Source organism: Castor canadensis, chromosome 10, assembly GCF_047511655.1.
Source record: "Castor canadensis chromosome 10, mCasCan1.hap1v2, whole genome shotgun sequence".
In the NCBI taxonomy this organism is placed as follows: Eukaryota; Metazoa; Chordata; class Mammalia; order Rodentia; family Castoridae; genus Castor; species Castor canadensis.
Window position 1 is genome coordinate 130,147,737 of NC_133395.1, and position 72,089 is coordinate 130,219,825.

Consider the following 72,089-nt stretch of genomic DNA (forward strand, 5'->3'; position numbering starts at 1 on the left):
ACTCAGAACCATTAGGCGCAATTGTGGGGGCTGGCTTCGGCATTTTCATTTTATTTTCCTCTGAGGGAATTAGCAAGGCTTAGTTACTAAGGGACTCTAGCAAAGCAGACCACTGGTATATGTGCTGCCTAGAGAAGAGGTTTCACAAAGAAGGAAGAAGTGAACCAAAGGAAGTCCTTGGCAGTATTTCTTACCTCTTTCTCCCTTTGCAAGCTGGACTTCCAAACACCAGATCAGGTGACAGAAGACAAAGTACACAGAGCAATGATAGCCTAAGGGAATCAGGGAAAGCATTCCAGGAAGGGTGGTGTTTAAGCTGAGGCCTGCCTTGTGAATGGACGGTAGCTCAGTGAATGGAGACAAGGAATCTTCGAAGAGGAAAACTGTACATGAAATGAGAGAAGAGGGCAGGGGAGTCCCTCAGTGGTAGAGCATTTGCTTTACATGCACAGGGTCCTAGATTCAATCCCAGTACCACCAACACTGAAGAGCCAGGTAAAAATTCAATTTGACCAAAATTTCAAGTGATGAAAGGGGCAAAGCAGAGTGGAAGAAATTAAGTTGGTTTGTTTTCTAATAGAAAGTTTCACTAGAACTTATTTCAACAATGGAATTTTCTTTAACTGTGCTATACAATACAGAAGCCACCAGCCACATTGGCTATTAAGCCCATGAGAGGCAGCTGGTGCCACTGAGGAAATGGATTTTACTGATGACCTCAGAAGCTGAATTTTAAATTTTACTGAATTTTAATGAAGTTAAATTTAAATACCTGCATATGAATTGTACAGCACAGTCTGAATAGTAGACAGGGTGCCAGAGAGCAGGCCAGGCTAAGGTTTGCTCTGGAGGCAGTAGACCCTTCAGATCACAAGGGACCACCATAAGCTAAACCATAAGCACAGTTAAGTCCTAAACCATAAGCACAGTTAAGTCCTGGTCAAAGAGCTGGATGGTAACTCTGTTACCTCTCCCTGCCAGGCTATTTATAATTGATCAGGAAGCTTTGTACAGTAAGAGTCGAAAGACACAGAGATCTGGTTCTCAGATGGCAAAATTTGGTAGCCATGTTTTGGGTGTGGATTTTTTTTTTTCATTGCATACACCTACCGCCTAGTGTCAAGGTCATAGTCACTAAGTTTTAAGAGGAATTAATAATGAAAGACAGGGCTGTAAAATAGGTACAGTGTGTGCGTGGGGGGGTACTTGTGGGAGAGGAGAAGGTGAATGGAAGAGATGAAGGTGAGGGAATATGGTTGATGGGCTTCATATACATATATGAAACAGAACAAGGAAACCTCTTGCAACTGCTTTAAGTAGGGTGGAGAGGGGATTGTGGGCAAGGAGATGGTGAAGAGATCTAACCAATGTACAATATAAGGCTGTTCGGAATTGTCACAATAAATCTCCTCTGTACAATGAATAGATGCTAATAAAAATTTTTTAAAAACTCCTCTGTACAATGAATAGATGCTAATAAAAATTTTTTAAAGACTGTATATAAGTTATTTCACAGAATTTTTTTGGCAGTGCTGGGATTTGAACTCGGGGCCTCACCCTTGCTAGGCAGATGCTCTACCACTTGAGCCACTCCACAAGCCCTCAGGGAAAAAAAAACTATATATAAGTTAAAGAATAAAATAAAAAGAGTATCAACAGTGTAATGGCTGTGTCCAAACTTACACCTTCTGAGACAAGTCAAGCTTCTTCCCTTCCACGACTTTGTGGTAGGCCTTGGGAGGAGCAGGTGGAACAAGTGAGTTATTTCTCTTTTAAAAGTTCACAGACAAGAGCTGGGCGCTAGTGGCTCATGCCTGTAATCCTAGCTACACAGGAGGCATAGATCAGGAGGATCGCAATTGGAAGCCAGCTTGGGCAAATAGTTCCCGAAACCCTATCTGAAAAATACCTAACACAAAACAAGTAGGTGGAGTAGTTCAAGTGATACAGCGCCTGCCTTGCAGGCATGAGATCCAGAGTTCAAACCTCAGTACCGCCCACCCTCCCCCCCCCACTTAAAAAAGAAAAGCTCACAGACAAAAGTGAGGAAGATGTGTTGGGTTCTGAGTTCTGGTACTGTCTAGCCACACTTGCTCTTTACGCCCTAGCATTCCCATTTTGTAAAGTGTCAGTGCTAAAGAGGGCTTCCGAATTCGTGCCCTCTCCTACTTTCTGCGCACTTACATACTGTAATAATCACCACGATCATAAAACAGCAGCCACACTAATTGAGTACACACATACACTCACCGTGCTCGATGCTTCATATTCCCCATTTCAACCAGTCCTCAGGGCTCTTTTTACGATCCCCATTTCATCAATGAAAACAGTGAGGCTCCATGAATTTAGGTTAACCAGTAGAAGGTCACACAGGGACAAAGTAGTTTAGTTGGGATTTGAATCCAGCTGATTGCAAACGTTGAGCTCTTAATCACGTGGCTATGAGCACGGCTTCTCTACACCGGTTGGGTTCGAAGGTTGGGTTCACACAAGGAGATATCAGTAATTTGAGTGCTTTGTGCTTTTTTTAAAAATGCATACTCTGAAACGTACAGCCTACTCGGTTGTCACAGCAACAGCAACTGTACACAGCGGTCACTGCACAGCTGGGGAAAAAGAGACTTGGTACATGGCTCAAGGTCGCACAGGTAGCACAGGGCAAGGATGCACAGCCGGGAGTCCGCCTGCAGCCGGGGCGGCGCTGCAGCCCGGGCCCCGGGGGGAGGGGAGTGGGAGAGGCCACGCCCCCTTCGCGCACGCGCTCTCGGCCGGCCCGGCGCGCGGCGGGCGCGAGGACGGCGGCGGGGAGCGTGCGCGCGGTGACGTGCCGGGCGCCATGTTGGAGGGCTGGTGGTAGCGGCTCGGGGAGGTGTTCGCTCTCTCGGTCTCGCTCTGTCGCTCGCTTCCCCCGGCTCCCTTCGGTGCCCCCCCCGGTCGCCTGCGTGCCGGAGTGTGTGCGAGGGAGGGGGAGGGCGTCGGGGGGGTGGGGGGAGGTGTTCCGGTCCTCGGGAGACCCGCGGAGGGAGGCGGAGGCTGCGAGGGACTCCGGGAAGCCATGGACGTCGAGAGGCTGCAGGAGGCGCTGAAAGGTGGGGGTAGCTGCCCCCCTCTCCCTCCCTCCTCATCCTCCGCGGCCCTCTTGCCTCTCTACCGCTCCTCCTTACCCGGCGGGCCGCTCGCAGCGCCTTGCCGGGCTGAGGGGCGCGCTTCCCCGTGCCCATCCCCCTCCCGCCTCCCCAGGGGCGGGGAGCCCTGTGGGCAGCTCCCTCCCGCCCCGCTCCGGGCTTTGTGTTGGCCGCCGGCGTCTGCGCTGGGGGAGGGGAGCGGGGACGCCCTCGGGGGGCCGAGCCCTTCTACCCTGTCGGGGTCCCACGGGGGGGCCCGCACCCTCCCACCCCCCTTCCCCCCTCAGGCTCCGTGCTCCCTAGCCTCCCCCGCCCTGCGCATGCCAGAAGTCGGGGTGATAGAAAGTCAAAAGGGGGGGCAGACGGAGGAGGGGCAGAGCAACTTTAAAGTTGCTGGGGAAGCCTATTTGAGGGCTTCTGAAGTCATCCTTCAACGCGCCCTAATTCTAAGGTGGTCGCCTTCTAAGCAACAGGCTTGCGAACAGTGGTTTCTCAAACTTGTAACAGTGTGCTTTTCAGAATTCTTTGACATCCAGGCTCATTTGGGGATGGCTTACTTGGGGTACCTGGTGTTTCTTCAAAAGGCAGATTGGTTGTGGACTTCACTTAGGTGAATGATTGGTGGGAGTTGGGGCCTGGGGATTGTTATCTTAACCAGATTCCCACATCAGTGTGATGTGAGTGTTGCCCTAGGCCACATTTTGAGAACCCACTAATTGAAGGATGGTTTGGAAAGCTGAGTGACCCCTTTAGGAGGATTCTTGTCTGTATGTCGTGTGTGTGTGTGGGGGGGGGGGGAGGGTGTGGGGGGGGGGAGGGTGCGGGGGGAATGATGCCCAGGTGAGTATTTGGTCAAGAGTGTGAGTTTTTAATTTGCTTCTTAATATGGAAAAGGACCAAGAATAGAGTTTGTTTTTAGAGGGCATTTGAAAAATATTGATAACATTTCTTTTCTTCCCTTGTCTAGATTTTGAGAAGAGGGGGAAAAAGGAAGTTTGTCCTGTTTTGGATCAGTTTCTTTGTCATATAGCCAAGACTGGAGAAACAATGTGAGTTGAAAACATGCATTTGTTGTTAAAGACCTATTTATCATTCACAATTGCTTAGGGAAGGAGAAGAAGGTGTATTTTAGAAGAATTAAATAATGTATCTGTCTAAATCGGGGAAGTCCTGATCATTTAAAGAATGTAGTAAGTATATTATTCTTTATGCATTGTCTACAAGGAATTTAAAAAATTAGTTTGTTAAAGTTTTCTATGTATTATGCTTTGGTGTACTTAGAGAACTTAATGTCTGAATGAACCAGAGGAAAGAAGAATGCCTATTCCTTTATGGCCTTTTTGGCCATGCCTAACAGGTTTATTCACAGAATTTTGTGGCTTTGATTCTGTTTTAGATATTTTTGTTGTTGGTATTTCTCGCATTGTTCTGTATCCAACCTTTTGTTGTCATATTTATATGTGGGGGTGTTTGAAGTATAACTGCTGTTGTCTTCAGAATTCAGGGTGATTATCTGACAAGTTCCAGATGGTAAAGTTTTGACTGAACTGTAAACTTTCTAGGATAGCTAAACTTATTACATATGCTCAACATTTTATTAGGCTTGTTTCCAAATGTTTCGAATCCAAAGCTTCAATAATATAAAGTTAGGGCTAATTTATTGTTCTGTGATTTGTGTGATAGGATTTGCTTTTACCCCCTGGCTAAGTTAATTTGAAGACAATCTCAGTGTCTTCCTCATGGTCTTTGGGCAGGGGTCGGATGGGGAATGCTAAGGGAAAAGCCCCTTGTAGTGGGCTTTCTGCTTAGTCTGAGAGTGCAGCCTTCCAGTGATGAATAACTTCAGCGTTTATTATCTGACCTTTATTTCTCACAAGATGTGCTTATGATTGTAGTCTAAGCCTTCTAATAACTTTTAACAGTCATGTACACAAGCTGCACCTCGTTAGCGGTCCATTAAAATATACCGGTCAACTAAACATGCCTGTGATATGTTTAGTCTTAATGTTTCTATTTATTATAATTGAAAAATGGAACCTAGTAGTGAAAAAATCGTTATATCTCTCTGTTAAACTCTTTTGTAGAACAAATTGATGGACTGGGGGTGTAACTCAAGTAGTAGCATGCTTGGCTCAACTACCAAGCACAAGGCCCTGTGTTCAATCTCCAGTACTGGGGGGGAAATCCTATGTTCCCAGCTACTTGAGAAGCAGAGACAGGAGAATCTTCAGTTTGAGGCCAGCTGGGCAAAGTTAGCAAGACCCTGTCTCAAAAATAAAAAAAATGAAAGCATTGGGAACAAAGCTCAAGTAGTAGAGTGCTTGAGGCTCTGAATTCAGTCCCCAGTACTACCCCAAAATTAAAAATAAATAAAAAACTGATGTCACTTACTGTATAAACCCAAAATGACCAGGTACCATCTTTCAAAAGTAAATTCATCCCCGAAATACAAATGCTTAGAATATCCCTGTTCTTTTTGAATTGCTGATTGTTCAGACGTATTTCTCTGTGTAATACCAAAAGGCATTTTCAACAAGTTTTTCATCCCCAAGATTATCACAAACTGGAGATAAATACTTAATATCCTTTATTCAGTTTATCAGGTCTGTGTAAACTGCTTTCTCGTTTTGGTAAAATACATTGCCTGTAAATGTATAAATAAATATAAATTGTTGAAAGTTTCTAAAAGGGAACTTTTTGATATCCTGCCCTACTGGATCACAAGTAACTGGGGAAATTAACCTGATTTTGTTGAAAGTCATTTTGTTCTGATAGAGGACTTAAAGCCACCTCCTCCCCATTCTACATTAGGTGCTTGTATATTAAATATTTAGCTGTTTTGTATGGAAACAATTGGTGTTTTTTAGATTCTTTACTCTTTAAGGGGTTTGGAAAATATTTTTTATTATTCAAGCAGTTAGTGTTGATACATTGTTTAGGTTTAGGATGCTGTACTCTGCCCCTCCCCCCATATTTATTTATTTACTTACTTTTTGGCTGTGTTGGGGATAGACCTGGACCTTGGATATGCTACGCCAGCACTTGGCCACGGAGTCACACGCAAGCCCAAAACAGTGATTTGATTTATTTTTTGTCAGGATTGGGATTTGAACTCAGGGCCTTGTGCTTGCGCACTCTACCACTTGAGACATGCCTCCAGCCCTGTTTTATTTTTTATATCACTGCTGGGGATGGGATCCAGGGCCTTGTGTATATGGTAGGCAAACATTCTACTGTTGAGTTACATTTCCAGCCCAGTTTCTTTTGAAACTGAAATTAGTAATTTTCTGTCTTGCCTTTATGATTAAAGAAAGCTTTGCCTACTTTGTAAAGATGCTTCTTTTGAAGAAAAGCTATTCTAATCTCTTAGATGTTTTTGGGTGTGTTGGCTTAAGTTAAACATTGCATAGTTCTGGCCATTTTCACTTACATGAATGCAAGGAAGTACTAACAGAAGTACTTGAAACTCTGTTTTTGGATGAACATTTGACAGTACAAGGCTAATTTTCTTTTCAGAAAACAATTGATTTTACACAAGTTCTTAGTAAAGTATATACTTGTACTGAGGAAAAGGTTGTAGGAAAATTAAAGAGGTTTGGACAGTTTTTCTTATTCGTTTTTAAAGATTACAAATATAGGAAGGTAGGGAAGATGCCAGGACATTGGGTGCTAAATTGTTACGAAGAGTGTACTGTATTTATTTATATATGTGTTTGTGTGCATTATTACTATATATAAATTGTAATGAAGAGAGGTACTATACATATGTATATGTACATTTAGAATAATCCCAAATTGTTTCTCTTTTTTCCCCCAAATTGTTTCTGACCACTTAAATTTTTTGTTGTTGTTGTTAAGCTGATGACTTGAAACATTTTCTTGAGCAGTGTTTATTTTTCTGAAGCTAACGGTTTCTAATGATGCAAAGTATATAGTATGTGTTGAATAAACAGAAATGTAGTGGATTTCAATCATGAATTTAAACATTTGATAGGTTTCAGTTATGGATATTTGATGAGTTTGAGTTTCACTTGTCCTTTTGATAGTCAAATTGTCTTCCATTTGATCCATGGGAGCCTCTTCCTGTTGGCTCCAGAATCCTTTTGATGTGACTGTAGTGTAGGTTGCATCCTTGTTCTGTACTATGAGGATATGTTCTAAGCTCACTTCCTTCCCTAGACTTGGCATTAGCCATTTTTTAATCAGCCTTGTCTTTTGGAAGGAAGTGGTATTTAAGACTAATCTGGGTGCTGGGGATGCTTACTATTGTTGAGATGGTGCTTCTTAGCCTGTTCAGTGGACAGAGCTTGTAAACTGAGACTTGCAGTGTGAAGTCAGGGGTACAGAGTTACCGGCTCTTTTTTCCTTTTTGGTAGTGCTGGGGATGGAATCCAGAGTCTCATACATGTTAGTCAGTTGCTGTACCACCAGGCTACAATCTGAAGCTCATGCTTTCCTTGGGAGGGGGGAGGTGTGTGTGTGTGTGTGTTGCTGAGGAATCCAGGACCTCATGGATGATAGCCAAGTGCTTGGGCACAGAGCTCCACCTCTTGTAGATACGGAGGGGTTTGTTTGTTTTTTTTCTTTTCTTTTTGGCTGTTTGAAACAGGGTCTTAATGTAGCCCAGGCTGGCTTCTTTCCTTCAGTCTCAACCTCTAGAATGCTGGGATTGTAGGTATTTGCCACCACATCCTGCTTGGAAATGAAACCTCGGCGCACTTTTTATTTTTTTGGGTGGGAGGACAGTACTGGGGAGTTGCACTTGGCCTTACATTTGTTAGGCAGGTGCACTTGATCTCCACCAGCCCTTTTTGCCTTGGTTATTTTTAAGATAGGGTCTCCCTTTAGACCCAAGCCACACTAGACCACCATCCTTTGATTTGTGCTTTCCTGCATAGCTGGAATGATAGGTTTATGCTACCCAGCCATTGGCTGAGATGGAGTCTGTGTGGAATTTTTGCCAGGGCTGGCCTAGAACGTCCATTCTCCTGATCTCTGCCTCTTGAGTAGCTAGGATTATAGACTTGAACCACCTTGCCTAGAGTGCCCTTGAATAGTTCATGCATGTTAATCCCATTTTTTTCCCCAATTAAAAGTGTTCCTGTTGCTTTTAACCTTGTAAATCTATTTTCCTTCACTTCCCTGAAGTTTTTTTTTTTTTAAGTGATTTTTCTACACTATTTTAAAAAGCAGTTTAAAAAATAATGTTGGACATTTTGGGTCAGTATATTTGTAAGTTTTTCAAATTTTTTAATTTTATGGAAATGGTTCTTGAATTATTTACTTTGATTTTCTTTTTCAAGGACTCCTTGTAATTTTATATGGAATCTTTGCATATCTTTAGTATTTGTCCTTTTGTCTTAAATTCTTCATTCCTTTTTTAAGAAATGGCATTGAAGTATAATTGACATACAGTATATCGCATTTATTGAAAATGTACACTTTGCTAAGTTTTGCATCTACACTCATGAAACCATCACTTACCAACATTGTGAGCATACGCATTTATTACTTACAGAAGATTCCTCATGTTCCTTTTAATTTTTCCCTCCCTCTAAGCAACTTTTTGTCCATTAGTTTGCATATTCTTGAGTTTTGTATAAATGGAATCATACAGTATATTCTTTGGCTTTATTTAGTCCACATAATTATTTTGAGATTCATACATACTGTTGGGGATATCAACACATTATTGCTTTAAATTTCTGAGTAGCATTCTCTGTATGAATATGCCAGTTTTTATACATTCACCAATAATGGGCATTGCGTTTTTTTCCTTTGAGATGGAGTCTCACAAACTTTTTTTTTTAACCTGTGCTGGTCTTAAACCTTGATTCTCCTGTTCAGGTAGGATTGCAGGCTTGAGCCAACATTCTCGGCTTGATCTGTTTTTGAACAAGCCTTTCTGACTGGCTTTTGTTGGCTGTGGTGATGTTATTTTGTTCTGTATCATTTTTGTTTTAGAATAACTTTGCAGTGTACTTGACCTTGATATTCTGCTGCTACTCATTTTTGTGTGAAATTAGTTTTTCTGAACTTTTAGGAGAAGGCATGGTTCAGAGAAGTTCTAACCACACAGACCCTCATTGTTTCTGTGAAGTGACTTAAAGACATGCCAGCTTGTTCTGAAATTCTAGGCTCTATTCTCCAGTCCTACTTTTATTCTTATCTTTTCTTTATCTCTGTTGTCTCTTACTCCTTGTGGATTTGGTTTGTGGATAGGAGCTTTGTTGGGTCATATTCAAGAGATCAGTGTGAGCAAGACTGCTCCCTCCTTTCAAATTATCTCTTTATTTCCGGAGTGGACAAAATCCATTTCATTTTCAATTGCTGTCTCAAATCGGTCTGTCATGATTTCCAGTGAATATCTGTTGGCTATTCTGTAATTCATTTTTTTAGGCACTTGGTCTGTGTGCACACCAGTGTTTTCTCTTGCACACATTCTGATGTTGTACTTAAAGTGATTATTGGCTTTCCTCACTCACTTTTTGGGGTTCATTTATTTTATCATTTTTACATTTGTATACATTATTTGGGCCACCACCTCCCCCCTTTTCCCTGTCAGCTAGTTTTGTTAATGTATATTGCTTTTTGGTTTTGCTGTCTAGTTGTCTCACGTGGGTTTTAAGAGATGAAAACCCAGTGCATCACTGCCATCTTTTTGGTCTTCTGTTTTTTAGGAAAACTTTAAACATCTGTTAAGTCAGTTTCCTCATTTATAAAATGGGGATAACAAATAATAGTACCTCAAATAGTGGTACTGTTCTGTATATTCATGCAAAGCTCAGTGATAGGGATTTTTCCTAGGGCCTCACACACACTAGGCAAAGCATTCTACCACTGAGCTACATCCCTAACCCAGGAAAGCTTATTGTGAGTTTGCTTTTTTTTGTCCCTATATGAAGTTTCTTGCATTCAGGTATTTTGACATACCAATAACAAAAGTTAGCTAACTTAAAAATAGTTATCAACAGCTAAGGCCTGCATTATTATAGATAAGATTTTTTTAAGCCCACGAAGCTGTTTGATTCTTCTATGGCTTTTCTAGGAAATTTCATTTTGTCTAACATAGTATTCTTGAAACACTTGAAAATTGTTTCCGAAATGCCAACCACATCCTACTTCCCATGATTTTTGTCACATCCTTGTAGCATTCTTTTTTTCTTTAGGTCATCTTATTTTTTTGTTTAGGATTTGTGTGTGTGTCACAGTACTGGGGTTTGAACTCAGGGTCTCAAGCTTGCCAGGCAGGTGCTCTACCATTTGAGCCAGGCCCCCAACTCCCGCCCATCCTGATTTAGTTATTTCTTTGGATAGGGTCTCATGTTTTTGCACAGGGCCAGCCTTGAACCATGATCTGCCTAATCTCTGCCTCCTGAGTAGCTGGGATTACTGGCATAAACCACTGCACCACAATTTTACTCATTTGTGGTACTGGGGTTTAACTAAGGGCTTTTCGCTTACATTGTTGTTTTAATGGAAAAAATCCTACAGATGAAGGAAAAACCTTTGTTTATCCTTTCCCCAGGTGTAAGCACTATTAATTTTCCTCTTAATTTTGAGGGAAATGGATTTGATTTGTTTTATGACCTGTATTTTTCTAAGTTTCTTTATTATCTATAAGTATTAAAATATGTAATTGATATGCATTAATCCATGTATGTCTAAAGTTCACTCCTGACTGTCATCAACAGTGCACAGAGGAAGCACAGTAGATTTTTGATAAATTATTAGTTCAATAGATGCCCATTTGCTTCTAAATATTTCAATAAGTGCAATGGTTAGGATATGAATAAGAAGGAATTTATAGTTTTCGGGGTTTTTTGTTACATGCTGTAAACCACACTAGTCCAGTGCAGCACACTGCACAAAGTATATTGAATGATGGATGTACCAGGAGCTAGCCATGCCAACTTTGTTTTCTGACTAGAGTTAATTTTTCTAATCTTTGTTCTCTTGACTGCCCAAATGAGTTCATCTTTTCCATGCTCCGTCCAAATTTTTACTAGTTCCCTAATTTTGTATGAGTTATTTTGTGGTAGGGAAGTAATGTCATAAATTGGAAGAGTATCACTTGAGTTTTGAATTTAGCTTGGCCACTTCTATGTGTGGATAGTGAGTGTCCACAAATGGGAGCTGTGAAGATATTCTGGTTTCAAGGATTTAAGGCACTTAAATTATTATGGTCTGCAGTTTTCTCAAATATTCAGTGAAGGCTTATTAATAGATGATCTCCAAGGCTCATTCCAGCTTTGGGAGAGGTGGGTGCTATTAACAGTAATGATAAGAAGTGGTGAGTGGGGCATGGTGAAGTGGTTGATGTTAAAATGTCTGCTGATGAGAGATGTTAACAGGGAGTATGTTGCTAGGTGAAGACAAATTGAGCGTTGTCTTTACTTGGATGAGGAATACCAGTCACAACACACAAAAAAAGACCTGTCTCTATTATCACTAAACTCATTAGAGCCGTGAAGAGATTGCCAAAATATGTGAGTGTACTTGGGATGCACAAACTGGTTTTTAATCCGTATCCAGAGAGTTGCTTTTTGCCTGTTAGTGAATGTTTATGAACTTTTACTGGAAGCCTACCAGCTTTTGGTGTTGCTTCAAAATACCTCATTAGTAAGAAGATAAAGATGTTATGGGCCACAGATTATTGGGCTTTTCCTCCATTTTGTGCTGTGTTGTCTTTTACCTTTCTGATGTTGGAGTTTAATTACATGTACCTGTGTGAAAGCATTATATTTTGAGAACTGTATTTTAGATCTTTTTTCTTGTCTTTTCTTTCTCATTTCACCCATAGCAGTCCTGTTCATCATGCTACCTGGGTTTGACATTGCTTGTGTGTCTATGCATGGAATCTTACCTTGTAATCACCTTATACTCTCTACCCCTCCCAAACATCTTGGGTAACCTATTATCTGATTATTAGATATTGAGAACACAAACTGTTATGAATATGAAGTAATAGCAGAAATATAAAATGATGGTAATAGTGTTCTCAGTGATTTTTTAAAAAAAATATGGTATGTATGTGGTAGTACATGTAGGACTTTTTACAAGACCGATGCCTTACCACTTGGCAGTTGCGCCTGACATATGAAATGTTAGCATATTTTCACTTTTGTGAAAAATAAAAAGCTTTATTGAGAGGCTTTGTAGTAGAGTGAAGAGCCATTTAGAATTCTATGTATCAGGGTATCTGTGCTTATAATTCTTTTTCTTTTTTTTTTGCAGTACTGGGGATTGAACTCAGGGCCTTCACCTTAAGTCACTCCACCAACCCTTTTTTTCGTGATAGGATTTTTTTTGAGATAGAATCTTGAGAACTATTTGCCCTGCTGGCTTTGAACCTCCTGATATCTGCCTCCTGAGTAGCTAGGATTACAGGCGTGAGCCACAGGCTCCTGGCCTGTGCTTACGATCCTTTCAACTCTAGTTTAGAAGACAGACCTGGTTAAAACTGTTTTCATTGTAATCTGTTTGAATAGCCATGCTCCTCAAGTCTTCTTTTCCCTAGCTTCCCATGCCAGTTTTTGGTGCTTCAGAACTATTTTTAGTGAAATACAGGATTTTTTGGTAGGGGTTGCTACTGGGGAAGGAACACAGGGCCTCATGTGCTAAGCACTGAATCTGTCATGAGCTTATACCCCCTAGCTCCTGAAATGAAGTCTTAGGAATGATAACTAGGCTCAATACTTAAGCCCTGAGACTCATCAACCTTCTTTATACTCAGGACAGTTAGTCAAAAGTTTACTTCAACTACTTCTTTTTGGCTGTACTGGGCCTTGAAGTCAGTCAGGGCCTTACGATTGCTAGGCAGGCACTGTACCACTTGAGCCGCTCCACCAGCCCTTTTTTGTACTGAGTATTTTTTTTTAATTCATTTATTCAATGTGCATACATTGTTTGGGTCATTTTGTACTGAGTATTTTCGAGATAAGGTCTTGCGAAGCCATCCTCCTGATCTTTGCCTCTTGAGTACTGAGTATCTAGGATTACAGGGGTGAGCCACTGATGCACAGTGTTTTGTGTTTGTACTTCCCATGCTAGGCAAGCACTGTACCCCTGTCGTACAGCATACTGTGACCTAAGTACTGATGCAGTGCACTATACATTTGGGAAGGACGTTGTGCAAATATGGAGAGGTTGGGTGTGGTGGTATGTGATGTAAGAAACTACGGTAGGAGGGATTTAAGAGTCAGAAGATAAGTCACTGGTGTACCCTTAGCATTTTTTTTGGTGGGGGGTAGTAGTGGGGTTTAAATCCAAGGCCTCATGCTTGCTAGGCTCTTGAGCCATTCTGCCAGCTTGTTTTTGTGTTGGGTATTTTTTAGATTTGTGTCTTGAAAACTGTTTGTCCAGACTGGCTTCAAACTGCGATCCTTCTGATCTCTGCCTCCCAGGTAGCTAGGGTTACAGGTGTGAGCCACCAGCACCTAGCAGTAATTTTGATATTTCTACTGACTTCAAAGCCTAAAAACTTTGAGTTGATGTAATTTTTGCAGTTACAAATTTGAAGCATACAGTGATAGGACTGATAATGCATTTTAGTTTGAAGTGTATGAACCTAGCTTTCTCTTTAATATATTTGGATTTGTTTTTCTCAGTCAACTAAAAATACTGTCCTCAGCAATATTGGGAGGTAGGTGGTAGTATTTACTTTTATAGGGGATGAAATTGAAGTGCGTAAATTTGAGGAATAGAAGAGGTCCCAAGGTATGATAATTTTTTTGCACTGTTGTGTATCTCTGAGAGGGTTGGGTGAGATGGCTTTTTCTCAACTAATGACAAAGTGTTTCTATTAAAAATCTGCATATTTTTGAAATTGTTTTATTTCCATAGTGGCTTCCAGGGTGACTTTCTCCTTTCTTTTTCAGTACTGGGGCTTGAACTCAGGGCCTCAAGCTTGCTAGGTTGGTGCTGTACCATTTGAGCTACTCCATCATCCCAACATGGAATGACTATTTAGTAGTGAGTGCTCTGGTTTCATTCTTTTTTTTTTCTTTTTCTGACTTTTGAGATGGTAGTCATTTGTTTGTATCATACAGTTTCTTGGAACTGGGAATTGGTCTACCTTTTTTAGGGCTTTTGCGCACTGGCGTTTCTGCAAAGAACAGTGAGAAAAATGTGGACTGATTTGTTTTTCCCCACTGAGTCGTACTGATCATTTTGAGATTTCTCCAGTCCATAGGGCTGTTGTAAGACAAGTTGTCTATTTCTCCTACACAGATTTTGATACCTCTCTAATCTTTGCCCCAGTTCATACCCACCATCAGTGAGGGTGATACCTTATACCTTGTCATCAGTTTTGTACATGCTGTCCATGACCTTTGATATTGCCATCCTACTTGCTCCTAGGATATGTTGAAATCAATGCCATAGCCTGGATGTGGCCACTTTCAAAAATTACTATCTGGGGGTAGGGGCATGACTCAAGTGGTAGAGTGCCTGCCTTAAAAGTGTGAGACACTAATTTCAAACCCTAATCTCTCTTTCTCACGCACACATACATAGACAAAGTTTTAGATGAGTAGATAGATGGACAGATTAAAATTTTTAAAAATTGTTCAAAAACTTTTGATAGTTCATAAATGTAAGGGTCTTAAATATGGAGAATATCATACATATAAACATTTTCTATTTCTCCATTTTGGTTAAGAGGAGTTTGGTGAGAATAACTTCTTTTTGAGTATAATGTATCACATGAATTAAGTAATTACTGTGCTCAAAATATAAAAAAGCTCATGTACAAAAATTACTGAAATTAATCCTGCATTAGGTAATTATCATTTTAAAAGCTCTTTATTATGGAAATCCTCAAGGAAAAAGAAAAATTCTCCTTTTTCCTGTTTCTTTTTTTTTTTTTTTTTTTTGGTGGTACTGGGGTTTAAACAACAGGGCTTCACGATTGCTAGGCAAGTGCTCTACACTTGAACCATGCCTCCACCTTTTTAACTCTGGTAATTTTGAGATGGGGTTTTGCTTTTTGCACAGGTCAGCCTAGACCTTGATCCTCTTAAACTTTTTGCCTTTGCTAGGATGACAGGTACGTGCCACCACTTCCAATTTTTTGTGGTTGTTGTTGTTGAGATGGGGTCTTGCAAACTTTTTTTGATCTAGGCTGTCATGGACCCACCACCATCCTCCCAATCTCAGCTTCTCCTATAGCTTGGGGTGACAGGCATATACCCAGCTACTGGTTGAGATGGGATATTGAGAACTTTTTTCCTGGACTGGCTTCCAACCATGATCCTTTGAATCTCAGCCTTTCAAGTAGCTAGGATTTCATGCGTGAGCCGCTGGCACCCAGTTTACCTGTTTCTTGTATGTTGTATGTTGTTGACAGAATTTTTTCTAGGGAAATATGCTAATCTTTAAAAATAAAACTTGGGGTCTGGCCCAGTGGTGTAAGTGGTAGAGTGGCTGCCTGCATAGCAAGCATGAGGCCCTGAGTTCAAACCCCAGTACCACAGAAATTCAAAACAAAGCTTGTATGGCAGCAAACTCATGCAGTTTGCTTTTTCTTTGCCATGTTCATATCTTTTCTTTCCAAAACACAAAAAATGCTTTATTTTAGGGGCTGCATAGTATTCCACCACTTTAGGTGTTCCTTAATCTACTTAGCTTTTTTACTCTCTTTGATGGTCCTTAAGACTATTTACACTCTCCAACAAATCAAACAATGCTTAAGTGAATGTATTTACTTTGGCACAGATACAAGAATGGGATTTATGGGTTGAAGATTATGTACATTTACTATCTCATTGCCTGACAGTCCTCCAAAATTTTTTTTCTCAGTATATGCTTCTGTCATCTGTGTATGAAAGTTATCACTAACCTTTGTCAGCGTTGAGCTTTTAAAGCTGAAAATCTGGCAGGTGGGAAAGGCTTTAAAATTGCTTTATTTTATTTTATGCCAGCATTTTTCAAAGTGGTAGTATTCTAAATCTGTCATATTTTTTCATTTATTAATTGGAATTCCTAAAAGAACTTTGAATAATTTGGCTACCATGGATTTGAACAGTGTTTTAATAATTTTCACTAAGTTGTACTCTTTTGCATAGATTTCCCTTTTTTTTCTTTTGTTAGCTGTGTATATTTTTATTTAAAAGCTTTACAAATTGGCAATATATGTACATGTTTTAAAATAGATACATACTGTGGAATGGCTCAATCTAATTAACATGTATTGCCTCGCATACTTTTTTTGTGGTTAAAACACTTAAAATCTGGAGCAGTTTTTAAAAATATAATACATTGTTGTTAGCTATAGTCACTGAATTACATGGTGGAGCTCTTGACCTTAGTCCTCCTAACTGGAATTTTGTATTCCTTGAGCGACATCTTCTAACATAGAGGTTGGATTTTTATTGATTAGAAATAATAAAATAATCTGCTAAAATTACTTCTAATAAATTATACTTTTGTGTTAGAAATACTTTGAGTTTAGCATGATCATAAGCAGTAAATTGTTTTAAAAAGATGTTCATGGCTATATAATGAAGGATAGTATTTGTAAGGAATGGTAGGTTGGAATATTTCTGGCATATATCTGTGGGGTTTTTTTGGTTTGTTTTTGTTTTTGTCTTTTCATTTTTGGTGCTGATATTGAATCCAGGGCTTCACATATGCTAGGCAAGTGCTCTACCACCGAGCTATACCCCAGCCCTGTTTTCAAGTCATGTTTAAAAGACATTTATCAGTAGAGTAGCCTTTTGGTAGACAATATGAGAAAGGTATTTTATTTTTGTCCTTGTAAAATTTGTTTGTCAAAATATGGTACTGATCACAGTAAGGCAGTTAGGATCCAGGGGAACAGTGTATATTCTGCTGTTGAGTCTGAGTTGTTAGAATGGTTATAAAGTTCATTTGTTCAATAGAAGGAATAAAGACAGTACTTTAAAAAAAATTGATGTAAGATTGTTCTCTACTGTGTTTTGGTTTTTTTTAATTTTTTTTGGTAGTGCTGGGGATTAAATCCAGGTCCTTGCACATGAGAGGCAAGTGTTCTGCCACTGAGCTACATCTCCAGTCTTTTCTCTACCTTCTTGTAAATGGGTTGGAATAAATACACGCACACTTTAATTAAATGTGATTTATATTATCTAAGCTACTAAAACGACAATGAATTGGAAGTAAAATTAATCAAAGATGTGAAGTTTTTGAGATGTGAGATTTTTTTGGGGTTTTAATTTAATTCTGTAATGTTCTTGCTCACTTTATAGCAGTGGTTCTCAACCAGGGTGACAAAGTCTGGAGACCTATGTGGTTGTTAGAATTGGGGTGATGCCGCTGACATTCCTGTTAGAGGCCAAGGGTGTTCCTAAACATCTTGCATTGCATAAGACAACTCTCAACAGTACAGGATTATCTGGTCAAAAATGTCAGTAGTGCCAAGGTTGAAAGTCCTTGCTTTATAGTAAAATTTGTACACTAAGCTTTAGGAAGTATCTTATAGTTTTGTTCTCTGACCTGTTAAATAAAAACAACAGTGACTGTTAAAGGCCTTCATGGTGTTGAAAAGTATGCCATTATATGGTAGAACACTGAAATAACCAATCTTTTATTTCTTACCCTTTCTAAATTTAATGTATGTAACCCATCCTTTTAAAGGACAGCATGCAAGGGAATCTCCAGTGACTAAGGCAGCTAGTTCCTTTCAGTCCTGATTGGAGGCTGGTGGGGAGAAGTGACAACACTGATGTCACTGGAGACCCATTGGTGTATCAGCCAATTGTGTGGCCTTTGCCTTGGTCTGAAGGATAAATATAGCTGCCAGAATACCAATGATCAGAGTTCATAGGAAAGTTTAGGTTTGGTGTGTGGTTAATGAAAATGGAAAGATACTAATCCATTAAGGAAGTGAGGGCTAAAAGGCTCCCCCTACCCCCGTGTTTATAAGAGTAGTCCACTGAAGCTAGCTGATGGGTACTCTGTTTAGTTAAAAGATGAAACATTTGGCACTTGCTTCTTTACTGAAGAACAGGAAGGAGAACACTTAGATTATAGAATGTGAACTTTGACAAACAGCATTCATTTCTCAGTGTTAGATTTTTTTTTGTTGTTTCTTAAATGGAATTTTGAAAGGTAAAACTAGAAAACTTCAGTGAGGATTCTGTTCAGAACATATAGAATTACTGACCCCATATCAGCATATTTTCATGCATCTGTAGAACACACTTTGAACAAACAGTAAGCTGGTTAGGATACCAGGTACTCAGATGCAGACTAAGATGGTTCTGGACAGACAAGGATGGATAGTCACTGCCTTTTTTCCTTTGAGGTCTCCAGTGTATATAGCATTTCTACTTAATATCATTCCTCCTTTTAGTGAAGCAAGTAACTGTCAGAGTATGTAAAATTCTTTCTTAATCTCACTCACTTTATCTTTCCAGTCGTCCCTCTTGATTTTATTTGTAACTTTTCCAGTTACTTCCAGTTCACTGAATATGTAGTGCTGTGTTTTTTGCTAATGTTAAATTCTAATAGCACCTTACTGTTTATTGCCTCAGATGTTCTTTCTCATGGGGTAACTTCAGCTTGTCTTTTAAGACACATCACTTGATGGAACTATGTTCTGACAAATGTGTTTAGTTGATACTGTCATTGTGCAAACATCACAGTGTGATTATACAAACCTCCTTCATGTGGCCTCTTGATGCATACATGAGACTACATGAGATGTGTGAGGCAGCTGCTAGCATGACAACAGCATGCTATTTTACAGCAAACTTTGTTTTATAAGTAGGAGTTCACTGTACTGATAAAAAGTATAGTAAACACCTAAGCCAGTAACATAGTCGTTATTACTATCAAGTATTACGTGCTGATGTAGCTGTATGTGCTATAATTTTGTAAGACTGGTGGCACAGTTTGCACCAGCATTTCCGTAAACTTGAGGAGTATAATGTCAACACACTAGATTTTGATGGTTGTGACATCACTAGATAATAGGAATTTTTCACTTCCATTATAATTTTGTATGGGGCCACTGTCCTATGTGTGGTCTGCTGTTGACCAAAATATGGTTATGTAGTGCACAGCTATATACTGAAAGTTCTCTTGGGTCTCTTTTTCTCAATAGAAACTACCATATTTCTGACATGCATCAATCATGTTTTCCTTAATAGCGGTTTGTTTACTAATCTGTTTTTACTTGTGGTTCTGTAAGCTTTGAGGGGGCTGCACTTGACTTGTTCACAATAGAGCACACAACTAGATTAGGTTCATAAATAGAAGAAAAGCAAAACTTTGTCTTAATTTCCAGAGAAAATACTCTGTAAAAGTTTATAACATAATAGAAAATATTTTTGATATCTAATGTGTGTGTGTGTGTCTGTCTGTCTGTCTTTCTGTCTGTATGTGTGAGTAAGTGTTCGAGAGAGGGAGGCAGTGATGATAACCACAGACTGCCTTCTGGGGAAAGTGGAAAGGTTTGGTTTCTCTATGTTTTCAATTTCTGTATGTCCAGATTCTGTCCATCTTTTATCAATTTAACTCTTAACTAAACTTCCCCTGATTTTCAAATAAGATAATAACCCAATTTTCAAAGAAGACAATAACCCTGCCATCCTAAGTTTTCTGTTTTACCATTTTCTATTCTGTATTAATGGATATTTTATCAAAATATTTCCCCTACCAAGCTAGGCTTCTTCAAGAGTATAATTTGGTTATTCAGTCATTTTTTGTTTTTTGGTGGTATTGTGGTTTGAACTCAGGGCCTGTGCTTGCTAGGCAAGTGCTTTACCACCTGAGCCAGGCCTGAACTGGTTGTTCAGTCATTATATCCTTCTGTGTCATGTATTCTGTATCACTGTAGCTGACTTGCTGTTTTAGCTTGGGCTGCTATTGCTTTCTTCTTGGCCCACATGTGTTGTCACCTAGTACAGATCATGGAAACTCTCTTGTGTCTGCTCTAATCCCAGCATGAAGGCCCTATGCATGAGACCTTATTTAGCCATCATTACCTGCAAAAAGGTCCCACCCCCACACACATCATCACTTTGGGGTTTAGGACTTCAAAATATGAACTGAGGCAAGATACAAACATATAGTTTATAACAATTGGCACAGATTTGTGTAATAACTGCAACTTTCTCTTTTATGTTCACTTACTAAATTTAACTATGGATTAAAGCATGTTCTTGAAAATTTCTGTGGAATTTTGTGAGGTAAACTCAAGGTTTTAAATGTATTATATAACTAAAAGAGGACAGGGAAAGGGGCTCAGATTTATTAGGTACATACTAGGTGACAAGTTAGGCACTTTAATATAGTTTACAAAAAAAACACAAGTCTGAATTTTCTGAAAGAAAAAGTTCTTTATATTCTGTTCACCATGTATTGTTTTGTTATTTCTGATTTTATTTATTGCTTGCTTTTCTTTTGTGTGTGGTACTGGAGTTTGAATTCAGGGCCTGTACCTTGAGCCACTCCACCAGCCTTTTTTTTGTGATGGGTTTTATAGAGATAGGGTCTCTCAGAACTATTTGCCTGAGAATCATGATCCTCTTGAGCTCTGCCTCCTTAGTAGCTAGGATTATAGGCATGAGCCACCGGTGTCCAGTTTACATTGCATGTTTAAATTCCTTAGTATCTTACTTGTTACCTAAAGTCAACAAATATATATTGAGAATGTACTCTGTTCTTAGTACTGTTCTAGGTGCTGTGGATACAGTGGTGGGCAAACCACAGTCCTTGTTAATATTTTCATAGTGAAATAACTGCATTTCACTTAATATTTCATTCACTGCCTTTATCAGTATTGTGCCACATATATTAGCTGACTACTCAGTACAAAGGAGGTCAACAAGTAATTACTGTTTTTGTTTTCCATTTCTATTTTAAAAGTTTCAGTAGGAAAGTGAAAAGTTTAGTGTCAGGTAATACTAGTCAAGTGTTGTGTGAAGTAAAGAGTTTAGTTAGATCAGATGGGAATAAAATTGAAATTGCTTTAAATTTTGCCTTTAAAAGTTTTCTCCTGTATTTGTAAACATTTATATATATAAATTCCAGATAGTCTTTAAGATTTTGATATAATTAGAAACTTAATTAGAACAAAGGTTTAATTCTAGAGTCTCTTTGGTGCCTATACATTTTAAAAAATAAATGTTCCTTACCAGTACCATTTTTAATGTGTAATTAAAAAGTCAGGCATAGTGTGGGAAAATATTTTGGTTTTTTTTGCAATGCTGGATCAAACTCGGCCTTATCATGTGCTATGCAATGTGCTTTCCTGTTGAGCTACACCCTGAGCCCGGCATTTTTCTTAAAAATAAAGCAGTCTTATGGTTAATATTGACCCAAATTTAATGAATACAGTATTTAATAGCTCTTGAGGTTCAGGAGAAGCACATATTTAAATGTATTGAATCTGTAACTGTAGTGCAAACAACCTAGAAGAGAATTCCTTTTTCTTTCTTTTTTGAAGACAGGATCACACTGTGTAGCCCAGACTGACTTCAGACTCTTCCTCCTGCCTCAGCCACCTGAGTGTTGAGATCACAGGCCTGTACTGTCATACCCAGTAGTATTGGCTATAAAAGACTCTTCATTATTTAGTAGGCTAATTTAAGTAAAGATGTGTTTCAAATAAGAAAACATTTTATGAAACATTTTAATATATTGCTTTTATATTTAGTTGTTATAGTCTGATTTTTCTCTTGGAGTTTTTTGGATTTTGGAATTTTTGCACGGACTTTACCAGTGGAACATCCTTAATCAGAGAATCTAAAATCCAGGACTTTTTCAGCCCTAGTATGATTTTCAAAAAATCTCTGGTTTTGGAGCATTTTGGAATTTTGAACTAGGGATGCTTATCTTCTATTTTTAGATTAACAAGATTTGTGGATAAAATCATATCCTCTGTGACTATTTGCACATTTTGCCTTTTTTAAATTTACAATTGAACACAAAAACTTTAAATTTTGGAATCACATGAACAAAGTGAGGTTTTAAACCCGGGCCCTTGCACATGTTATGGAAGTATGCTCAGCTTCTGTGCACACTTACTGCTATTACTGAATTTTGGTGTTGATGAGACACAGAGTATTGAAAGAATGTGGCAGAATATTTGAAATACTCATTATATATATTCTATAATTTTATATATATTTTATAATTTGACCAAGGTAGTATTTCATAAAAGGAAGAAGTGACAGTCTTGCCATTTTCATTCCACAGGGCATACCAATTTAGAAAATACTTAATATTTATGGGTATACTGTTAAATAAAAAATTGAAGTAAAGGTAGTGGCTCAAGTGGTAGAACACCTGACTAGAAGGCTTGAGACCTCTGGGTTCAGGCTCCAGTACTGCTAGAAAACAAGGAATTTGCCTGAATGTACCTGCCAGTTCTGCTGTTACTTACTCTTGGGGAGATCTGCTCTGAAAGTAGCAGGGGAGGGAGAGGGCCAGCTGTCTTTCAACCTTCTAACCCCCTTGGTTCTGAGGATTCCATTAAAACAATAGAAGTAGACATTTGGTAAGTTGGTTTTGAAAAGTCAGCAGAAAAAGCAAGAAATACACGTGAGCAAATCTTTGTGTTTTAAGGAATTAACTTCAGATTTTCAAGTATAACATACTTGAAAGAAAAATGCCAGTACTCAGAAGTAGCATTTACATCCACTTTGCATTGGGTTTGTATGTTTTTAGTTTTGGATTACAAAGTTTCACCATTAGCAGCTTAGTTTTTCTCAATTTGAGAAAAACTGACTTTAAGGAGATTAAAGTGAAGGTATAGGGCTGATGGACTTTCATATACTTACATGAAATAGAATAAAGATGGAGAGAGATGATGGGGGTGATCTAACCAATGTACAGTATAAGCCAATTTGGAATTGTCACAATGAAACTCCCCTGTAAAATGTATACATCCTAATTAAAAAAAAAACTTAATAGATATGATTGGCTGAATTGAACAACTTTCAGACCAGAAACTAACTTATAAATTAGATCCATTTATTCATTTGGACCTAGTTTCTGTTGTAGGAAAATGAAGTTTTGGGCCTAGTGCATGAGCATTCAGATATTTTGAATACCTGTACTTACTGTGGAAAAAAGATAAAATTTGCCACTAGAAGTAAGATTCTAATAAAGAAGGAAAGTAGCAATAACTAACTTTATTGGCAGTAATCAGTCTTAAGGACATTATCAGTGTGTATGACAACACAGAGTACCTTTTACATTTTTGTAGGTTACAGAGAACTAAACTAAAACCCAATTCTCTGAATATCTTGGTGACCTTCAGCTGTTGGATAATCTGCTGGACTGGTGTTCAGATGGCTCACTTGGGAATGCCCACTTGACTTGAATTAATTTATTAGTCTCACAGCACTTTAAATACTAACATATAAGAAATAAGCTTTTAAATTATAATTTGAGAGTCTGCAAGAGACCCCCCCCCCACACACACATCTCTTAGATTTCTGGTTGAAACTAAAGCATTCAAGATTTAATCCCAAAAGAATAGTTGGCTTTTGGAACCATCATATTAATTGTAACTTTTTTGCTTCCGAGTGGCACAATTGATTTCACTTACATCTACAAGAAAATGAGAAAAGAGGGGAAAGAAAGATTTATTGGAAGGATATTAAGGTAGCACTTAAAATGAAGGATTAAGCTATATCATCAAGCTAAGGATAGGAGGATGAGACACTTCAGAGGCCTTAGCACCCTTAGTAGTTGTTAAACTTGTTCTTTAGGTTGCTGCCAAAGGGATGATTATGCTCCATTGACTTTGTGGTTCTCTCTGCATGTCTCATTTCTTCGGGAGAATGTCTGATTGGCCTACCCTAGGATTGATCCACTTTTTCCAGGGAGTGGGGAGAGGCGGGATGGGCAGAGAAACAACTATGGAGACCCATCCCTTTTTATTAGATCTTTCTAGAAAGTGAGAATATTGAGTTAAAGAACCAACTCGTTGGTATATGCTCTAGTCAGCGTTATTATATGCATATGTAGTACCCTCAATTCACTACAGGTGTGAAGTGCACGAAAATTGTTGTCTTAAAGCTTGTTGTGAAAGTTGTAACTGCATCTGGTATGTCAGTGAGAAATCAGCTTTAAGGAGCTGAATTTAGGACTGACGCCCCTGTTCTATTGCCATTTATTGCTCTTTCCAAAATCTTTGAATTGCTGAAATGCTTCTAGTTCTTGATGTTTCTGCTAAGATACTGTCAAGGTGTTTTTGTGACAGAAAGTTTCCTCCCAAAAGAGTTTATTTCTGGTGCATGATTTTTAGCATCCTGGAACCTCATCTTTCGGGGAAAAAAGAAGTAGAGCTAGTGCTTATGGATTGGCACAGAATATAATAGATGCTTTAAGGAAGTGTTTTGGAGACAAGTGAGTTGATTTCTGTCAAGGGGATTAGCAGTGGCTTTGTGCTGTAAGGGGGCATTTCAGCTTAGTTTGGACAGTGTGAACAGTGAGCAAAGGAATGAATAGCCAGGGAAAAGTGCAGAATTGTGTAGATTTAGGATAGATGAGCAGTTACTGAAGGATTTTGAGGAGGGGAGGGATAAACCAGAGCTGTGGTAAATCACTCAGGAGACTATTAGTGGTATTTAAGCTCGAGGAAATGAGAACTTGAAATGGGTAGTGTTAATGGGAATGAATGTGAAAATTCACAGACAGCACTGAGTTATGGTTTTGTGAACATTATCTTTTCATCATTGTTACCTTCTGTGAGTTTCTGTGTAGGTTTTCTAAATGGCTACCCTATTTGGAGTTTTGCTTGTCCTTTCTACTCATATCATGTTATTCTCATAATTAAAATCTTTATGACCTCTGCGTTGCTAAAGTTAAAAACTTAAGGTCCTTTCAAACTCTAGTATTGCCAAAAAAAAAAAAAAAAGCTAAGGTCCTTAGGAAATTTAAAGGGATATGATTGCGCCTCTGCTCGAGTTGCTGTTGTCTTACTTGTTCTCTATTTTTCTGCTCACCTAAATTTCTTAATTCTCTGCACATCATGCTTCATATACTAGAGACTTCATGCATGTTGTACCCTTGTCCTGGAACAAAGTCCTCTCTTTTCTTTTGTGCTCATCTTTGAATATATATCCTAAGGACCCTATCTTGAATTAGGTGTGACTTAATGTACTTAAGTAATACCTTATGATTACTTTTATCATCATATGTATATTTTTCTGTGCTAGTAGTTTTGGTTAGATTGTGCACTCCATGAAGGCATGTAGATTCTTTTTCATCAGTTTTCTACTCACAGAGTAATCTAGAGATGCAAATTTACATTAACTTTTTTTTTTTGACACAATGTCTTAATTATTTAGCCCATACTGATGTTAAAATGTTAAACGTGTGATCTTCCTGCTCAGCTGCTTAAATGCTGGGATTACAAGTGTGAACACTACACTTGCCTCTGCATTAACTTTTTTTTTTTAATGTTGGCCTGTACTTTTCTTATAACTAGATGTCGCGATGTATTACAAGAATGGATTCTGATGCCAAAATACCTGGGGTTGATTGAAATCCTAGCATGACACTTAGTAGCTGTGAAATAATGGGCAGATTATTTGAGACAAGATACCTAATCTGTTTCTAAGTTGCTTTATTAATAAATAATAAGATGAAGGAATTATTGTGAGGAGTGAGAAAATACGATGGAAATGCTTAGAACATTGGCATTTGTGGCATGCGTTTGACACTGTTGTGTAAGTTCAAACATTAATCTTGCCAAATCTGCTTGGAAAGTCATTTTTCTACCTCCTCTTTCCTCCCCACCCCTACTGTTGGTGAGTTGTGAACATGATTCACACAAAGTAAGTTTCAGGGTATTAATTTACTTATACATTATGTAATTATTAAGCCCTTACTATTTGCTATATATTATTCTTAGTACTTGTGGTGTATATGCTCAATAAATATGTGGGTAGTTAAAAAAATAGTTTACGTAATGTGTTACTAGTTTGTAAAGGCAGTGCAAAAATAAGAAAAAGGGTAAGGAGAATGAGAGTTCAGGATGGAGAGGTCATTGTCATTTTAAATAAGACAGTCAGGGCAAGCCTTATTTAGAAGGTGATGTTTTTGTAGGAAGGGAATTAGCCATATGGTATATGGAAGAGCTTTCCAGGAAGAGAAATCTGCTACTACAGAGACCTTCAAGTAGTAGTGTCCAGCTTTTTCACAGACTAAGGAGGAGGCCACCATGGCTGGAGTAGACTGATCAAGGGATGAGAAGGAATGGAGGACACATTATGTAGGGCATTGTGGATCACTGTAAGGATTTGGGCCTTTACTCTGAGTAAAATCCAGAGCCATTGCAAAGTTTTGAACAGAGAAGTGGTAACAGACCTGAAGTACTGAAAGAATTGTTCTTTGAAAGGCTGTGCTGAAAATGTTTTAGGTAAAGTAAGCTAGACACAAGGGTCATTGGTTCTTTTGTTGCAGTTTTTTCTTTTCTTTTCCTTTTTTGATACTGGAGTTTGAACTCAAGGCCTCAGGCTTGGCTATAAGATGTGCTCTATCACCTAGAGCTATATCCCCAGCTCTAAGGGCTTATTTGAAGTCAGGTTTAAGACTTGATAGTGGTTTGGATTAAGTGCTAGCAGAAGGTAGTAAAAATTAGTCATTCTGAAGTTATAACTGACAAGATTTTCTGACAGTGTGGTATGGGAGAGAAGGGAGTCAGTAGTGACTCAGAGGCCCACTTAAGCATCTAGAAGGATGGAATTTCATCACACCTGAGAGGGAAAAGCTGTGGGAAGAGTAATTTGTGAGAAAGGCCAGGAATTCGGTTTTGGACATGCTGACTGTCAGTTGGCCAGGTGGATACATGAAGTAGGTAGTTGGATGGGTGAATGCGGGAATCAGGACATCTAATTGACACTGAGATAGTATTAACCTCCACACTAGAGGAGATTACCTGTTATGGATAGAGAAGAGAGACTGAGCTGCCGAGTACTGCAGCATTAAATAGACTGGGAAGCCAGAGGAGGAAAATGAGCAGGAAAGACAGTGAGATGAAAGTATTAAAGAGGAATGATCAGTTGTGTGTAATATTCTCTCGCTCTCTTATAAATATGGAACGCTTCACAAGCTTCCTGTCATCCTTGGTGCAGGTGTATGCTAGTCATCTCTGTATCATTCTAATTTTAGTGTATGTGTTGTCAAAGCTAGTGCCTGTGTGTAATACTCCTGATATGCTAAGTAAGTAAGGTGTGAGAATTGACCATGGAGTATAGCAATATGAAGGCCATTGATGACCTCAATAAGGTCTGATTACGTTTAGTGATGGAACTGAAAGCTTGATTGGGTTGGATTTGAGAGATACTGGGAGGGAGATAACGCTATAGGAATTTTATTGCAGAGGACAACAAATGATGTGGAAACTAGGAGGGGAGCAGGAGTAAAGAAAAAAAGGAGATGTGAAAAATAACATGCTGGTGGGAATGATCTTATTAGTAAAAAGTTGACTTAAGATGTAACTAACAGAAGGGACAATGCTCAAGTGATGCCCTTGAGCTGGTGAAAGTGAAGCATCTGGTATGTAAATAGATGAGAGTTTAGGTAGTTCAGCTGTGATAACAGGTGGGAAGTCAGGGTGTATGAATGTGCATACTAGTGAGTAGGTAACTGGAAAGTCCCTGTGTATTGGTTCAGTTTTATAAGTGAAACAGAAAACAAGATCCTTGAGTGTGAGAGAACTCAGTGAAGGATTGAGGAGAGAGAAGACATGGAATATGGATGTAAGGCTGGCAAAGTGATTCAAGTGGTAGAGTGCTTGCCTAGCAAGTGTGAGGTCTGGAGTTCAGCCTCCCATTACTGTATCTTTCCCCCCACCCCGACCCCATTATATAGAAGAGTCTGTAGAAGGAATATATAATATTGCCTTGTGGCATTAGTAGCATACTTGAGATCAGCCTGCATATTTGGGCATTTTTCTCTTAACCTTGTTTTCATTCCCATGTATATATGGGCACAGATTTGGTGGGGATCACATTTAGCTAGTGCAGATTATTTTTCAAGTACAATGAACCCTGACAGGGACTAGAGAATCAACTGTATTCTAAGAAGCAATTATAATTACTAATTATTGTAACTCAAGCTTTATAACAAAGGAAGAGAGGATATCAAAGGAGTAAGGGAAAGTAAAAAGGTGGTGGGATCGGTGGATTACAAATTTTGGTGGAGTAAGTGTAATTTTTGACTCATCAAGAACTAAAAAATAAAACTATAAAAGTAAGTGATGCATAGATTCTTTATTTTCTGTTTTCTATACTGTTGTGTCAGTTGAAATATTTCCTGTATTTTTAAAAAAGGAAACAGTTAACGAATAGTACATTATCAGCATATTTTCTTAAGGTCTCACAGAAACCTTTCTCTACTGTACCAGTTATTCTTATTAATGGCATCTCAGGGTGCTGCACTCATCCCAGAATGCTCTACATATCTCTACTTATTACTCAGATGTTCTCATCTTGAGTTTCTTGAAGAAACATAACCAATTACTGCATGCTTACCAGGTGTCACTTTGCTAATAAGCATTCTGGTTACATTGTTAATCTGCATAGCAATAGAAGTAAATACAGCCTTGCTCCATTTAACAACAGGGATATGTCCTGCAACATGTGTCCTTAAGTGATTTTTGTCCTTACGCAAACACAGTGTGCTTACTACACAAAACCTAGGTGATAGGGGCCAGTCACTTGATATTGTCTCTTGATGCAATTAAGATTTGTGGTAAAGGAGATACGTGAGGCTGCTACTGCTGTAACATAGCAGACTGTTTCATAATTAAAATAATACAGGAGTACTCTAGAATAATGATAAAGTGTAATGAGCATATAAGCCAGTAGAGCAAATACATAAATCAGTAAAGTAATAGTTCATCACTCTCAAGGGTTATGTTGTGTATGTCAGTGTATGTGTAACACCTTTGTGTAACTGTCAGTGTAGTAGGTCTGTTTATACTAGCACCACTACCAGTTTAGGAGAGCTATGATGTCCCCAGGCAGTTTTAAGTGCCATTATAATCTTATGGCACTGCCGTTGAATATTTTGGCCCACTGCTGACTGGAATAGTGTTACATACACATGCTTTTGCTGTTTATCCTTATTTTACACATGGAGAAACAACAGACTGGATTTATCTGTTAGGCTGTAAAAATTTTTTAAAGTGACTGAACTTAGATAAGCCTAGGCATGCTTCTATGTTCCAGAGTGCCGCTTGATTTTTTTTTTTTGTCATGTTTTTAGGTTTTTTGTTTATTCGAGACAAAGGTCTCAATATATAGCACAGGCTGACTTTAAAGTTGCCATGTCGCCCAGACTGACCATCAACTTGTGATTCTGCTGCCTCAGCCTCCAAAGTGCTGGGATTACAGATGTCCACCACTATGCCTAACTAGTTTTTAGTTCTGTCAAAGTTACAAACACCTGGTTTAAGTTCATTAATACTGCAAAGATCACAAAAAAACTCCATCTGGGCTTTATTGCCTATTCCCTAGAGACAACCACTTTAAAGTCATTTCATTTTTGGGGGTATTTACCTTCCTATTTCTAAGGTATTGTCTTGCAGTGGTTTTTCCCCTTAATTTTTTGGATTTCATTACTGATTTTGTACTAACGTAAGTGAAGATTGATTTCTTTTGCTTGCCTACTCTCACTCCGTAAATACATATACCCCCCCCTTTCATTGCTCAGTTTCTGCAATATAATAGTACTGAAGTTTTTGTCAGGTCATCATCCACTATATACATTGATTTGTGGGTACTTTTTCCTCATATTCTTACAACTCATTCAACCCCGTATTTTACTTGGTTATGTATTGTCACAATGTAATGAGGTATAATAAGTCTTGTATCATTTCCTGTTGTTATTTTTTTTCTTTTTGTGGTACTGGAGTTGAATGCAAATCCTAACACTTCCTGGATAGGTACTCTACCATTTGAGCCATACCTCCAGCCCTCAAAAACCCTTGAGGAGCCTTCGTTACTGCTCCGTTCTGAACTGATTGCCTCTAGACTTTCTGTAATTCTACCCTCTTACAATGAAGATGAAGGTGAAAAGTCTCCCTTAGGATGGTGGAGGATCTCCATTGTAATTCTGAAATTAACATTTTTTTGTGTGTCCATCTAGTTTTCTAGATACCAGGTCATCCTCTTTTTTCGTTTACTTTTTTTTGTTTGTTTTTTGGTACTTCATTGTCTGAAAATGTGTTTATGTTACCTACCTACTTGATGGATAGTTTGAGTATATTGTTCTAGGCTGGAAATCAGTAGCTTTTCAACTTCTTGAAAGCATCTCCATTGCTTATTTATGACGTTGTTTGACCTATCTAAAGTACTCTGTCTAATAAGACTTGTTTTATAATCTGAAATATTATAGGGTCTTCTCTTTGATTCCAGAGTTGTCCAGTTTTACTGTGCTGTGCCTTGGTGTAGATCCTTTTGTCAATCTTTGTGTTAGTTATTCTCAGCAATCCTTGTGAGCTCTTGAAGTGTGAAAACCGGTAGTCATGCCTCAGGTCTGAAGGCTCTGGGTTCTTGCACCCCCACAGGTAATCAAAACCTGGATGTTTAAGTCCCATATATATAATGTCATAATACTTGTATGTAATCTACACATATCTTTGCATACATACTGTTTTAAATTGTCTCAAGAATATTTGTAATACCTGATACTATGTAAATAGTAGTTGTGCTACATTGTTTAGGGAATAATGACAAAGTCTGTACCTGTTTAGTACTGATGCAGTTCCCTTCTTCCTCTATACTTTTGATCTGCAGTTGGTTGAATACATGGACGCAGAATGCTTGGATGTGGAAGACCAGCTGTATTCATTAATTTGGAAATACTTGTCATGACAAAGCATGCCATTTTGACCACAGATTCAGTGGCATTAGTAAACACATTCACTTTGATGTCCGGCTGTCATTATCAACTTCCTGAACTTTTTCATCATCCCAAACAAAAATTCTATACTCGTTAAGTAGTAACTCCTCATTGTTCCTTCCTTTCTCCTATCTATTTTGTGTTAGAGATTCCTCGTAAAGTGTAATCATCTAATACTTGTTTTTATGTATCTGGCTTTTATTTCACTTTGTGTAATGTTTTCAAGGTTCATCCATGTTGTATTCATTTGAATGTCATTTCTTTTAAAGACTGAATGATGTTCCATTGTACATGTAAAGCACTGTCTGTCCATTCATCTGTGGATGCCTTTTGGCTTGTTTTTGCTTTTTGGATATTGTCAATAGTGCTGCCTTGAATGTTGGTATGCAAGTGCTGGGATCCCTGCTTTTCCTTCTTTGGGGTATACACATAGAAGTGGAATTACTGGATCATGTGGAACTGTTCCACGGAGGCTGCACCATTTTTCATTCCCATCAGCAACGCAAAAGGGTTGGTTTCTCCACATTGCCACCAGTGCTTGTTATTTTCCATTTTGGGAAATGTTTTTGATTTAAAATATTTTTTGATTTTTGTCTGCATTTTCTGTGTTCTTTTTTCTTTGTGTGTGTGTGTGTGTGCTTCCCCCCCCCTTTTTTTTTTTTATCTAAAAAAGGTTGGTGATTTAGACTTTGGACCACTGGTACTGCTTTTCTCATTTCTGATTACTTCATTCCTTTTTTTCTTCTGTTAATGGAAACAGTGCTTTTAAAAATTGTTTAAAAATCAATAGATTTTTATCTGTGTAGAATTTTGTAGCTACTCAGAAAATTCACCAACTATAATTGCTCATGCATGGGTATTTTCTCCAACTAATTAACTATTTCTTTCCTTCCTTCCCTCCTTTCTTCCCTCCCTCCCTCTTTCTTTCCTCCCCCCTCCCCTCCCCCCTTTCCTTTCTCTATTTCTCTCCTTCCCTCCCTCCCTTCTGTGGTACTGGGGTTTGGACTCAGTGCCTATACTTTGTGCCACTTTTACTCCAGTTTCTTTTCTTTTTTATTTTCTCTCTCTCTCTTTTTTTTTTTTTCTTTTTGCTGTGGTCTGGAGATTGTACTCAGGACCTTGTGAGTATGCTAGGTAAGTACTCCACCACTGTTAACACTAACAGCCCTATTTTCCTCCAGTTTCTTAATTTTAAAAATCCTACCTCTGGGGCTGGCAGAGTGGCTCAAGTGGTAGAGTACCTTCCTACGAGTCAAACACCAAAAGAAAAAAAAAGTCTTACCTCTGAAATAGCTTGACACAGTGGTGTGCACCTGTCATCCCAAGCTACACAGGAGGCTGAGATCTGGAGGATAGTAACCACAGAAAAAAGTTGGTGAGACCCCCCCCCCTTGCCCCCGCCATGAACAGAAAGAAGCTGGACATGGTGGTACACTCCTGTCATCCCAGTGATCTTGGGAAATGTAAAATGAGATCTCAGACAGTCCTAGGCAAATAATGAAATCCCCATCTCCAAAATAAGCCCAGCAAAACAGGTGGGGGGCATGGCACAAGTGGTTAAATACCTCCCTAGCAGATATGAAACCCAATCCTGTTTAACTACGAATAGTTATTTTTTAATATCTTTTTTTTTGGAGGGATGTTGGGACTACAACAAGCCATAGGCTTGTTTTTAAAAATATATTTCCAATGTATTTTCTTGGCTTTGTCACATGTAGATTCCCAAGAAGGACTAGCAGTTTAATTGTTTTGAGGTACTCATTTGCCACCTGTTCAGACAGTCCTAGGGCTAAAGTTCTTGCAGTTGATACTTGGCTTTTTGGTGATTATTTTTTTCTTTTATTGAGACTATGTGAGAGGAAAATGCTTTTCCAAATAATTATAAACTTATTGGATTGGTAATTTTGAAGTAGTACATAGCTCTGGGGAATATTTTAGAACACCAGTGAAAATAATTCACATATAAAGTAGGACAAAATTAGCAATATCAGAATATTAAAATCCAATATTACAAACACTGTTAAAATACTTCAGGTCTCATCTTCAAACCCAACATTCTCTGGGATGAAGCCTGTTTATTCAGGTGTATATTTTAATAACAAATGTTAAAGCTTTAATAACTTACATATGTATATTTCAGTCTGTTTAAACTGAGTTGAACAATTAACTGTTTCCTTGTTCTGTGCCACATTAATTGGTTTCTGGGTCAGTGCACAGTGGGGATTTTATCCTCTTCCACCTTTCTGTTAATAAACAGAAGATTCCATCCAAGAGAAAAATTCTAGATCAGATCTTAACTGTACATTACCCTGTACAACCAGAGTCGATTCATGAGATAGATTTTAATGAAAGTATTTATTTTAAATGAATCACCTGCATCTTATAATTTTTCTACATGTCTTTTTAAAATACATACATATTTCTCATATTTTGTGAGATTATGATTTTGCAGTTTTGATTTTTCTCAGTTTTATTTTTCAGAAACAAGTGTGATCCTCAAGAAAAGGAATTATGTGTTGCAGTAATTCTTAAATAGTTGCAGTTTTCCCCTATGATTCATTTGGCAATGTCTGGAGACATTCTTAGCTGTTACCACGTAGGAGTGGCACGGGGAGGGTGCTCTGGGCTCAAGTGCATAGTTGTCTGCACTGGTGATGTGGTAAATATCCTACAATGCATAGGACAGCTTACCATAACACAGGACTCTGACCCAAAATGTCAGTATTGCTGAGTTTGAGAAAATCATCTTACTGTTTATAGTCCTTCTCCTAGCTTTACTTATGTCCTGTACCTTTGCATTTTCTTTTTCTATTCTCTTTTTAAGGTCTGTTTTAAAGTCCTAACTTTGTCCTGAGGATTGTTTTAGATGACTCTCAACCTGCATTGGTCTTTTTTGTAGGTTTTGTTGTACTGTTGCTAAAATCTGCAATGAATGGTTCATGTCTTATTTTCTGTTTATTTAATACCTGTATGTCTTTTTTGCACATTAATTTTGTTGATCATGGATCAACTGTGTTTCTTCAGACATTTTATAGTCTTTTGGTTAGTTGGATTGAGACTGAGTCTAGTTGTGTTGCCCAGGCTAATCTTGAGAACACCCAGGTTCAAGTGATTCTCCAGCCTCTGCTTCCTGAGTAGCTGGTCTTCCTGCCTCAACCTTCTGAGTATGTGGGACTATAGGTGCATACTGTCACATCTCCTCTTCAGGATATTTCTACTTCAGTTGGCCTTGATGTTATGGACTGAGTTGGTAAAATGAAAAAGAAGGTGGACTTTACCTAAACTTTGGCAGATTTCTGGTAAAGGAATGAGCAAATAGTTATGACAAGTTGAAGATGGTATCAGCTGGATTGTGGAGAAATTGGTAGCAGTGGCAAAATCAGTGAGAAGAGTGACTCTAGTGGCCTTGACAAAAGTACATCTTCCTGAGCTGGGAAGGTAGTGCTGGTTCAAAAACACAGTACCTCTCAATTGGCTGTCTTGCACCTGAGCCATGCTGTTAAAAGAGATGAATCTTTGTTTTCCACTGCTTATGTGGAAGGGAAGGGTTTGTGTTGGTAACAGAATTTAGGGAGACATTAAGGAACCTGGACTCAAAGGCTAAAAAAACTAAGAGTTAAGAATAGACCAAATTAACCAGAACACGTTTTCAAAATATGCTCCTTTTCGTTTTACTTGGTGGGTAGTGGAGGGCAAGTAGATGATAGTGATATGAATCTTTAGGTACATTAGAATCTTTTTCATGAATACACAAATTGGCAAGAAAGAAGTCCAAGTTTACATTGAGCTATTGTCTGAAAATTACCTTCTGAAGCTTTCCTTTCCATCTGATTGGATTGTGTTATGTGTACAACCATCATTAAATATTTAGCACTCCAATTTGGAAAAAAATCACTTTCACTGGCAAATGTTTTCTCGTATGCGTTTGTCAGGTCTTCATTACTTTGAAACAGGTACCTTTCTGTCTTCAGATTCAAGTTTCTGAGTAAGTGAATAAAGTACAATTTCAGACAAGAATGATTAGAAATATTGTAGCATCACTTCAGTTAAATCCAGCAGTTTTTATCTTTGAAGTAGTCATATTCCAAAAGTTATGTTCATACTTGGGTGATATAATTACTTTTTGGCGTATTATTACAAGAGTAAGAAAAAAAGACAAATAACTTTGAAGTGGTGAGGATGGAGCAGTGGTCCTTAAGAGGAAACAGTTTGGCATTTTTGGCAGATACTTATGGTCCTGGGGAGGGGTAGAGGGGTTGGTAGGGGAGTGATACTGCCACCTAGTGGAGGTAAGAAACCCCAGGATGAGGGATTACAGGGGACCTAATGGGCTGAGGGTATAGTTAACTATAATTGACGGCCTTGATGTGGAAGGCGGTCAATTTAATTCTCAGCAACCCTAGTATGAAATTGACAGTTTTTGGAAGATTATACTCAATACTGGTAGCACTATAAAGAAAGTGTTACATTGCCTCTGGGATATTCTTGAAGGTCTAAACAAAACATATACATCCGTATCTGTCTCTCTCTTCATACTTTTGGCTTAGTGGTCCCTTACATAATTCTGTCCTAAGCTGATAAACAGATGTCTTCTTAGTTTATTAGGTTGTCTACCACAGAATTATTTTTAATTGTAATGACTTGGAAACCACCAAAATTGTTTTAAGCCGTGATTGTTAAATAAATTATGGCACAAACATGCATATTGCAATTTGAAAATCTTCCTTCCAAAGACTATTTGTCCTCTGAAAATACCCATTGTCAATAAGGTGGGGGGAGGAGAATACTAAACTTGAATGCCAAATTTAAATGATTGAGAACATAGATCTACAAATGATGTACTAAGATGTATCATTTTCATTTTCTGATTTTCTAATTTGTTTGCAATGAGTATGTACAATTGATATAATTGGAAAAGGTGGTTCTCTTTCATTTTTAAATTCTACTAAAGTTCCAGGTAGTTCTAATGTTCCTTAGACTATTTGATGCCTACTTTGTTCTTTCCCATGTACCAGATTTCCATGTATAGTCATCCAACTATATCTGTGGGTATCAGATCAGACATTGAACCAACTGCAGATTGAAAATATTGGAGGGGGAAGGAGGCAGGAAATTGTGTCTATACATTTCTTGTTATTATTTCCTGAATAAGGTAAAGCTATGTAACATTTGCTTTATATCAGGTATTATAAGTAATCTAGCGATGATTGAAAATACTGTATAGGAGGATGTTTTAAATTACACACCAATATATGAGACTTGAGCAGCAGTGGATTTTGATACCCTTGGTGGAGTGAGTGTTCTGGAACCAGGCTGCCTCAGATATCAAGAGATGATTGTATGTATGCTTCTATTTCTAAGCTCTCTACTATTCCAGTGATCTGTTTTTATGTTCAATTAATAAAATACGATGTGCTATAGTATGACAGTGCAAAAGAACCTTCCTTTGTTTGAGGCCTCACTTTTTTCTGAGCTAATAATTTGTATTTTAAAATTAGTTTTTTAAAAATGTCATGACTTTATGTAAGCAATTCACATACAGTGTGTTGTTTTGCTAATCTTTTACCCATTTAATTCAATAATCAGTTTAAATTTGCTTACTTTGCCTGAGTTATGTAATTAAGACTGATTCTCCTACATTACAAATTTTCTGATTCAAATATCTGCATTTCAAAGATTAAGTGTCCTATATAAGCCTGTAACCTTTCAGGAGAGTGATTAGCCCATTAGGTTTTTATTTTTTATGCATTCATTCTATTTTCTTTTCCTTGGAGTAGCTGCTGGTTGGCGGTATGGCTTTCCGGTGTCCTCTTGTGTTAGCCTTCCCACAGTTTTGTGTAGAATCTAGTCAGACTGACTAGAGAGTCATTTTTCTTTTCTCTCTTTTTAGTGGTGGTTGTTGATTAAACCTAGGGCAGTACTGGGCAAGAGCACTACCACTGAGTCATACCCCAACTCTCAAGAGTTTTTTTTTTTTAAATGGTGGTTCTGGGTTGTAAGGGCCTTGTGCTTGCTTGGCACGCACTCTTCCTGCTTGAGCCTTGCTGCTAGCCCTTTTCTGTTTTGTTTTAATTGGTTTTTGAATTGGGCCTCAATTTTATGCTTGTGATGCTCCTGTGTAGGCTTCCTACATAGATGGGATGACAGATGTGTTAGAAATGCTGTTTCCAAACGTTGATCAAAGAAACACGTGGGAGTCGCTCAGCAAGGCAAAAAGAAAAGTTTTACTTGTGCAGAGGGGTACAGCCGCAGATCGTAGTCTGATAGGCAGAACAAACTGAGAGTGGAATCAGCCTAGTTTTTCTCTCTCTCTCTATCCCTCACCCTCACCCTGATGGACAGGTTTAGGTTTGGGTTTATAATCTTTGCTATTGCTTACTTAGAAAAGGGGGCCTGTGGGGGTGAGGGGGACCTTGAAACAGGGAGAACAAGAAAATTCTTTTAGGCAATATTCATCTTCAAGCGAGCAGTTTGAAATTAGGACATTTGGTGATAAACAGCTCTTTGTTTGACCACAAAAACCTTGCAAGGTCAAGCAACGTTTCACAAAACATGTAGACATCAATTTGGGGAGGTTAGCTGGCATCTACACAGTGACAGTTTTACATTAACTCCTTTGACAGAAAAGACCTAACTTTAGTTGGTTCTCACAGATGTAAGTCACCACACTCAACTTTTATTGGTTGAAATGGGGTCTTACTGATTGCGCTTGCTGGCCTCAAACCATGATCCTCCTGATCTCTGCTGTCCATGACTAGGATTACAGGCATGGGGTGACATACTCAGCCAAGGGTAATCTTAATAAAATTTGGAGTAGTAAGCAACAAGTTAAGGTAGTGAGATCTCTGGCCACTAAATTGTTCTAGAACCAGTCGGGAAAAGAAAAGATGGATTTTCTTGTCTTGTGCTTTAGAAAAATATCTTTTGTTTGTTTGTTTTTTTATTTTTAGAAAACTGTCTTCTAACTTTTAGAGAATTGTGGGAGGAACCTGTCTTAATGTGGATTTGTGAGTTCCTGTGGACAAAAAAAGAAGTCAGTGTGAAGTTTATCAGGAGGATATATCCATTAATACTATGAGTTGTTTTGCCTTCCTAGAGGAGGAATTGCAAAAAGGAAAAAAATGGAAGGGGAAGAGGAAGAAAGGGAAGTGTAGGATGGTGACTTGAAAACTTAATAGGTAACGACCTTTAGTAAATTCTTGTTAATTTCAGCAAAGTAGATTTTAGTTCTGAGTATGTATTTTATTTGGAAGAATTTTCTTTTTGTGAAGACATTGATTCTCTAAAGTTGAAAATGTGTTTTATGTTTAATTAGCATTTGCTTAGAATAATATCACTTTCATCCTGAAAACTAAGGTTTTGTTGTTTTTGTTTTCTAGTTTCTATTCCTACAATGAGTACATTCCTAAGAAAATTATTTTTGTTGTCTATTTTTTTTTGGTTGACTTGTTCATGGCCTGTTCGGTTCCTGAATTACATAATTTTCAGGGAAACATTTTCTGTTTTTGTTTTCATCAAATAGTCGCATTCCAACAAATAGCTGTATCTTTACATATCATAAGGTATTTTTTAAAGTCTCCTGTCACATGAATTGCAGTTTATGGATTAAGTTACAGTGGCTTGATTTGGTTTTATGTATTCGTTTGTCTTTGAATCCTGCCTTCATTGTAATTCTGATTTCCATTTCTGTACTGGGCAATCATGCTGAGCCTCTTTTTGTGTGCTTGTTGGTCACTTGTATACCTTTTCGGGAGAAACACCTACTCAAATCTTTGGCCTATTTTTTGTTCTTGTGAGGTGGGGTCTCCCTAAAGAGCCCAGGCTGTCCTTGAACTTGCTGCAATCCTCCTGTCTCAGCCTGTGGAGGCAGGATTAAAGGTGTTTATTACCATGCTTGGCTTGTTTGCCTACTTTTCAAAATGTGTTTTTTTAAACTTTTTTATAGGATATATTTGTTGTACAGGGGAGATTCTTTGTGACAATTCTGAATAGGGTTGCACTGTTCATTGGTTAGATTGCTCCCACCTCAGCCCTTCCTCCCCCCCCACCCACTTAAAACAATTGCAAGAGGTTTTATTGTTCTCTCTTGTATATGTATATGAACTTCATCAGCCATATTCCCCTACCTTAATCTCCTGTATTCACCCACCCTCCTCTTACAAGTACCCCTCCCCCCCACACACTGTCTCTATTTTACAGTCCTGTCTTTCATTATTAATTTCTAAGTCAGTATCAAAAGGGGTTTCTCAGTGTATCCCCACTGTGAGTATACTTTATTTTGGTCTGTTCAACCCATTCCATTGCTCTCCCTTTCCACTTCTCTCCAACCCCCCATTATTTCACAGCTTTCAGTACATACCGTTATATCCTCTACCTTCACATGTTATGTATCATGATATTATTGATTCTCTGTCATTTCCTTTTCCTTTCCCAAGTTCCATAGTGTAGTTCCACTATTACAAATATGTTTTACGTGTACATTTGTTTGGTTTTTTTTTTGTATACTTTTATCTTTTGGATCCTGTCTTCCACATATGAGAGAAAACGTGGGCGTTATCTTTCTGAACCTGACTTTAACTTAACATGATGTCCTCCAGTTGCATCCATTTACCTTTAAACCCCATGTCATTATTCCTTGTGGCTGAGTATACTCCATGTCACATTTTCTTGATCCATTCAGCAGTTGTGGGGCATTTGGGTTGTTTCCAGAGCTTGGCCATTGAGAATAGTGCTGTGATGAACATCAGTGTACAGGTGTGGCTACTGTATCCTGTCTTACATGCCTTTGGGTAGATGCCCAGGAGTGGTATCTCTGGATCAAATGGCAGTTCTAGCTCCAGTTTTTTTTGAGGAATCACTATATATTGCTTTCCATAGTGGTTGTACTAATTTGTATTCCCACCAGCAGTGTATAAGGGTTCCTGTTTCCCCACATCCTTGCCAGCATTTGTTGTTGCTGTTACCTTTGATTATGGCCATTTTAATTAACTGGGATGATATGAAATCTAAGTTGTTTTGATTTTTATCTCTTTTATAACCAGGGAAGTTGAGTACTTCTTCATGTATTTATTGGGTCATTTGTACCTCTTCCTTTGAAAAGTCCCTATTCAAGTTATGTGCCCATTTCTGCATTGGGGTGTTGACTCTTTGGAGTTGAGTTTTTTGAGTCCCCTGTAGATTCTGGATATTAGTCCCTTATTGGATGAATAGTTGGCAAACAGTTTCTCCCATTCTGTGGGCTGTTTTAAGTCTAATGACTTTCTTTTGCTATGCAGAAGCTTTTTAGTTTGATACAGTCCCATTTGTTTATTCTTTCTCTTAGATGCTAAGATATTGAAGCTTTATTTGGAGGTGACTTTATCTCCTTGTGGTTTTGATTTGTTTCCCTAAGATTAGTAATGTTTAGCATCTTTTCAGTGCTTACTGGCTTTTCCTTCCTGTATCTTGTAGAAATATCTATTCAACTACTTCATCCATATTTTAATAAGGGTTTTTTTTTGAGTTGTAGTGTTCTTTTTACATTCTGAAGTATACTATCATGGTTAGCTTTTGGTTGAGATGGGGGTCTGGTGAACTTTATGTCTGGGGTGTTCTGAGACTGCAACCTTCTCCACCCAGGTGCATGAGCCACTGTACCTGGACCCCATAATATCTTTTATTTCAACATTGGTTGCTTTTAAATCATCTTGGGGATGTATCAGGAACCTTTCAAGCTCATAGTGAAGTTTCCCTGGCTTTTAGACTTTTATTGTTTGGAAGTTTAATTATCATTGACAACAAACATTGTCAGTCACTGAAATGAATGGTTCACTTCATTGACTTACTAGAAAATGTCACCTTCACCTGCTCTGTATAAGCAGTGTTTGCATGGCAGTCCTTTCATATGAAAATAGTAGGTAGTCATCTTGAAGCAACATTTAAATATTGTTCCGAGTCCTCCACACTGCTTTGATAAGCAGCAGAAATCCTTTGTACATGTTTCTCATTTTATTACATAGAATAGTAAAAGATGGGTAGTCAGTGAGATAAGTAGTCTTATTTCTTCACACTTTAAGTGACCAGATAGTTTTTTATTTTTATTTTTTTCAAACTGAGTTGTGATGATGAACATGATTGATGACTTACTATTACTGCATTCTGGTTCTGCTGCCTAGATTTGTGCTAAATTGCTATCAGTTTTATCTGGTATTGCTTTTGTATTATCAGTGTAGATGTCGCCATAGTAAAGGTCCACCTCTTATTCCAGTGACAATAACTTGATTTCTTGTACTGCAACTTGAAAACTGCTGCTGTAATTTATGGGATTGTTAGATGAATAGAAAAGTCATAGCAAATTAGTAATTCTGCTTATCTTGTTTGTACAATCAGTCTGTGAAAGCGATTGATCTACTACCACTAATAGTAGTGCTATCTGCTTTAAGAAGTGGTAGGCCTTCCTGACTCTTGCATGTTCTGGAATTAGGCTGCCATCACATTTCCTTTTATACTGGTGAAATGTAAGGGAAGAAGAATAAATAGGCATTCACTGGAATTCATTGACTAGGTATGAAAAATACATAAGGTAATTACATATTTTTACTATTCCAAACTGGTTGGATACCAGCAATATTTGTGTCTCATAAATGACAAAAAACCTGAAAAATAGTGCAAAGGAAAGAAAAAAGAGTTATTAGAGCAGATTTTGTTATTTTGTAGTTCAAAGATAAGACAGCTTTACCAGTCCATATAACCATTGTAACTTGGATGTTAAGAGATCAGAGTGTGAGCCAGATATGGGTGGTGTATGCCTATAATCCTAGCTACTCAGGAGGCAAAGATCTGGAGGACAAGGTTCGAAGGCAGCCTGGGCAAATTGTTCATGAGACCCTATCTCGAAAAAAACCCATCACAAAAAAGGGCTGGTGGAGTGGTCCAAAACCGCAAAAAAAAAAAAAAAAAAAAAGAAAAAGAGAGAGATGAGATATGGATTCTTTACTGACCAGTTTTGAATGCAGCAGTAACACCTGCCTGGTTAAGATTTGTTATGCGGGATAGAGTCAAAATAAATATTTTATATGGTAAGAAAGGGAACTAGCACCCTGTAGTCTTTCAAATAGTTCATGCTAAAGGTTTTAATTAGAGATTTGGATTTTGTTCGGGTTAGAGGTGTTGGGAGAGTTTTATGGAATCAGATTGGGCCATGCAGGCATTCTAATTACTTAAGAGTCGTTTCTTAATTTTGTTAGTATTAGCATCATCGTGTATTCTGTGCTTGTGTTCAAGAGTTATGAAGTGACTTGGTATTACATGTTTTTCAATGTTTTGCTTTATAGGATTCAGTGGTCTCAATTTAAAGGCTATTTTATTTTCAAACTGGAGAAAGTGATGGATGATTTCAGAACTTCAGCTCCTGAACCAAGAGGTCCTCCCAACCCTAATGTCGAATATATTCCTTTTGATGAAATGAAGGAAAGGATACTGAAAATTGTCACTGGATTTAATGGGTATGCACTTAATATTTTAAAGATTTAATTTTTAAAGAACATAGATTATTAAGTTTTGGTGTGTCTGGTTAACTGATAAGTATAAAATTGTGCGTCTCTAATGATAACAGTACTTACTGATTTTTAACTTACAAGTATTTAAAATATTTATAACCTTAAAAAAAACTTGAACTACCTTTATGAATGTGAGTGGTATTCAGATTAAGTGGGAATGATAGTGGAAATATTAATTTCCCAGGAAATATTTTGCTGTTTGTTTCTTTTTATTGTATGTTTGGTTTTATAAGTCTTTGTTTTTGGTGAAGAACTTGTATAACATTAGAAGTCACAGTTTTAAAAGTATTCTAGTTTGTGACTTTTTATTTAAATATTTTGAGTCCCCTTCTCCCAACAAGTGACTATGCTTAATTCTTTGTAAAACAAAAGCACCAGAAAGACACTGCACTAAAATAAAAGTGATCTGGTAAGAAATGTTGCTGTGCTTCATATTATGTTATTAAAGTTCCAGTTTGGGATTTTTATATTATCAGGTTTGTCTTTATTAAAAGAGAAGATGTGTTGGTGAGGGTAATTGTTGAACATTGTGTTTGGCATTAACAATTTGTGTGTGGACTGACAGTGCTAAATACAATGAATTTTGTTTATGCTAGCCATAAATTCATAGTGAGAGGCAGGTTTTATTTGAAGGGGTTTCATTCATGTTTTTTGGTAATAGAAATGGCCTCATCCTTTTTATTCAGGTATTAAATCACATAGAATTTGAAACAAGATTGTATATAATCCAATTTATATTTTTTCAAATGTCATATTCCTGTTTAGAAATTTTGCTTAAAATACAGTTGGTTATACTTCGGCTTTGGGTCTGTTACCAAAATGCTTTTTGGAGGAGACATCATAGCTTTGTTTCTCAGATTCATCAACTATAGTTTTTCCTGTGCTCTGGAATGGGAAGGAGACTTAATTTTGATTGTGGACTCTGTTGTCCCATTATATCATTTAACAGTGTTCACGTTTCCTTATCAGTTATAGTTGGGTTTTGTGTGTGTGTGAGGGGTAATGGGGTTTGAGCTCAGGGCCTCCACCTTGAGCCACTCCACCAGTCCTTTTTTCGAGATGGAATTTTTCAAGATAGAGTTTCACAAACTGTTTGCGTAGACGGGCTTCAAACCGTGATCATCCTCATCTCTGCCTCCTGAGTTGGTAGGATTATAGGCGTGAGCCACCAATGTCCAGCTGGACTCTTATTTATTTTTTTTAAAGTACATGCCTAGAAGAAGCCACAAAGAAGAGGTATGTTGCATAAGTTTTATGAACTGAATGTGCTCAAGATAAGAGTACTTGTCTTGGGGGATACTTGTAAAAAGTACTCATACATCTATAAAAAGTATTTCTATGTTATAGTGAGTCATTTGTTTTTTCAATAAATTATTGTTGCATTCAAAAAGCAAGAATAGCTTGCTTTGTGAATAGCAAGCGACTTTACTCATGAATTAGTGAAGTTAAGCTAGATACAGATATAGGTTATTAAGTAAATCTAAATATATATTCTTAATCTGTAAAAGTGGCATTTGTCTAATTGAGAAAATCATTTGAACAGTCATTAAATTCCTAAACATACCTAAACAAATTGTTTTAAAAAAGTTTTTGTCTTCAAGCCATGAATATTTTGAACTTCCTTTTTCTTTATTCTTATTTTTTAGAATGGCTATTTAGGAATCATTCCTAGTAAGGCAGAATATAAGCCCTTTTTTGTTTTGATTTTTGAGACAGAGTCTCATTATGTAGTTCAGACTGCCTGGTTCTTGTGATCCTCCTGCTTCTGTCTCCTAAATGCCTCCTAAATGATGATGTGTGTGCACCACCACCCCTGGCTAGACTCTTAGCTCTTCATCAGTGATACATTAAGAATTTGCCCCTTTTTTTTTCTATATTATGTTGATATACTAAATCATGTCAACAGTCTTTTATTTTACTTTCATGTTTTGTATATAGTTATTAAAAATACTTAAGTAGTATTTTGTTCTTCAACCAGTGTGAGGGACCCTTTCTAGTATATACCTTTACTTATTTTTAATAGGTTATCTTTAACAAAAGTTGTATGTATTCATACTTTGTGAAAGGTCTTCAAATGTCATCAGAGTACACAAAAAGGATGTAGTAGAATCATGATATATACTAGTTGTATATCACAACTAGTATATATCAAGAGCTTTGATATATTCTGTAATCAGTACTCTTAAAGCTGTGCCTTTTGTTGGACATGGTGGTGCACACCTGTAATACCAGCACTCAGAAAGCTGATTCAGGAAGATGCCAAGTTCAGGGTCAGCTTGGGCTACCTAGCGAGACCGTTTGAAAATAAGAAAATGAGGCTGTCCTTTGTGTATTTGTTTGCAGTGGCTGCATTGTTCTCTATTATGTATGCAGATTGATTTTTGCCTCTGTTCCCATTGATAGTAGACATTTATTTTTTGTCTATTATGAGCAAATACTTATAGTGATAGTTGTAATACTATCTTTTGACAGTTGTTACATATTGAATATATGTATAATTAATTGCTTTTTATAATTCATGTCAATGTAATTTATATTCACACTTCACATTTTGCCTTTTTCTTTTTTTGTCCTTCTTAGGGTCAAACTCAAAAATGCCAAGCAAGCTCTCTATCACTGAACTACATTCCTAGCCTTAACACACTCACAAATTTAAATTCGTCAGTACTGTAGCACCTGCCTCTCAAAATATATTCATTTATGCTTCCGTGTGTACTTAGTGCAGATACTGCAATTCTTCCTTGTATTTCTTTGTTGTTGGTGGTGGTGGTACTGGGGTTTGAACCCAGAGCTTTGAGCTTGCTAGGTATGTGCTCTGCCACTTGAACTACTCTTCAAGCCTTCCTCATTATGTATCTCTGTGTGTTTTGGATTTGTGTCTTTGATTTCAAATGAAATGGAATGTCTCTGTGTTCTGATAGCCCTTTGATGAGTTGCTCTCTTACCTTTTTTTCCTTTTTTTTTTCCCAATCTTTTGCTGATGTTCTTATTGGCAAAGGCTGCATGTTAAATGGTTCATAGTATTTTGCTGCAAAAACAGCCTATCTATTTTCTAAAATTATTTTATCATATTGTGAAAATAAAGTATTTTCCTCACTGTGTTGGAAATTGTCCATTCGCTTGTTTGCCTGAGCTGTAAGCTTATGGAAATAGGGCTGGCCCTCTCCTTGGGATTATAATGAAGAACAAGACATCATGAATTTATTTAGAGATTGCTAGTAGTTAATGGTTCATTCCTGTAGTACACAAAGTAGTGGAAGAAGGGTAGAGATAGGCTCCAAGTAGCTAAAAGAAGCCATTTTATGTTGTTACTCAAAATGGAAGACTAAGTTGAGAATTAGCTCTATTTTGTATCCATTCCTCTTTACTCTGTCCCTCAGCCTGGTCTTGTAATAATGTGGGTTGATGTGATTGATGTGCTAATGAATTTTGTACAAGTAGTTTTTTCTTGATTATTATATTTGATGGAAGTACAGTGACAACTGTACTCAGAACAATGATTTAGCTTTATTAAAAGCTTTGATTCGTGCTATAGGTTGATTTCAGGTTGGGGAATGACAATGAACATTAGTTCATTTGCAGCACTGGGATTCCTTACCTTTATTGAGACTGTTTCTTCATTTTCTTAATTTTATTTTACATTTTTCACTTCACAATGACATTTTCAGTAAATCTCAGCATTTATAGTACTTGATTTGAGGTTTAAGTACATGTGTATGGATAATTATGTACAAGTTAAGTAAAGATAATGTCACTGGATTCTGGTGTTTCTGATTAATAGGATGGCTGATTTTTTTGGAGGGGGGTCATCTGTTTAGCTTTTTACTCTGGAAGATTCAGTATTAAGCTTTATATTCCTTTTGGTTTGGTGTGAGGAAAGTTGCTTCTGTAACAAAGGTATGGTAGTGAATTGTCTGATTTTTATCTTAGAATCTGAATGAAGTGTGCTTTTTTTTTTTCCTCTCTCAATACTGGGGTTTGAACTAAAGCCCTACACCTTGAGCAACTCCACCAGCACTTTTTTGTGAAGGGTTTTTTTTTTTAGGATAGGGTCTCGTGGAACTGTTTTCCTGAAATGGCTTCAAATGGTGATCATCCTCATCTCTGTTTTCTGAGTAGCTAGGATTACAGGTATGAGCCACCAGTGCCCGGCAAATGTACATATTTAATTTTTGAACTCCTTTTCAATTGAATACCATTATTCAAAATATTTTTTAAAATAAATCTTGATCAAACATTTATGCAGATTAAAATAAGTTTTAGTCACACTTAGGTTAAAGCAAGGAATGGTTTGTTTAGAGTTTAAAATTTGGATGCCTGTCTGTCCTGTTCAGCAACTTTCTTGGTGTTTGAGTTTTCATATCTTTTTAGGCATACAAACCTTGGTTGTGTTTGTTAATTTTTTAAGTAATAAATTGGGAACAAATTGCATTCAAATTAAGATACAACTAATATAAAATTGTGAGCCTATTTAATTATGGTTAGCTGTTTTCCTTGGTCTTAAAAAGAGTTAAGGACCAAATTCTACTTTTGACTTTATTCTTCTGAGCTTATCTTTGGAGAGTTTGTGTCTTCCTGATGTCTTTGTGAGATGTAGATTTGATGAGGACAATTATAGGGACTATGATTTGAGCATGTTCTAAAATACCTTAGGTACTCTTAGTTGACCTATTTGTATTATGTCATATTTGGGCCTCATGGTAAGTACATAAGAAGTACATTTTCAGCTAGGCACCACTGGCTCACATCTGTAATGCTAGCTACTTAGGAAGCAGAGATCAGGAGGATCATGAAATCCTATGTAGAAAAAAGTCAATATAAAAAACAGGGCTGGTGGAAAGACTTAAGTGGTAAGAGCACCTACCTAGCAAGTATGAGGCCCTGAGTTCAAATTCATGCCCCCCCCAAAAAAAAAAGTGCATTCTCAGAGTACCTGTTTCCCAAGAACATGAAGATTTAGGTAACTTCACAATGGGCAAGGTCTCGTCAACTATAATTTGTACATTAGAAGGTCAGCAGTTTTTTGCTGTATTTCTTAGTCATACCATTTGATAGTTAGTGCCTACTACTTTTGGATCCTTAGTGTGTGGGGGCTTTTACGTTTTTTAAAATCTTTTTTTTTCTGTATTTTGTGTATATGTTGTTTTTTCAGTTTCTTTTATAGGTTTTCATTTTGTAATAGGAACAGATAAGATACATTCTTGCAAAATAAACTGCATTTTAAAGAGTTCAAAATACTTTTCTACAAAGTCATTTATTTACAGTACACCTTTGCCAACAAACATTCTTTACCTAATCTTCCCTAAATTTAAGAATTCTGGTTTATGTTTTTTCACTGGAATGAGTGGCATGCATGTTTTAATATCCTTCTTCCTCCTTTTGGCTCTTTATTCTTCTTGACACATGTATCTTAATTTAGCTAATCGTTTTTACTAGGAAGTCTTAACATTTTCATGAATTCTAAGCTTTTTTGTGCTGTGTCTAATGGAAGAGTAACAAAAAGCAAACCTTTCATATAGTCACACCAAATGCACACTGCTCCTCTCCCACTCTGGTACTGGGGTTTGAACTCAGGGCCTCACTCTTGCTAAGGCAGGCACTCTTTCACTTGAGCCACTCCGCCAACCCTTACATTTGTTTTTTATTAGTTCATCTGGCCTATTCTTATGCCATATTTTAAAGACCTCTCTCAAATTAACTATTCCCGGAGTTGTGCTTGTTTGCCTGGCATAGTTTATCCTAGCTCCACAGCACTGTATACAAATTTTATTAGTATTTATGTAATTATAAGTACTTACATGCCTGTCCTGTTACTGAGCAAGTCTGGGCATTTGTAGTTTATAGTAACATCTGTTTGTGGAAGTAGGTTAAAAAGCACAAATTATTTAGAAATAGGCCATTCAATGCTGTTATTATATTACTGCTTCCAGTGGATAGTTTTATTTACAAGACATGTTTGGTTCTATTTTATTTAGCCTTTTCCTAATGAGGAAAAGTGTTGTAGGACATTTTAGTGCCATCTACTGGATGCTTGGTAAAATGACTTTAAAAAGCTTCTTGACAGTGTCTTAACATAAACTTGTATATTTTATCATAAGCTGTTATTGCTGACATTACTATTTAAACACATCTCCTGAACCCCTAAAGCAGTACTAATAATACTCAGCAACACAACAGTGTTAATAATTGGAGACAGTTTACGTACATGCCTAGATATAATTAGCCAAAACATTTAGTAGATAGGAAGTTTAGAAATATCCATCCATTAGCCTTGTATATGGGAAAGAACTTTAGTTGGAAGAAAAGGCATAAGTAGATAATGTTTATTTAAGTATCTATTACTTAAGTACTGCTTGAATACCTGAGCACTTGGTGCTGTTTTGTACATCTCCAGTATTACTACATTTAAGGAGACTAGCTTAGGTGTGATATTACATGTGTTTAAGGTTTTGAGACTAGTGAGATAAAAGAGGGGCTAAGGTGCAGGTATATCCCACTAATATTTGGAAGTCTACCATGTACTGTATTTCAGGTCTGTACATATAAAAATAAATGGTTTAGTGACCATAGTTATATGTGTTAAATGTTCTCCCCTTTTAGAATATCAAAAAGGACAGTTGAGAAACTGATGTTGTTATACGTACCTTGTGAAAATGTGTAAAATTTTTTAATGTAATTGTTTTATGCGTTAACTATACATTTGTAATTATATTTTGTCTCTATAGCAGTGAACCAAAAAAATAAGAACACTTACTGTTTCATCAGTAATAGTGCTGTTGGTGTATTTTGTACTTCTCTTTTTCATTTTAAAAGATCCTTCATCTTGACAGTGTACTTCACTCTGAGTAGATTTTCAAAAGTAAGGAAAACAGTATTAACCCAAAGGAATTTCCTATACTAGTCATGATGAACATCAAAAAAAGCTCTGTATTTCTAGTTGCTTCTGAATATTTGTGGTATTAAGCAAACATTTCATCTTTTTTCTGTGCCCTTTGATATAATAGCACTTTGCTTATTTTTAGGTTTGTGTAAAGAAAGCTAAGACACTTGTTTTTAATATGAATAACATTTACTTTAAGCATTTTCAAAATTTGTTGTAAATCTTACACTGACTTTTGAGAACCAAGTGTAGTTTGTATAATGAGAAAACAAAGATGTATGATTTTGTCAAGTTACATGTGGTACAGTAAAAAGGTACAGGATTTAAAGTTAGAGAGATGGGATTGGTTGGAGTCCTGACATTATTGTTCACTAGCTACTTTAAAGCCTTATAGGGGAGAATATTGTGTCAAACTGCTTGGAAAACAGTTTGTGAATGTTAACTCTTAATTTGAGGCTTTGTCATTCTTTTCATAAGGAGAACAGATAGGTTTTGTATGGCAAGCACTGAAGTATGAAGATTGTCGCATCTAGTGCTTATGATGTTGCTGTTTTGTAATTCTGGTGACTGCTAACAGTTATATGAGCTTAAAACTTATTTAATATTTACAAAATGTTATTTCTTCCAGTTTTGTATTTTCTTCAGTTTTGTATTTGCTGTAACCAAGTGAAAATTGTATTCTAGTGAAAGTATTTGGAAAAATTAAAGTTATTACCAAAATACTGAGTATGTTTGTGTTTAGAAGTTTGATTAAATATGTAAAATTATAATAATGGAGCAGAATCATTTAAAATACTTTTTTACTGGAATAATTTCTTAGTATATTCAGTAGCAAAATCATTTACAGTTTTGTTTGAACACTGAAGAAATGTGTTCAGAAGAATGCTTGAGAAATGATTCTGTATGTAAATAACTCATTTTGTTGCTTCTCTTGTAAACTTAAAACTGAATTGTCAAGATTTGGAATACTTTAAATTTTTTTTCAATTGATTTTGAGGATTTCTGTTGATTTTTGATGCTGTTTTTAATTGCATTTAAAGCAAGGAAAGGCTTTCTCAAAGACAGGTGTGCTTATTTTGTTTATTTTTAAATGCTCATCTGCTCATTACCCTGTGGTAGCATTTTTTTTTTTTTTGGTAGCTTAACACATTGGTGACTCAAAGTTGTAGTTATCAAAATAAGTAATTTTCCTAATTTCTTGATAACTCATGACTTCAAACTATAAAATTATATTCTTTTGCAGTATCCCTTTTACTATTCAGCGACTATGTGAATTACTAACAGATCCAAGAAGAAACTATACAGGAACAGACAAGTTTCTCAGAGGAGTAGAAAAGGTATATATTTTATTTTGGAAATTACATTAAACTGAAGCATAATGGATTTCAGAAAAGAACATTGGGTAAGATCCATTTCAGGCACCTTTTCTTGAAATAGGTTTTCTAGTCTACCTTGAGTTTTTTCTGTACTGTTTTCTATATATGTTTCCTCAGAGAGAAAGAGATTCATAGGAGGGTATATAAGAGGGCCAGAGGTGGTCACGTTCACGATGGGGAAAGCAGCTTATTATCTCTTAAATATTCACTGTGTACCAACATATTAATTAATGGTTCTGAGAAGTTCTTTAATTAATATATTACCTTTAATAGGGCGGATTGCAAACTACAGAATTCCTGAAGTTTAGAGATACACAGCTTGGCAAACTTGGTGGTTTAAAGTGTTTAAATTAGGCATTGAATACAAGGATACAGGTCAGATTGTGGGAGAGGAGGTACTACTAATAAGAAAAGGACATTCAGGAGAAAAGACACAACTTGATAAAGATGTCAAAGTGTTTGAGTGAATGAAAAGTAAGAAACTGCATTTGGGGTGAAGAACTGGAGCAACTAACTGAAATTGTACCAGTGAGTTTCTGATTCTGATGGTTGATCCTAAACCATAATTCCTTGTTCATTTAGAGGTTCTGACTCAAGCTCAGTTATTTTACCCTGGCAATAGGAATCCCAAATCATTACTTCAGTGATTTACAATAAGTATTAGAGCTTTACTGGGCTAATACGTTTTGTTGAGTAGAAACTCAACATTTGAGTGAGATTCCCAAAGAGCAGGAAACTGATAGTTTATCATTGTTTATTTTTCAGCAGTTAATTAAATTTTAGAGGTTTTTGGGTGAAGAGTCACTATGTTACAATAGATATACCAGGGAGTACTGCCTTCACATCAGGCCGCAGTGCTTCATAGTCCTGTGACTTTTGGTCCAGTTATTTCAGTCCCAGTTTCCACCCTGAAATTTGGATAATGGAGCCGCAAGGGGATTAAATGCAAAGCACTTAGTCTTTGAAGTCTAGTCCATAAAAAGGCTTCATTCTCCTTCTGGGGGTGCATGGTGCTGCACAGGAAGCTCTGGATTGGATATGGCTTTACAAGGAAAATCATTACACTTAAACAAAGCATTTCAGTCTCTAAATGCCTTCAGAAGGGAACAGAGCTCCACTCTACCACATGCAGGATGTGATGCCAGATCTCCAGAATAACTAGAGTAGAAACAAGTAAGATTAGTGCCCTACCTCTCATACTCTCTTTCAGTCCTTTGTTGTTGTTGTTTATGATCAGTTTTCATTTTTAGTCACTTATTTCCCTTTATTAGAGAAATTGGAAATTTGAAATTTTTATTAGAAATGTATTAGAGTAAGTGGAAGCTTAGCCTACTTAGGCGATTTTGAGAAATTTAAAACAAATGACTAAATTTTATTAGAGTCTTTCCCTCATATTAAGTCACCTTTTTCTTGTTGCAGAATGTGATGGTTGTTAGCTGTGTATATCCTTCCTCAGAGTAAGTATAGAGATTTTCATTTCTATTTCTGATATATAATTTAATTACTATATTCTAATATTTTATAAAAATGATAGTTTTTTTCAATATATTCTTAACATAGGTTGCATTTATTTTATATGCAATTAAACATAACTTTTTTATTTGTTCTGAACCTACCATCCAATCCCCACAGTAAAATATTACCAGTAATATTACCTATGTGTTTTTCCAGTAAAGAGATTTGGGTCCTGAGGTGCCATCCTATACGTCTTTCCATGGTATAACTGCTAGGTTTGGAATAGCGACTTGAAGCCATTCCTCTTTATGATAGAAAAGTATTTCTCCTTGTCAAGATCTGTAAAGCACAGTAAGGATTCTGTTTAGGGCACTTTTTCTCAACCTTGGCGCTGTTGGATTTTGGACCACATAATTCTTTATTGTGAAGGATTTCTTGTGAATTGCAGGAGTTTATTATTGCCCTGGCTTCTATACACTGAGGCAGGTAGTATTCCCCACCTCCAATACCTTTAGAGATTGCCAGGGTGTGCCCTGGAATGAACAAGGCAGGGAGAAGAGGTTGCGTCCTGTTGAGAAACATCTGTTAAATATAAACTCCCTCTGCTTTCACACAGAAAATAATAGTGATTTCATTTTTAGAACTCGCAAGTTTACGTGGTTGTTAAATAACATAGCAAATAATCCCATAAAGTGACACTTCTTGGCAGAGAAGCTATTAAAAAACCTTTATGGTTAAAAATAATTGCTTCCTTTTTGAACTAAATATGTTTTGCTTTGTTGATGAATGTAAGGTAATCTGGAAAACATTTTTAAAAGGTGTAAATTAAATCTCATTGACAGATAACAGATTTTTTCCCCCTACACATTAGTGTGTTTTTGCTAATTCTCACAAAAGTCTTTTTGTTTGGATAGGTTGCAGTAAGATCTTACAAAAGATCTTTTAGATCCATCGTTCTTGTTACAATTAAAGAACTGAGCCATCCGTAACTGTATTTTCTTTTCTTATAGGAAAAACAGTTCCAATAGTTTAAATCGAATGAATGGTGTTATGTTTCCTGGAAACTCACCAAGCTATACGGATAGGTGAGATTGTTGATTTTCAGTATCCAAGGAGCTTGCATTTTCCTGATTCTGAGTAGCAGGCTCAATACGGTTTTGGACATTTTTATGGAGGATATAGGACCTACTAAATTTGTTAATTTGATATGGCATGGATCTGAAAGTCACGATTACAGCAAATACTTCTCTGATCTGTACATAAACATACACTGGGAGGGATGACTTTTTAAAAAGGGGAAAATGATGTTGATTTATCTTATTATAGGTCTAATATAAATGGGCCTGGAACACCCAGGCCACTTAATCGACCAAAGGTTTCTTTGTCAGCCCCTTTGACAACAAATGGTTTGCCTGAGAGCACTGACAGCAAAGAGTCAAATGTACAGCAAAATGAAGAGAAAAGCCACAGGTTGGTTTGCATGTTTTCATAGAAAGTTAACACATTAATGGTTTTCAGCATTATTTACTATTTACAGTGTGCAGTCAGCCTTCTGTATCTGGATTCCGCATGTGTGGATTCAGCTGAGGATCAAAAATATTTTTTGGGGAAAAAATATCTGCACTTGTACTGAACATGTATAGATTTCCTCCCTCTTTTGTCATTCCTTAACAGTATGATAGGTTACTTACCTGTCATTTACACAAGGTAGTATAAAATCATCTGTAGATGATTTATCAAGTCTGTGGGAGGGTGCGCATAGGTTATATGCACACACTGCATTTTATATATGGGGTCTCCTCGGGGCTTTGGCACCAGTCTCCTGTGGATATGGAGGAATGATCGTGAGATTGCTCTCAGGACCAGAGCAAGGCTTTAATGCATCTGTAGGAGCCCTGCTTTCTGTATTTAATACAGCTGAAGGTGGATGTAGAAAAGACTTTGTAGAGAATTTTCTTCCACAGAAAGGTCGTAACTTCCCAGCTAGGCCCTACTGAGAATTATTCCTGAAGTAGTTCAGGTTGCCTTCTGTCATGGGTTTTTGCACAGATACTACAGTGTTAACTTTGACACTAAAATGCAATTTAAGAAATTGGACCTTAAAAATGAGAATGTAAAAGATGAGGAAGATAACCTTACCAATGATTGACACTGTGAAAACACGTTTACAGTGATTCTCCAGCATCTGAATCAGAAGTTTCCTCAGTGACCTCTGTGAAAAATAAGCACCCAGATGAAGATGCCGTGGAAGCTGAGGGCCATGAGGTCAAAAGACTCAGGTTCGACAAGGAAGGTGGAGTCAGAGAGATGGCCAGCCAGACCACTTCCAGGGAAGTTCCTTCAGTTACGGTGGAAGGGAGAGAAGCATCCTCACCTCAGGAAAAAGACAAAGAAAGTAGTCGAGCCAGGCAGCACAGTGCAGAAGAGGAGGACGAAGAGGAAGAGGAGGAAGAAGGTAGATAGAGACCATTTGTAAAAGGGTGGAACAGGAGACCTCAAATTCTTGTATTTTTATTTTTTTCCCCCACGAATGAATTTAACATAATGGGACTCCTTATAATGTTGGTGTTGGGGTTTTCTCCTGCCTGTAAGTAGTTGCTGCTTTCAGGGGATAGGATTTGAAGTGTAGAGTATCAGAACTCAGAAAACCTACCGGGATGTATTTTGAAAATAAAATTTAACTACAACAACATTTGCTCTTTTTTAGAGTCTTTCATGACATCAAGAGAAATGATCCCAGAAAGAAAAAATCAAGACAAAGAGTGTGATGATGCCTTAACTGTGAATGAAGAGACTTCTGAGGAACATAATCAAATGGAGGAATCTGATCTGCCTCAAACTGAGAAAGAGTCACATTCTGAAGGTAGTGAAAGTACAGGCCCTGTAAGTAGTGGCTCTGACTGCCACGAGACAGAAGAATTAGTTGGATCCAATTCCAGTAAAACTGGAGAGATTCTTTCAGAATCATCCATGGAAAACGACGACGAAGCCACAGAGGTCACAGATGAACCGATGGAACAAGACTAACTACCTAGAAGCATATAGATACAGTATTTTACATACAGTTCTGGTTTTACACTGTATAAAACTTTTATGTAATAAAGTGGACCTTTAGTTTTACAAGAAAAGCAGGTTGTAAAATAAAGTACTTTAAGAATAAATCCTAAAAGAGTTGTACATGTAAGAACTGTGAATATCAGCTCCTTTGGGTCCTGCTTACTGCTCTTTTTTTTTTTCCTTTTTTTGGGGTCTGGTCAAATCAGTGGTTTGTGTATAGATTTTTTTTTTTTTTTTTTAAATTTAGAATTAAAGTTTTTAAACTGGAAGGTAATTATAATTTTGAAAACCTTTTAAAGATGATTACATTTAGTTCATACATATGCAAGAAAGCTTTCTGTCTTGTCTCCTGACAGCTCTAGCAGTTTTCATATTTTGGTCATAGTTTCAACATTTTAACATGTGAATTATAGGGTTTCATGCTGGTTTCCAGATTTTATTGTTCGACTATGTACAATGAAACTTTAAGTCATATATACATATATATATATTATTCTAAGGGGGGAAATGTTATATTTTTCTGTTTCTATAAGAGATGAATACAGTGGATACTTTTTCTATTGGTAATGATTGAGTTCACCTCTTTCAGAAGACATTTTCTTTCTCTTCTGAGTAATTCAAATAAGATCTGGCCCTTGTGAAACCCTGGAAATCTTGTCTGTTGAAATACCAGGTTAAACACATTCCAAGAGATCTGTTCAAACTAAAATTCTTTTGTATACTTCTGAGGTGCCTGAGAAAAAAAGACTTCATTATTTATGAGAAAATGTGCTTTATCTTGGAAATTGTGTTCAAACATTAGCTTGCTATTTTGCTGACATGAGACCATCTCAAAGAATTGGGCAGGTTCCTTAACCTTTTGCTTGCTTTTCTGAACATTGTGAATATCACATTTCTTTCTAAATTATTCTAGAGTGTGCAAATGTCAATGGTATGAAACACCACTGTACTGGAAGAATTAATATATTACTGTAGTAATGTATGTACCTGAGCTAAGGTGACTGAAGCTTTAGGGGTACATAGAAACCACCATAATTTGTATGGCATTTTGAAGTGAATTAAATATTTTTGAACATGCTTCTTTGACAGCCAGTGTTCTATTTTTCAGATCAACACAAAGCACAACGATTACTCTTAAACTCAATATTTTCAGATTCACACATTTAAAGTCATGCAAGCTGCAACTTCCCTGTCAAAATTACTGGCTGCCAAATTTATACCTGTTTCTTCAGCTGTACCTTTTGATATTTAGAATTTTTAAATTTCTGTAAAGTAGATTTTGTAGAATGTAATGTGTTTACTGCCTTTGTGAAGCGGTATATTATTGTATAATTTCTGTGTGTAACTGAATGCTTGGGCTTTCAATACAGTATTCATATAAAGCAATAAATATTAATGTTATGAAATATTTGAGTACATTTTTATCAAAATACAAAAGAATCCCTTTTTTAGTTTCAGGGACCTGAAGTTACACAGATGAACTTATAAATACTGATGCAAGCAGTTCCTGACACCTTATCATATGCTTTGGGTGATTTGGACAGAAATTTTCCCACAAGTTTTGCATTTTGACTACTTAAATTACTAGTAACTAAAAATACCAAAACAATTTGGCTCCATTTATGTTTGTAGAGTAATATACTACTGACTGACTAGACTGTCAGGTTCACAGCAGCTAGATGATATATTTGTGTCTAATAGTTGAGATTAGAAAACTGAATATTGATATACTGTTCCCAAGAGGGAAAAAATCAAACATTGTAAATTAAAATTTTTTGCGAAAGTGTGTAAGCAAATTTTAAATGTGACATTTATTTGTAGTGACCTATTACTTTATTTTGTTGAGGGATTTTGCCAATGAGAACAGATTTAAAATATTGTAAATTTAGAAAATTTGACATTTTCTTTAGAATATTTATGAAATTGTCAACAAACCTATTCTTGAAGCTCCTGTGACCTTTTGATAGTTTTTATTTTAATTGTAGTGCCATGGGCCATTTGTAAACCAATTGATTTACTTCTGTTGGTTTTGAGTTGAGATTTGGCCATCATGACTTTGAGGTCTGTGGTTTTATTTGTAAACTTGCAATTGCTAATTTTGCAAGGGCAAGTGTATTTCTTTATTAAATAAAGTACAATAATGGTGAATGTACCAAAATGACATCACTTAACTCTATGAGAGATCTGCATTTTAATCTATAGTTTAATAGTTTTAATATTTATTAGAGACTCATGTTGATCATAGATCAAACTCGTTGCTGTTTATACAGATAAATGTAGAATGCTAATGGAATAACTTCTTTAGGATAGGTGGAATATTTACATAGTTCACTTGGAAAACCTTGTTCAGTTGGTTTTTATTTATCAGTGGCCACTTGGAAGTACATTTCCACAAGTATCTATAGGTGAACTTGACACAGACTTTGCCCGCTGAAAATGTTGTTTATCATGCTGAGTCGTTTGTGAATGTTTAAAAGACTAATTTTAGGCATGTTAACACATCAAGCAGAGTCCTATTAAAAAATCAAAATAGAGATTAAAGATTTTTGGTGTTTGACCTTGAACAGATTTTTACCAGTTACTCTATTTTCTGAACCTAACACATAAAAAGAATTTTAAGATGCTGAGGAAGAAAGACTATAAATGTCATGTGTTTTTAGCACTTTCCCCTTTTAAAAAGTGAAAACATAATCCTTACACATTTTTGAGAAATGTTACCATTTTCAGTATGTAGTGAAACCGAAATAAGTGAAAAATGTCATTTTCAATGTTTATTATTAGATTAATCTACTTAGTGTTAATCACAACTACACCTTTCAAACTTGTGGCCAGAGCAGTGAAAATGCCAATCAGTGAGCCATAACCATTTGGCTTGGAAAGGTGGCCCAGAAATTCTGGGCCTGAAAGTTGTGGGCTATTAAAAGCATTGAGATTCAGAGTCTTTTATTTTGTCGGTGTAGATAGGCATGTATTACGCATTTTTGCATTTGTAAAATCAGCAAATTTTCAAGTAATGTAAATGTAATACACTAGTTTAAAGATACTTGGGCAGAATCTAAAGCTGCTATAATGTTTGACTATGAAAAGTGTAAGGATGAAAATGCAACTTGTAGAACCAAAGGAAATAAAAATTTGGAGTAGCCTTTCAAATTGTTTTCTGAACAGGAGTTTCTTCAATACTTATTTCTGAAATGAAGGTCAGCTTTCAAGATTTGTGGTAATCATAAAATGGCTAAATGCAGAATACCTTGTAATTTCCTATGGAGTTTTAAAAATTAGGTTTACTGGGTTATGGGCCTAATAAGGATGCTAGTATGTATTGGTTAGAATACATCTATTTCACATTTTTAAAGATATCAGTACACTTCAGAATTTTCTTTCAACTTGGAGCCTAGATTACTTTGCCAAATAAATGTATTATTTTCATAATGCAATAAAGTATAAATTAGAAGAATATCTTCATGTGTGGAATGACTTTATTTCTCATACTAGCTCACCCCTGCCTCCTTCCCCTCCCGCCAGATGATTGAGGAACAAGTGTTCCCTGATCTGTACGGAGGAAAGCGAGACCTGCACAGCTCTGATTGTAAGTGACAGTAGAATGTTGAGTATGGAGACTGTAGCTGAGTTCCACTGACCGTTGTGGGGGTGTTGCCAGGCTTTTCAAGCTTTCTCTGACCAAATGCAGACTTGATCATGTATACATCTCTTGGCATAATCGGGTGTTAGTGTGCGTGTACATATGTTAGTGTGTGTACACTTCTGGATAGCTGTGTGGTAAAATGGCATAATTACATGAAGGGGAGAGGATTTCTTTATGGCTTCACTTCTCTGTTCTTTGTAGCTACTGTTACACCTTAGGTAGAGTAGTTTAAAAGTTTTTTACTTTATGCTTCTCATTCGTATTTGGTCTCTACCAAATTTTATTTGTGAAATGGTACAGCCACTGTGGAGTTTGGGGCTAATTACAGGAAGATTGACTTCCACTGACCAGGAATTATATGAATGGTGGATGGCCATTGTCCTGTCTAAAATGAAGACAGTGCTGTTCCTTTGTATTGTAGCCATTTTAGAGCAACGGGTTTTAGTTAAAAATTACTGGGTTCATCTGTATATTTTCAGTTTTTGTCCCCAAAGGCAATGCGATTTTTTTCTTTTTTTGGTTGAGTATGAAAATGCTGCAATCTCCCTGTTTACTAGTCTGCAAACCCCACTATTTTGCTCATTTTGTTACCTCACAGGCTAGTTCCATGCTTGGCAAGTCAGAAGCAATTGGGGTAGGCAGGTCCTGTGCCCACTTGCAGGGTGTCGAGTTCTCTTGCTGCTAGGTTTGTGAAGCTAGGAGCAGTCCACACTGCAGGATGTCACAGGAAATCAGTGTGCAGTTGCACTGTGCACTGCCAGAAGTGACCATGCTAGCAAAGAAGTCTGAAGATAAGACTGGCTCTCCCTGCTTAAATAGCACAGCACATTCTTTCCTGCTAGTGTTAATGCTTCTGCAAGTGGGAGCTTTTGTCATTAAGCCTCTGAGTTCCACTTCAGATGCTGTCCTGGGACGTGTTCCTAGGTCAGTAATACATCAAAAAATCCTTGCAGTTGAGTAGGCTTTTACGGATTGCTTATGTGTGCTGAGAGTTTGAGGGATAGGTGTTAGTATGCTGTCTTCATTGTGGGTCATACTGTTTTTCTTTGCATCGTGTGCAGTGCTCAAGTGTATTTAGGAATGCATGCCAGCCTGCTTTCAACCTACTTACAGTTAAGTTACTTGGTTGGAATTGAGAATGCGGGTTCTCATAAATGATTAAAAATGTGAGCTTTCAGGTCTTTATACAGGAAGTTGTCTAGTCCTTAATGTAAGTGCATTGTAGCAGTCAAGTAGCGATAGTAACATTTCTCCTGGAAGATGGGTCAGTTTCCATTGTGGGAGTTGTCAAAAATGCACCTTTGCTTAGCCCCGTACTACAGGTGAGGGCTACATAGGGGGATGTGGATACCAAATAAATCAGCTATTGTGATATCAGGGGCTTTTAAAACAGACTACCAGATTTATTTCAATGTTGGGTGATTCACAATTCAAGTTCTCAATGTCTGTGGTCACTGTGCTTTGTTTTAATACTGAACATCAGGAGTATATTCTAGGTATGCACAGTGGCAGAAATAAGCTCCCAGTATATTTCATAAGTTCCCTAAAAAACAATAGAGCATAGAAAAATAAGTATTTGGTTTGGATTCTAATTATGGATATCAATTTCACTTTTCCTACAAATGAAGATACAGATGCAAAAATACATTTGTCTCTTGTTAGGTGGCAACTTGTATAAGGTACTATGTGTTTGGGGGAGCTAAAAGTGAACTCAGTTTTGACTTGAGGAATTCAGTTACCTTTGAAGAACAAGCTATTGATGTTTTTAATCAGTGGCACCTGTGACTTAATGGGCTCCAAGAAGAGAGCCATGTGGAGGCACTTGTGGCAGAGTGGGAGGGCTTCTGAGGTGGGTGGGGTTCAGCTCCACCTCAGATGAGCTCTAAGATCAGGAAGTAACAGATGGACTGGGTAAAGTGAGTCAGCTGAAATCACAGCTTGCCATCCCCTGCTGAGGGATCTTAGGTAGTTTTCTCATTTATAAAATAAGCAGGTAATATCTACCTGAGTGGATGATTAGAAGCATTGAATGTAGTGATGAGTATGAAGCTAGGTAAGGGCTCGGCTCTGATACTTCTTGTAGGGAGGAGAGACATAATGCACTGACTGGGAAGATAATGGTTTTATTGGACTCAGTGCTGAAGTTTCAATCTTGGTCAGTGCCAGGAAGGTAGTAACAAGTGTTAACTGCACACTTACTCCATGAGTGTATGACATGTACTCATTTAACCTCATCAACTCTGTGACGTACTTAATATGATGCCCATTTTATGGATGATATATTTGAGGTAAAGAAAGGCAACTTGCCCTGGGACCCTTTAAAAGCAGAAGGTCAGAATTAGAATCAAGAGTTCTAAGTCTTCAACCCCAGTGCTGTTCATCCCTTCAGTTTAGGGGCAGTCTCATCTTGGAAAGCTTGCAGGATTAGGCAAGGGTAGCACTTACAGAAGAGGGAGCCACTCTGAAGATCCTCAGAGCCACTTAAACCTGCCCACAATTCAGGACATCAAATGACTCCTTGTCGTTCACAACAAACCCAACCTCTTGGTTTGTTTCATGCTCCGTGTACCTCACTGTCTAGCCTCACCTTATCTTTCTAAATGGATCACCCATATTTTTCCAGCTAGATTTTTTGAACACATGATCTGTTTTAAAATTTATTAAGATTAGATAATTTAGATGCAGTAAAGTTCAAATAAAACAGCACATAACCAACTGCCATTTTTCTCGAATTCCTTGGTTATACTTCCCCTTCCTGCCCCCAGGCAAATGCCTTTACCCATGGGGCACAGTGCTGGAGAGCAAGGATTCTGAAGCCAGATTACTTGGATTTGATTCTCCGTTCTGCCATTTGCTGGCTGTGTGACCTCTGGGCATCTGTAAGGTAATCAGGGTGAGGGCCTACCTTACAGGACTGCTAGGAAAATGTCTGGCAACGGTCAGCACCACATAGAGAGGAGGTCAGAACCCAGCGTTGTGAAGCAATGGACTGTATCTTGCAGAGAATGAGACTTCTGCAGACACCAGGTCACTCTCCTGACCCTTTCCCACAGTGAGTACATTGCCTACCTATGTTGAGATCTGCCTTGTCCTTTTTCCTTTCCTGTTGAATAGATTTTTGTGACTTCCAAATGAGTACCTAGAAAGCCGCCTCATGTCAGTTTAGCTCCTCCATCGTCTCAGGGTACAGATGAACCGGTGGTCTTGAAATGACCTTGTACTTGAGCCATTCTTTGCTTAGTCCCAGCAGTTTGGCACTAGGTCCTTTACAATCAGCCCTCTCTCCCTTCTCTCCTCACCTGCCAAACTGAACAAGCTGTTAAACTTTATTATTTAAAGATTTATCAACTAACATGTTTAAATAACACATCCTTGTCCCTTGGGTTGTGGTAGAGGGAGGGGACATGGTGTTATCTGGCAGGCGAACCCCATCCTATATTTCAAGCCATCTAATACTACTTTCTGTAGAGTAAGGAAATAAGCTGAAAAGTACACATGCTTTAGTGACATTCCTGCACAGGTCATAGACTCGTCACATCATTCTGTCCTTGCTTGACAGTTTCATCTATTCTGAGGTCTTTTTTTCCTTGCTTGCCATGGTCTGGCTTGAGATGCATGATCCTGAAATAAAACAGCTGCTTTTGTTTGTGGGTGGCTTCTTAGACTTTGCAAAACGTGTTGATAAGAAAATAGAGAATTGCATTCATTTAGGCAGTGACAAATCATGTACACCTTTACTCCTTGTTGCTATTTGTGTGACTTTTGGAAGTCCTGCTAACTTCTTGTCTTCATGAGGAATCCTAGTGTGAGCCTTCTAAAGACACGTTCAGTGGGGATAAGCTTCCGTATACATCAGCTGCAGAAGTCCACACACCACTGGAATGGCAGCAGTGTGCTTTCACCATGGCACTGGCCACACAGGGTTAAGAGGTGCACCTAGTTTTCCAAGATGACTAGAAGAGCATCCCGGGGCCAGACATCTCAGAAAGAGCCATCACTCAACACGGCAGTCACTAGCTCCTTTGTTCATCCATAGTATTTATTGAGGGACTATTGAAGAACCTGGTGCTGGGGACACAGCCGTTAATGAAGACAGACAAACACAATAAGGAAAAATATATGGAAGACGGAGGCCAGTGCTGTGGACCTACATAAAGCAGGGGTGAAGGATGAGGAGGGGGAGATAAGGTCTACTTTCCATAGGGTGTCTCTGAAATGACATTATGTTGGGTGTGGCCATGGTCCCCCACAGAGGTGGCTTCCTGGAAGGCAGCAACTATCAGTCTTGGGGAATGCCCTTGTGTCACGAGCGACATCGCTCCCTTTCTCATACTTGTGCACTTTCGGTGAATGACTTTTCCATTGCACCAAGCAAATACTCACGTGAAATTGTAGGACAATACATTGTAAGTATGCAGTCACAGTGTCTTTCAGAAATACCTGCTCCCGGTGTATGAGACCTAGCATGACTCGAGGCAGACAGGTGGAGGATTGCAGAGCATGATCTCCTGGGGACTTACCTGGCAGAAGTGTGGTCACAGGCAGCAGCAAATCCAGTGGATCCCCGTGATTCGGGTTAGATGGAGACAACTTATATAGTGATCAGGACAGGTGACCTCAGCTGAGCTGGTAGTTCTTGATTTATGTCAAGTTAATATCAAAGAGGCCCGTCCTTGCTGCTCATGGCACCAGGGACTGGTTGTAAAGCCGCACCTACCACTTTAATGGTTTTGTTTATCTATAGGACGCTGAGAAACTGGGGAAAACAGACCAGGGTTACTCAGGGTCAGTCATGGTGGTTATAATTCAAAATGACTGCACTCAGGTCAAGATGAATCCCATGCTTTCTCTACCCACTCCAACCTGACATGCACCCAGGTATTCATACAAGCCTGGGCATTGCTCAACAAATTCGTTGAGCAGACAACTGAAATCATTATGTATGTTTGCTTTTAATTAGGTTTTTATATGTCAAGATAACATAAAACTCTTCTTTTCCCTTGTCCCTATGTCTCTATCCCCCAATTCCTTTATAGGTAACCATTTTTATTAGTGTCTTTGCTCTTTCCCTATTTACTGATACAAATACAAGCATATCAAAATATGTAGTGTTATGTCCCTTCTATAAGAATGTAAGGAAGTACACCATTGCTTTTTCATAGGGTGTATCACACTGCTCTGTACATCCTTGTTCCTTCTTTTCTGTATTCTGCGGAGTGGACACACACTTTGCTTCGTTTCAGTTTGCATCAGCGCATAGCCTTGTAAATCCGTCAGTTGACGTGCATGCAGCAATGTCTGTAGGATGGATCTCTAGAAGTGATCCAGTGTGGAGGAGCAACTGCTTCAGGAATGCGGGTTGTCAAACCTCCCTCCTTAAAGCCTATACCATTTTGTCTTCCACCTGCTGTATGGGGAAGGAACCTGCTTTGGCCTCACCAGTAGTTGGGTCTTTCACATGGCTGAGAGCTATTGGGAGTTTTCTGTGACCTCTCAGTTCAAGTCTGTTCTCATTTTCCATTTGTATTGTTGCTCTTTAGGAATTCTAGAAAAGTTTAGAATAAATGAATCTCTCTCTTTCCCTTTCTCCCTCCCCCTCTCCCCTTCCCCGTCTCTCTTCCTCCCTCCTTCCCTTCTCTTCTTCCTTCCTGGAGGCAGGGTCTCTCTGCCCAGGCTGGGATTGAACTCTGGATCCTCCTGCCACAGCAGGAGTGTTGGGATTACAAGTAAGCACCATCGTGCCTGCCTTATAATAACCTTGAGCATTTTGTTGATCTATTATGGAAGTTAACCCCCATAACACGAAACAAATCAAAATCATGTATCTTTCCAGTTTGGTCTTTACATGACAAAAAAATCATAAGCAAAAAAAATTTCGTATTTGACTTTCTGTTTTTTGCCTTTTGACACTCCTGGATACTTGAGACTTATTTTTGGTTTGGCCTCACGTATCTACGCACTAGTTCTTCTTCTGAGCCTCGCCTCCTGCCCCTGGATCATAATACTTACTTAAATTAACTTTGGAAGAACTAGCATCTTTATGATGTTGAACCTTTCTAGTCAAGTTCCCTTTTGTGCTGTGTTAAGCTTGTGCCTGAGTCCTTTATCTGTTTTAATTCAGAGATCAACAAACTGCAGCTGTAGCTTTACTCCCTGTTCTATGGCCCACGTGAGAATAGTTTTTACATTTTAGTGGCTGGAAAAAGATCAAAAGACATCTGTTTATTGTTCAGCCAGGAAAACAATTTCAGCATCTTCTTCAAATTTAGAGTCACTAGTGACTGGTTTGGTTCTATTTTTTTGGTGGTGCTGGGGTTTGAACTAAAGGCCTTGGACTTGCTAGGCAAGCACTCTACCACTTGAACCAGGCCCCCATCCCTTTTTGCTTTAATTATTTTCCAGGGTCATGAGCTTCTACCCTGGGGTCAACCTTGGACTGTGATCCTCCTACCTCTGTCTCCCGTGTGGCTGGGATTTCAGGTGTGCACCATCATGTCCTGCTTATTCTTTGAGATGGGGTCTTGCCCAGGCTGGCCTCGAAATTCCATCCTCCTATCTCCACCTTTTGTTCTACTTTTGACCGTTCAGGACTCAGCCAAAGATGAAGGAAGTTATCAGGAAGTCTGAAGGGCTGCTATCAATATTTGAAAGGTAATACCATTGACCAAAGAGTTAAAGTCTGCTTTCTCTTGCATGAGAAATTTGTGCTCTTCCTTTACATGTGTTATTTCTTGTGAGAGGTGCAGAATATTCTCTGGGAAAGGATGGAAAGATTCAAAGTACTCAGCTACTTCACCTGCTCACCTAGGACAGATGACAACCGCCTCCTTGGAGCTATGACACACCAGTTTTTCCTGGTTGGTTGTGACCCAGGGGAGATAGGGCCACAGGGGTTTGCATGGTCCAAATGTCTTGATTCAGGGTCTCCCACTGGGAGACTGACTGTGTCCTTGCTTCCTGTCAAAACTGGCCTAGTCTGGCTGCTGTGGCAACTTTTGGGCAGGTGACAGCTGTCCCCTCAGGGTCCTCCTGAGGGCCCCCTCTCCTCTACCATATCCCCACTTCTCATTCAGGAGGTAGACTTACAGGTCTCAGTGGTTCCTATTCATAGAGTACCAGTTGTGATCTGGAACAAAAACTAATGGTTTGGCCTAACAATGTGCGTGTCATTGATGATATCCAGAATAAGACTACTTCCACTCAAATTTCTTCCATGCTCCTTTGTATGAACAAATCTGGAAAAGATTACTTTCCTGTGTTATGCCTGCAGAGGACTCTGTGTCCTGGTACAACCATCAGGGTTCCCTGATGCCAACCTGTGTTGCAGTTGTCACTGGAAACCTCACAGGCATTGTGATGAGGTCGCGTGTGGTGCCACCATCATTGCGAGACTGCCTTTCCCCCTTGCAGTGTGAAAATGCCTTTCTTTTACAGAATGATGGAGCGAGCAGGTGAGAACTGGTGATGGTGGTTTAGTATCTTTGGTAAAATAAAACACTGAAAACCAACCCTTGCCTGGGGGTCTTGACAAAACGTACCTTGATATCCCAAAGCCATGCCTATTCACTTTCCCCTCACCTGCCTTTACTATAAAGCTTGTGAAGGTGACATTGTGGCCATGCCAGCCTCTAGAGCAGTCATGTGATACACCTCTGGCCAGTGTACCTGAGGCAGAAGTCCCAGGGTTACCTGTCCAGTGCTCATGGCCTCTTTGTCCTTTCTCTTCCCTCCTCCACCTCTCCTTCCTTCTGGTGGCTCAGTCCCTTGTCCCCACCTCACAGAATGTCCACAGAGCAGAATCAGAAATGCACTAGTTAAGAAAAGCCAAATGCTTGGTCACCAACCCTTGGTGGTGGACATGCCACAAAGCCTTTCCCAAGCCTTGGGCACAAAATCTTGGGATCAACAGAAACCTGAAATGAGAGTTTGCTGACATGATTTTCCAGCAAATTCTGAAGCAAATTTGTGTGTTGTGTCTGTGGTTTGAAGTCTTGTCTTGGTAGAGAGAGTCTCCTTCCAAGCAGAAGGGATTTTGGGGGATCTCTTTCTACCTCATCCTTCCCCTGACTACGGGCTCTGTGATACCCATGCCATTTCAATGCTTTGCCAAGTAGTTTGAAACTTTGAGCCATTGCTCTGAGGTTGGTGTCCACAAAGTCTAAAAGTTGGTTCTTAAAAATCCACTGTATCAGCCAGGCACTGGTGGCTCACACCTGTAATCCTAGCTATTCAGGAGGCAGAGATCAGGAGGATCGTCCTTTGAAGCTGGCCTGGGCAAAGAGTTCCTGACATCACAAAATAGAGCTGAAGGAGTAGCTCAAGGTATAGGCCCTGAGTTCAAACACCAATACTGCAATAAAAGAAAAAAAAATCTACTCTATCCCCATGTAACTATGTCTAGAGCAAATGGCAGTGATCAGGGATTGTAATCCTGCTCATGAATTTGTTTATACAGGGTTTTGCCTGTAACTTGCTAAGTAGCCCAGGCTGGCCTTGAATTCCTGATCCTCCTGCCTCTGTCTCCCGAGAGCTGGGATTACAGCCTATACCACCACATGCAGCCCCTTTCATGAATTTGAGTAAAACACTTTTGAAAGCTTTCCTAATATCTCTCAGGATTTTCACAGGGGGCCCAGTTAATAATGCACAGCAACACTGACACATTTCTTTTATAATTGACACCAAAAAGATTATATTTCTTTTATAATTGGCATTCCAGTGTAAAATAAAGGGCCATTGGTGTGGCCATCAGCATCTGTCACACAGCAGGTGATGGATGGAGTTCTAATTTCCAACTCTTCACTCCCCAAAGTAGCTACTGTTACCGTCTCCACTGCAGAGAGCAAAAAGAAAACAGATGGCAGCGTAAGACGTAAATCCATTTCTCTAAGGACACGCAGTGGTAATTCTGGACAAGATTCTTTGCTGGTTAAGACTCGGCCCTATGCAAGGGTAAGTAGAACACCTACTGCACATTCCAAACCTTTTCTCCTCTCTTGACTGTCTCCAAATCCACCAAACCACCTGAATGATGTCATTGTGGACACCAAAAGTTCCCTTTGATGTTGTCACTACCTAAGAAATAGCTGGAAGAGGAATGCCCGCCCTCCCCTGTTCCCTCCTCACCCTTCAGTGGCAGCCTGAGCCTGGCTTGGAGGCCTCCCTGGAGGAGCATGCAGGAGGCTCGGGCCTCTTCAAGTCGTGCTTACAAGCTGGTGTTCTATGCTGTGCTCAACTTTGGTTTAAAAAAACTTAGAACAAAGTATATCTGAGTAAGTACGGTACTCTTCCAAAGTTCCTACCAACCGGGAGAAGTTTCTCCTGAAGTGAAAGGAGATGAAGGAAAAGTTCTCTCAAGCCTCCATTGGCTTTGCACAGAGCAGAAGCGCGGCCCCCTGGAGCCCTCTAGTGGCCATGCCTTTAATTGCAAGAGGATGGCAGCGTTTTTCCAAGGAAAGGAAAGGGAGGGAGGGAGGAAGGGTGTGAGGGAGGTCCTGCATATGTTTTTAGCCAACACCACCTTTCGAAATGTGACAATCTGTCACAACAATATAACCCAACAAAGTTCAAAGTAACCACAGCAGAAAATACGAGGACACATTTTGAAGCACTCTCTGCAGGGCTTCTCAATGAAAGACTCCAGCAATGGTTTGCAGCACAAACATTGAGAAGTGAAAGGGACGGGGAGGTCCCAGGCCACTCAGCTACCACCTGTTTCCCCTTCGAGTGAAGCCCCGACCCCTTTCTCCCCCCCACCCCCACGATTCCCCATCTGAGATGAATCTAACGTACCATACTTCATTCCATCACTCAACAAATAGCCCCAAGAGTGCTTGCTAGGGTCCAGGCACCATGGGAGGTACCAAAGAGACAGCTGTGAGCCACAGAGCCGGGTCTCCACTTTCTGTCTCCCGCATTCTAGAGGGAAAGAGAGCAAGACATTCAGTAGATGCCTAATAAATCAGGTGGCAATTACTCTTATGGGTACAAAATTAAAAAGGAGAGCAGGGTAGAGAAGACAGGGAGTGTGGGGTTATGTGGTGACACATAGGTGTCAGGAAGGCCACTTGGAAGGTGATATTTGAGCCAAAGGAAGTGAAGGAGCAAGCCTTGAGGATATCAGGGAAGCACATTCCAGGAGGAGAGAAGAGCAGGTGCAAAGGCCGTGAGGTGGGAGCATGCTGACCCGAAAAAGAATTTTTTGGGACATACCCAACTATTTTAAAAACTCCTTATTTATCAGAAATGTGAATTTAACTCCACACGCTTTGTGTGCAAGTGTGTGCCTGTACTGATCTGGCCATCCTAGCTAACACTATGACCACATGAGGGAAGGAGCCCAGGGTGCACGGGCCTGAGCCACATCAGCCCCGGCTTCTCGAGCGTCCAGGGGAGTGGGCTGTTACACTCGGCCTTGTGCAGATACACTGGGGCAGCAGAGGGCCCCATCTTGAGGTGTCTGAGGGGCAAGGTCGCTGGACACAGCCTGGGCAGTACCACCCATTGCCCCACCGGTGACTGGTCCTTGCTGCTCAGCAGGCCAGGCTTTGGGTCCACAGAGTGGAGCTTCAGGGCTTCACCAGCAGGTGAGGAGGCATGGCCACCCTGGATGGGAAAAGGAGACTCACCTGGACATGAAATTCCTCATTTTATTTTGGAAAACGGATGAGAAAATGCAGCCTGGTCCTCATCCAGCATGGCCCAGGTAGGACTGTGCCTTTTCTGACTTGGCTTTGCTCATCTGTACAGTGGGGGTGACCCTACGTCTCGTGGATGACTACAATACACGGCACCCATTGGTACCCCTTTAACCTTGACCTTGAGAATTTCAGAAGGCGCCCCTGCACTCAGGGAGGACAGCCCTGGCTGGACCTAGAAGCTGCATTTGTATGGTGTGCTTCCCATAGACTAGAGCAAGGTACTGGTAAACCCAGGTGATGGGATGGCTCCAGACCCAGGGTTCTGACCTTCCCTTTGCCTCTGCCACCGCAGTTTCCTCCCAGGGTTAAATGATAACACACTCAGGCAGGGTTTGGGTACCATGCTGGCTCAGAGCAAGAAGCTGGAAGTGATGCCACCATGAGGGTCACAGCAGGTGTGGACACCTATCTAGCAGCTCCTGCAGGGGTGGGGAGACTGGAAGAATGTAGGGGAAGTGCTGAGGTTCCCTTCAGCCTTCCTTCTGTGACTGTGGTAGAATAGTTGCTGGAGATTATTTGATTACAGAAGTCACCTGCAGAGTCCCAGAGAGGATTGTGGGTAATTGCTCCAGGGGCCGGTGATTGTCTTTGGGTGTCTTTTCCAATTAACCTATGGGTAAATTTGAGCAAACTGTTTAAATAGAGCAGCCACTCAGCCATCCTGGGCAGATCCCTCCATCCCGGGGTTTTATATTTTAGTGTCATTTTTCATCCTATAAAAATTGAAGTCATGTAGAAATGAATCTGGCAGCTCTCAAACCTGGCTATACCTTAGGCTCACCTGGGGGAAATTTGCAGACCCATCTGGGAACCTGTTTCAACAAGCTGGGTGTTTGAGACTCTGATGGCCAACTAAGTCTGGGAGCCATTGGTCCATTCTTACTCTTCTGTTTATAAGTTTTTCATTTGCTTAAAATGGAATCATTGCTCCAAGACCCGGCAGACCCTCAGGTTCCACCACAGGCTTACCCAGTGGGCAGCTCTGTCTGGGGTGACACCTGTGTTGAGCAAGGCCTCCAAGGAACTCTGATGCCTGCTGAAGTTTGAGAACTGAGTGATAGTTCAACTAGAGCTTGAATTGTGCTTTGATTTTTGACCATTCATTTTCCCCAAGAAAATTAGGAATTCATTCCCAAGTCATTAACTAAATGCTTCTTCCAATTCTTGACCTTAAAAAAGTATATAAAGCACTTTATTTAGATACTTCATATACCACACAATTCACCCCTTTAAAGTGTATGATTCATCCATTTTCAGAGTTATGTAGGCATCACCAATCAATTTCAGAACACCGTAGACAGCCAGCTTGACATGACTGCAGCCATCTTGTTTGTAAGCACCATTTTGTCCACAAGTTCATCCTGGCAAACTTTCCAAACCCTACAGCAGAAACAAGTCATTCAGACAGTCCATGGATTGTTTCTGTGCTGGCCACTGACGCCCTAGACCGTTTCTAACTGATGCTTGACATGTCAATAGTTTTTGAGAGAACCATTCTTGTTGGCTACATTCCAAACCTCTTCCTCTTGCCTTGGGGTGCAGAGATCCTTCCATCTTTCTGCTACCTGAGACTTGTTTCTGTCTGTAAGTCCCTAACAAATTACACTCTGTGCAATTCTGGATTTCTCTTCTTCTTTCTTCCGTCTCTTGGCACCTTCCACTTTTGGCAACCAATTCTCCTTCAACAAAAATAAACTTCAAGTCATTCCCATGGATTTGACATCTCTGGCACTGCCAGGACCCCTCACACATTCCCTGAAGCCCTGAGATGTGTCCAACTGCTCCAGCAGCTCATGAAGAGATGGTATCTCTTTGGACCCATTTTGCCTGAGAGTGCTGGCCTTCATGATGAGTGATGGAAAGGTCAAGTTTGACTGTAGTCCCACATAGCCAGAGTCACCAGGCCCTCTGACCTGGCTGGCTTCCCTCTGCTGGGGTTCTGACAGTTTATAATTTGGTCCTGTTGTTTGTGGTGGCAGTGCAGAGGGCACAGTGTCTTCCAAATCCACTTTGGCTGCTGAAGGAAAAGCCAGTCCACTCACAGATTCTTCTCCTGGTGAATTTCTTCACCCTGGATACTTGTTGGGATTGTTTTTTAATCAGGAACTCATCCTACAATGAGCTTTTGACAAAATAAATCGTCTTCACTTTGAACAGGGAAAAGCTCCAAAGTAATGGGCAAGATATCCGGGGGGGCCGGGGATTGGGGGAGGTGAGGGGGGGTGAGAACGTTCTTAAGAAGGCTGGCAGTTCCCACCCCCATCCCGGAGCTTACAAAAGCATTTACTGGGCCTCCATTGCATTCCATGGTGGCCTAGGTGTCCTTACACTACAAAGACATTTCTCCCCTGTCTTACAAATGACCAAAATCTTAAGGACAAATAAGCCCTACATATGAGCATGTTCTAATAAACACTGGCAACCAGGCTCCATGATGGGGTCAAGAGGGGGAAGCCAGAGGGGC

The 72,089-nt window shown here is 38.6% G+C and overlaps 1 protein-coding gene and 1 non-coding gene across 3 annotated transcripts; one reads left to right on the forward strand and one right to left on the reverse strand.

Moving 5' to 3' along the window:
* Positions 1-2,823: 2,823 nt before the first annotated feature.
* Ppp4r2 (protein phosphatase 4 regulatory subunit 2) lies at positions 2,824-56,688 on the forward strand. Of its 2 annotated transcripts, XM_020168307.2 has the most exons (9): positions 2,824-3,089; positions 4,093-4,174; positions 42,290-42,460; positions 50,638-50,731; positions 52,190-52,227; positions 53,236-53,310; positions 53,552-53,695; positions 54,397-54,680; positions 54,933-56,688. In XM_020168307.2, exons 1-9 carry the CDS (start codon positions 3,056-3,058, stop codon positions 55,250-55,252), a joined length of 1,242 nt encoding a protein of 413 aa, XP_020023896.1. In that variant the 5' UTR covers positions 2,824-3,055; the 3' UTR covers positions 55,253-56,688. The 2 variants fall into 2 exon arrangements, with proteins under 2 accessions (XP_020023896.1, XP_073900349.1); XM_074044248.1 differs by lacking the exon at positions 53,236-53,310.
* On the reverse strand, positions 27,158-27,263 carry LOC141413153 (U6 spliceosomal RNA). Its single transcript, XR_012437971.1, has one exon. It is a non-coding gene; the product is annotated as a U6 spliceosomal RNA (small nuclear RNA).
* Positions 56,689-72,089: the final 15,401 nt, after the last annotated feature.

Bases quoted from the DNA above. Each gene is read 5' to 3' on its own strand.
- Ppp4r2 (XM_020168307.2), top strand. From the start codon at position 3,056: ATGGACGTCGAGAGGCTGCAGGAGGCGCTGAAAG. The intron at 3,090-4,092 runs GTGGGGGTAGCT...TCCCTTGTCTAG, and splicing joins GCTGCAGGAGGCGCTGAAAG to ATTTTGAGAAGAGGGGGAAA. The intron at 42,461-50,637 runs GTATGCACTTAA...ATTCTTTTGCAG, and splicing joins ATTGTCACTGGATTTAATGG to TATCCCTTTTACTATTCAGC.